This window comes from Lathamus discolor, chromosome 1, assembly GCF_037157495.1.
Source record: "Lathamus discolor isolate bLatDis1 chromosome 1, bLatDis1.hap1, whole genome shotgun sequence".
Lineage (NCBI taxonomy): Eukaryota > Metazoa > Chordata > Aves > Psittaciformes > Psittacidae > Lathamus > Lathamus discolor.
Window position 1 is genome coordinate 9,993,815 of NC_088884.1, and position 72,089 is coordinate 10,065,903.

The following is a 72,089-nucleotide window of genomic DNA, read 5'->3' on the forward strand; positions in this document are numbered from 1 at the left end:
GCTCTCCCCCTTTTACTGATAAAATGGCGAAAAGTAGAACATTTGATTAACACATTCCTTGGTAATTTTCCACCAGCACAACCACAGATAGGACTGCTTTTCATAATAATCTCTTCCTTCAATAACTCCTATTAGAGGTTCCCTTTAAATCTACCATGGTCAAGCCCTTGCAGTCTTCAAGTGCAAACAGTTTTATCATGCTCCCTTCAGTATGAAAATGCAGTTGGTTTTATTCCATTTTGCTTTATTCTTTAAGAAGAAAAAAATTTTTACGAGTTTACAGTTTTTAGTAAGTCCTAACAGTGACAATCACCCCATTGACTTCACAGTTTTTGTGTGTCTAATTTCTTCATTCTATTTCCTTTCAGTATTTGTAGTCATTCTAAATTAATTTAAAATTGAAATAACATCTGAAGTGTTAAAAGACTCTTTTTTCTTTCTTAGGCAATAAACATCTTGAGACCTCAAGATGTTAAAACACATCTTTATTACCTCTTTCAGCTAACTCGAAAAGGTGCAAACCTTTCTCCATACCAAAAGCTTTCTGGTGTACGGAGCTCAGCGGAATAAACAGACCTGAAGCTGCCAATGATGGTCCCAAAAAGTCGTTACCAGGGGGCTTTCTAGAAGGATTAGTGTCCTTTAATATGCTGATTAATCAGCTTTAAAATAGTGAAGATACTTGAGTCTTTCCAAGTAAAGGGAATGTCTTTACTTTCTGGTGTATAATGATGGAATCTGAAAAATCAAAAGTGATTAATACCCGAAGTGTATTATACTGTACAAGTATATTTATTTTCAGAGAGGAAAAAGTGCTTTGTAACACGTTTACTGTCTACCTATACTGTCTGGCTGAACACTTTATTTAAGGGTTTTCTTATTCTCCCAGGAGCAGGCAACAAACATCCAATGGACATCCCAGGGAGCGGAGCTAGGAGCCCGTCGCCCCCTACGACATCCACCGAGATCGCGAGAGCAGTTTGTGCTTGCGCTCGGATCCTCGTACCCCCCTGCTTGTTCCATAATGCTTCTGAACAACGTTACTGAGCGCATTCAGCATTTCAAATTGCCTTGCACTTTGGGAAAGTAAGTGCTAATAGGCCTTCTCTTTCGAGCTCTAATTAACATTATGCATGGGAAACGGCTTCTGAAAGCTTCTTAGGGTCTCTTAATCGAAGGCAACCTCAAAAAGCAAATAAATACCAAATAAATAGCTTTTTAAAAGCCCAGTTATAATTATTATTCAGTGTAACATAGAAATACTCTGCCTCTTTCTTACAAGTAAACATAATCATTTGCAAAAGCTTCTTAACTTTGAAGTGGCTTGTTACACCCACGTCTTTATACGAATTTAATGAAAGGAAAATGTCAGATGTCCCATTGGGTGAAACAGGATTGAGTCTTTTGTCTGTGCTGCTCTGAAGTGTACTCCCCTGATCTTTCACTTGTTCACCTACTTTTCTGATAATTTTATTGCCCTCTAAGTATTCTCCTTCATTGCAATCTAATTCAGAGTGTAGTTCGCTATATATATATATTGACTTTTTTCTATGATTAATGCCCTTCAGAAAACACTGCTCTCATGTCTTTGTGTGACTTTAGATATGGCAGTAGTCTGCTGGAATTAAAAGGCCACTCACACTCCTAAAATAAACATGTGTATAACCGTTTCTGGAACAGAAGCCTAAATTATCTCTCATCTCTATGTCTAGTATCTCCATGTTGCATTTATTATTTGTTGTCTTTCGTTGTGTATATAGTCTTTACCAATTATAAATATACATAAGCCACTTTTTTCCCATTCTCTGACACCACAAATGAAAAGAAGGAATACGAGCCTTGACATCCTACTGGACATTTTTCTCCAGTGTCTCTCTAGACCATTCATTGGTCTTTCCTGAAATTTGCATCTGAAAATCTGATCTACAAGAGATTAATTTAAAAATCCCAAATAAATTAAATTTCATTATGTGGTGTTTTGAGTGCTCTAATTCATTTCCTGGAATAGACCAAATACACTCCCAGAATAATTCACCAAATCCAGAGCAGCTGTAGGACTGTGTTTAAGGTCACTGTTAGACACTACAGGACAGCACTCTACTATTAACTATAGACTTACAGAATGGTTTGGGTTGGAAGGGACTTTAAAGATCATCTAGTTCTAACCCCCTTGGAGAACAGCACTTTTCTGATGGGAAGAAATGCCCAGCCTTTTCTTTCATGGAGAGAAACGCCAGCCTCTTTAAAGTCATGCAATAAAACACTCACAAGCTTCAGTGCTAGCCCCCTTACTTGATGTTTATTTACTGTATGTGTGGCAGTAACACATATTCCAAGTTTAGCATCAAAGAGACTCAAAATTGCAGTTGTATAACAATTTGGTGAGTTTGAAAGAGCAAAGGAAAGGTTCCTCATCTGGGAACTTCTAACGCCTCGGCAGAGAGGATGTTTCTATCAGCACTGCAAGTCACAGAAATCTGTGGGGAGCAGCAGGATTTGCAGGTTTTCCTGCCAGACTGCTGAGCCTGAGGCTGCTGTAGTCTGTCTCAGCTGAAAGCTGCACTAGCCGTGCTTGGAACCTCCTGTACTCCTCCTGACCAAAATGCATTGCAGTACATGGAGTTAAATATCATGTGTGCATAAAGCATAAAGTATATTTATGTCTAGATGCATATATGTGTGCGTATATATGAATTTACATGTACAATATAAAAATGGGGCCTGAGAATTAACTGCACATAATTCAAATCAAGAAACCAGAATAAAAAAAAAGTTCATTAAAGTGTAGCACACATTCAAACTTTGTGGCTTTAGACAAGCTTCTACAGCACTAGAAATGGAAGAACTTAAAAATACAAGAACTGATGCATGCTGTCTGGTTTGTGTTCAACTATTTTTCAATTTTTGAGCCCCTATACATTTTTTAGTGGGAATATGGATGTTTGTCAGGCCTATGAAAATGAGCTTGTTTTTCTTGTACTGCAAGTTCAATGATCTTTAATACCAGAACTGTGCATTACTGGAGTAAATGTAAGTGCAAATTGGAGCCAGATCAGGCATGAATACACAACTGCATTCTGACAAACTGGACAATATGATGTTTAATGCTATCTTCAGGATCTTAAACTAGCTTTATCTGAGCTACAGATAGATCCATTCTAATCCAGCATATAGTTATAACAGTCATGGGAGACAATCAATTTGTACCATAAGAGTTTCGAGGATGAAGTTAACTATGGAAAAAATACTGAATTCATTTGAAGAGGCAGAGTGAGATTTTTTTAAGTTCAAGGGACTGTGATGTTTCTAATCTCAGACTTAGTGCCCAAAAACTGGATTTACCACCACATTAAATGAGATTCTTCAAGCCATGATTTATGTGGTATGTTGTTTTCAGTGGTAAGAACAGCTTAAGGTGCACCGAGGACCCCTAACACCTTGCCACATGTTCCCTGGTTCATATTATGGCATTGCCTGTGGGGCCAAATGGCAAACCAGACAAATGAACAGAGCCAGGTTAAAAATAACTCCAACAAAAAAATCATGATCTGGCTTCCTGTAAGGCACCACAAGCAGCCGTGCTCACACTGTGGAAAAGGTGGTAGGGACAGGTCTGAGCAGGCAGAGCACTGGATGGGAAAATCTGAAGCCACTGCTGCTTGTGAATATGGTATTCACAGGGATACTCTGTTTTCACTGCACTCTATCCTCCCCACTTGAAAAGAAGTCCATGGGTATGGAAAGGTTCTCAGGCTACAGGCTAGAGGCTACTCAGGGCCATCCAATTTTCAAAAGTAGTGCTAGAGGCAGCTTTGGGCCACTCATGCTTACAGAACACTTGCAGCTATAATGACTTCCCCATCAAGTAGTCAGGTCTGCTTTGCCCAAAGTCTGCACATTCAGATCCCAGTTCAAGAAGGGGTCCTGGCCAGGAGCGGTTTTCACCATCAACCCCACCAGGCTGTCTGTTCTGTGTCCAAATGTTCCTCTTGAATACATGCTCAAGTGCTCTTCTGAATGAAGGGTTTTTACAGGGTCCATTACAGCTCTGGAGATCAGTATATGCCTGTAATACCATGTAAATAATGATGACAACACCAGAAGGTTGTTTGCATTTGCAAAGTAGTCAGTAGTAACCTCTTTGGTAGAATTATTAATTTGTGTGAGCTGCTCTAACATATTTTATAATTCAATATATACTTACTCTAGAAACATCTGCTTAAGACAACATATTAGAGAATTAAGGATTTGAAAAGCATTAGAGTAAGTTTAAGAGAATTAAAATGCAAAAGAAGTCAGGCAGCTATACTTAATTAACCAAAGTCCTACAACTTCATATATAACTGTTGCCATTTTTTATACAATGATGTACATTCAAAAGCCATGATTATGGTTTTAGCTTTAACTCTGAAAGCCCTCTCCTTGTTGATTTTATTTTAACATACTTCATGTTTGGTTTTGTTTTTTTTTTTTTTTCTGACACGCAGCCATATATATGTGTAAAAAGCACATTTATTTATAATGTAAGAGATTAATTTATGTATGAACTGAAATATACACAAGGCTAAGTTTCTTGGCTAGATCTCTTGTGATAGTATTTTAAAGTTGTATTCTCCTACTAATAAGATGCAAGTCCAAGGGTTTAACATTGCCCCAGCAGAATTAGTCTCCGAGGAACACATTGCTCACAGCTGTGGTGAAATATCCATCACTGAAAATTTCAGCACTTTTAATTCCATCTCAGTGACATCAGTGGGATAACTGAAATATTACTCACATGTGGTACTTGGTACATGTGTGTATGATTTTATCAAAATTCTGCAAAAGAAACTTTGTGTTTAACATTGGCAGGTTTTTTTTAACAAAAAATCAGTTTAAAATATTAATGTGAATAATGTGGTGTATTAGTCATGTGGGGTCTTTTTTCATTGTGATTAAAAGAAGATGTAACTTTCCCAGAGTTTAAAATGACCAGCAAACTTCTTCCTGTTTACTTTAGTTTCTAGCTTCTTTTTTTCCTTTTCACAATATTGTGAAATTCATAAGCAGTGTAGCCAACCTTATGGAGACTTTTCTGATTATAAATCATTCAAAGGATAACTCATTTATCAAGTGCCTGCAATTCAGTGAAAGCTATGGTTTCTTAATCACTGCTGCCAGACCTGTGCCCAGCCTGATCATGTATGTGGTAGTACTGCTTTGATTTTGACACTGTATATGTGGGCCAAGGCAGCTAATAATCCTCATTGTGGCACTATGTCTTCTTATTCACCTAGGATGAGGTAAGGTGCTGACACTGGTGTTGGCATCTCTCTAGAAGGTTGCTTTTTCTACTGCTAAGGCCAGTAGAGTCCAAAGAGAACTGTACATGGAGCTATTTGCCTTGTAGCAATGCTAAAGCATCACACCCTTTTATCCTATTTATTTCCTCTCCATAAGTTGCCACAGCACCAAAGAACACAACTGCAAGAGGAACCCCTGACCCAGATGTTTCTTGTTCGGAGATGACAGCACACAACCAGGAAAGTATTTCAAGATTCAACATGTGCAATTCTCTGCACTGCTAAATATTTCCTTAGATAGATCTTAGAGTGTAGAGAGGCCAGTGAAAGGGAGCAATGAATAAGAAAGATGAGTAGGCAACACTGGGAGGGAAAACAACAAAGATAAAACTACAGACAGCATTCATGGAAATGTGTGCTGATGGTTCTATCAGCTTACCCTAAGCAGAAAACCCAGTTGACAAAGTCACTGAGGGCCCAAAAAGGTGCCATGGCTTTTAGGAAAAGGACAAACATCAGTCTTCTAGTGTTAGCTGTCAGCTAACAGGGCTATTTGGAAGGTGACATCTGCATTTCAGAGGCTCCCCAGACCATGTTGCCTGAATATGAGGGATGTAAAAGAGGCCATAGAAAGTTTTGCTTGTATAAGATTCCAAAAAGTGTTGAGGATTCATAGCAGTATCCTTTGCAGTTTCTCCCAGTTCCATATTAACAAGACCAATACAAAGAGTGTGCTGCAGACCGTTGCTCACCAATCTGGCCAGCTGGTACACAGTGCTGGTGACTGCTGCATCTCCTGCTGGGCTCTAGCTGGCACCTAGCCCATCCAGATCAGCAGGCTGGTTTTGCTGCCCTCTGATCCAGCCTGCTCTTTGATGCTCCGGCTCAGAAAAGTCAGACTTTATTGGCAAATATGGCTTTTGCAAGTAACCACTTGAGCAGCTGTGGAAGTGGTGCAATGTGTGTTTGGCCAACTTCTTACTGGGACAGTACTCACTTATTTTGTTTTATATAATAATTGGGAAACCAACAAGCAGCAGACAGTAAAACAGGGGGAGCAAGTTCAGATGACACTGCAGTCTGCTATCACTCACTGGTTCCCCAATGATAGCAATGCGATAGCTCTGTATAAAATCTCAAGTGCTGTGCTGGGACACTAGGTATTAATTTTGTGAGAGCTGTAAATTGTGTCCTCCTGAGACTGCTGCCAGCTTTCCATAGCCCTCTCCACTCCACTTCTCTTCTTTTACGTCTGCCCCCCCAAATAGGATACAGTACTTCATCTCAGCCCTCAATTGAACATTTTTTTCTTTCTCTCACATAGAAAACTCCAACTGATGTAACCCATCAGTTACATTGTTGACACATTGTTGACACATACTTAGCTTGGGGTGCACTACTAGATCATTTTCCACAGGCTTCTCATTTTGTATTTGTTTGTATATGATGCTTCACTTAAGCATAGTACTTCCCCTTTGTTTCACTAAATCTTATAAGATTTAATCTGTTAATAAATCCTTAATACAACTTCTTACATCAAAAGACAACAAAGCAAACTACTACAGGGGTATAATTAAAAACTACAACAATTAATATTTGTGATAAGTTTTGCTTATTACTGTTATAACATTTAAGGCACTTATTCTAGAAGAAGTTTGAGAAATACACTTACATATTAGTCTATTTAGCTATTTAAAGTGTATGTTTGCAGGCACAGAGTGGGAATAATCTAAAAATCCAGGGTCTATCTAAACCAGTCATAAGGGTCCTTCTAGTCAGCAGAGAAGAAGAAAATCCTTCAGAGGCTGATTCATTCCAAATGCCTTGATTGCTTATTTTAGAAAGGTAGTAATCACTCTCTGGATGTGTCTTTCTCCACTGACTACAAAAGAAGCCGAGCCAACTGCTTTAGAATAGATACCAAACTCCCAAATTGCTAAAATTACACAAGATGAGTCCCAGCTGCAGCTTGTTACCCACTACCCCTCCCTGGAACAGACAATCAGACCTAAATTCTTCAGAGATTTAGGCCCTAACTCCCACTGATTTCTCCCTGTGAGATTCCTTAAGCTGTTGACTTCAGTGAGAGTTACACACCTAAATGTGGTGAATACTTAACACTGGGGGCTGCAAAACACTGACAAAAATCTTACCAAATCTGCATGTGATGATTTAAGCGGATACAGCCTTCAAGCACACACACCTCTCCTCTGGCAGAAATTTCCACCCTCACTGCAAAAGGGAACATGTGTTCGTGCTTCAGGTGCAGTAACCTCCCCATGCCAAGGAAGGGGAAGAGGGAAGAGCTGAGGACATTACTGTTAGGGACAGCCACCACTAGGCTAGACAGGGCATTTCTTTCATATTCCCTTTTTGGCCACTTCTTGATCTTTCTTACCACAAAACGTTTTAAAATATTATTTAAAAAACCCCAACAAACTAAAACAACAAGTAGAGCAGACATGGCAGGTGTTTTATTACAGTAGCACCATCCTGAAATTACATCTACTTATTTTTATTCAAATTGACAACATTTCAACTCGAGTGTTCTTTAATGACCTAAAACTAACTCTTCTTTTTCCCTCTTTGAAGTTACAGCGTTGTAGATGTTGATTGTTTAATTGTCTTTCCAATCATGCACTTCACTTCCCACTTAGCCCCATGCAGGACATGACTTGAAGACATTAACAATGTCACTAATGTGGATTGCCTTAGGATGTTTATTTGTAATGGAGGCAAACACTCACTGTTTGGATGAATTCTATAAAAGGTGAACATTTTCTGCCCTAGGCAAAGTTTTCAGAAAGAGTTTGTATAGTTTTTCTGGTTGTAATCAGTGCATTCAAATTATGCCTAATTTGGTTTTCATAGCGTCAGTGTTGGATCACACAAAGTCATGTATAATTACTACCAAAAATAAATTTCGGTATGCACCTTGGGATATTCACCATGGACTTATGACACATTAGCAGGAGATTCACGGTTACTAGGAAATTATTTAAGAACATTTTATTGTTTTCCTCAAACGCAAGGGAAATTGCAGTGGTTAATCATAGGAATTGAAATAAATGGTCATGAAGTCTTAGTGCTATTATAAATTAAAAGTAGTATCAAATGCTATAACCAATGGGCAGAAGAAAAGGAGGGTAGGAAAGCCCTTTAGAGGTTTAGAGTAATTTCCATGAAATATATTCCATTATATTGGATGAGGTTCTTGTTTACACACACAAAGTGAAGAAGCCAAAAGGGTCTTCTGCATCCAGTAGGGAGGTTTTGTGTTTCTAGTAACCTCTCTCTCTCGTCATGGCTTTATGAAAAGTTTTGTTAGCTTTAAGATTATTATTTTATTATTATTTTTAACAGATTAAACTGAGGAACCTGCAATAGGGAGTGATGATCTTGAGAGGATGAACTCTTTATCTCCTTCTCCCAGATAGTCCTAAACATCTTCTTTGTCTAGAAATAAAATAGAACTGGGAAAGTTCAGGAATAGACAGGACATTAATTCTGCTAATACTCCTACAGGGGCATTTCCTGATAGGAAAGTGGATAGATGCATGATTGATATCTATCTCACTCCATCAGAACTGAGATGTGTCAGAGCATAAAAAACGTTGTTCTGCTTTGCTTCTGCTTTTTGCTGCTGAACACTACCAAAATCACTTTATTTACCCATGAAAAGTAGAAAATCTGAAACAAATACTAGACACAGATTTGGATTACCTGTTGATCCAGGAGAAGAACATGGGGAGACTCTTAATTCCTGGGATGGCCTTAATGAACATAAACATTTAGCAGATGTAAATGTTCACTCCTTTTGTCCTTCTGACAAATCCTGCAGGTTTACCTATACACAACTGCATACTATATGTTGTTGTGTCTAGTGTCTTGAAACTCCTTTGAAAACTGATTAAAAGAACTGAATTTAGATTAAACAGTTGAAGTTACTAATGTAATTTTAACTCAGAACAGAAAATGCACAGTATCTTAAATTGGTTTTGCTTAACTTAGCAATAGGTAAATTACTTGTAATAATCTGTTAAAACTAGCCTGATTCAAAGTTGACCTTTTCTGGAGGTAGGTTACTTGAAAGCAGTGCCCAATTTCAATGTGTTAATGATATACAAAAAAAATTATACCTAGACAGCTTCTGGGTGTGTCTTTTGCCTGAAGTGAATGCATATTTTAAACAACATATGTTTGGACTTGCATCTGTAAACCCCTGTTTATCTGATTTAAAACAATCAGGAACTGAAAAAGACACCATTACAGTCAACCCAAAACATCCCAATGAAGGGTCTACAGATCACTATACAACCTACTTTCCTCCACTCCCAACTCACTCGGACTACAATGCTCCGCAGGCTTGTGGAGGAAACTAATTTCTTTACTGAAAGAGAGAGCTTTAGGGTCTAGTTTTACAAGTTCTTTTTTCTGCAGCAGTCCTTCCCCCTCCTCATTGTTATCCCCTGAGGCTGACCTATATTCAGGCTGCCATAGAAAGGGCCTGTCTTTGTGTAACCACCAAGTCCTCTTCCTTGTGCAGCTACACGGAGAGCTGGACAAGGAATTTATTCCTACTCAGAACTAAAGGGAGGACGGTGGAGAGGTGCCTGTGTGTGTGTGTGTGTTATTATTTTTGATAGGGTTTCAGTAAAATCAGTTCCTTAATCCTGTTGAATATGCATTTACACTAATGTTGATGCCAAACAAGGGTCATCAGAAATCCCTTGCTACATGTGGAGATAATAGGGTAGAGGACAGTGAAACCTCTAGTTTTGATGCAAGCTTACTTAGGGCAGATATAATCCAGCCAAACCTGTGAAGGAGACATTTGCATTTGCTTACATACAGTCATGGTGGTCTCTCGTAATGATGAAGAGACCCCTGGGCTTTGGGGCTGCCAGCACTTGCAGCATTCGAATCAGGTTCAGAACTGGTCCCTGACACTTCTGAAGAAAGCAAATCCCCCTGAGGGAAGAAAGATTTTCTGTCATGGGCTCTGAAGTACACCACATAAGCATTTTTTTGAATTCGCAACACAATCAGTTTTAAAATGTTTTATTAAATATTTTGAAAAAAGAAGCTGCAAAGACAGATGGATTAATTTTCTGAATTGCTTTACCTTGCTTAACTTAAAAGAGCTTCATATATTAGCAAGAAATATGCATTAGTTTTTACAAAGGGCACAGTATTCCATGACTGCATGAGTGGTTTTCAAAATTACAGAAACAGAAGTTCTTGCCCTTTTCAACATTTTCATCTTTTTTCTGCTTTCTTTTCTAAGATTCTCTCTTCTTCTGTAGTTCAAATATGCACTGTGTATATTACTGACTGCTAGGATAAAATAAGTTCAAAATACTTTGTTTCCATTTTTCCTTTCCTTTGGATATTAAAACTGACAGTTTAACAACTCTGTTGCTACTTACTAGTGAATCGCTGCCCTTGCCAACACTCAAGATAAGACAAGCTCATTTTTCCCAAATAAGAAGCTCTTTGCTGTGCATTCTGGGAACTGTAGTACAAGGTGTAGTTGTTTTAAATCCATTTTAATTTTAGTAAGGTGCTCAATAATTCCCTTGAGCAACATAAACATGAAGGTCTTCCTCTTGAATTTTTGATTACTTTGCAAAAGTATCAAGTATAACATATTTTAACTAAATGAATAGAACACATTCAAGGTCTCTGTATCTTAGTATAATGGTGTGAAACAACTAGACAGCTAGAACAAATGCTGACACTTCGGAAACAGAAGGAAGTTTTCCCACTGACTTCAATGGGAACAGGTACAGGTGGATAACTTTGAAAATCAGAATCTAGCATTGCCCCATTGGCTGTTTAGAACAGCTCAGTGTTTCATTGGCTCTGTTCATCTAATGTCAATGTTTCTGAAAGCAAGGCAGCAGCTGCAAAGAAACAGCTATTACATGCCAATGATGCCAAAGCAGTACTCATTTACAAGAAATAAATGATAGTAACTTGCAAGTATACACTAATTACTTTTTATCATATTATTTTGTTTCTTTGCTTGCTTGAAGTGTAGAAAAAAATGCGTGGCCCTGTAGTATTTGCTCATTTTCCCGCAGCAATTTCCTTAAGGAGCACCAGTGGTCAATGGAGCACAAGCTGACAGAACACCACACAGCTCTACACACCCTATGCATCTGAAACAGTTACATTGACAGTGGCACATGAATGTTTGTAGTCACTCGGGGCTTGCCAGCTTGGCTTTGCAAGTTCATGATTCCTGACTGAAACGTAGTTTCATTTCCTTAATTTCAGCTGCATCCTGAGATACACATGGGATCAATAAAAACAGGGACAAAGCTTTGGCCCTACAAATCTTTATATCGGAGCTGTCAGGCTTTTGAGGCTCCAGGTTCCCAGTGCCTAAGATGTCTACAGTCTTTCAGGTGAAGCATACAGAGGTGGGAGAGATAGCACAGCGCCTGTGAGCAGTCTGATGTCTGCTGTTGGATATTAGGGGTGTGTGAAGCCTACAGTAATTGAATCCATTGCAAGGCCCGGGCTTACATATGGAACTTGAACAATAGGTATTTACTTAAATTACATAGATTACCTCAGAGATGTGGAATCTGTACGCCCTGCCCACTTCCCTGAACCTCTGGAGCTGGGATCCTGTGGGGAATATAATGGGCTTAATTACGGTGTCTGGACTAGCCGAGTAGGACCCAGAAGGCAGGAGTTAACCTCACCTCACCTTTTACATGCCAGTGACCCCAGGCTTGGCTGGGAAGCCGTTGGGGCCTCCAGAACAGCTTCTGGATTGCCCCAACCCATGCTGAACCAGTGCGATGGCGAAGGGGAATCCCTCACGGGCAGGGCCTCCATGCGCTTGCCTTCGCGGCTCGGCCCGCGCCCAGCGGGTGACGCCGAGGGCACGGAGCGCCCGACGCTCACGGCAGCCGGGTGCTGCTGCCCGCCCCTAGTGAGGCCGGCCAAGGGAGCAAGGGCCCACACACGCGCCCGCTGGGCTGCAAGGCCACCTGAAGGCTGGCGCCCGAGCCGGGCACCGGGCCCGGGATGCCGCAGCGGCCTGGCAGCTGCCGGGCGCCACCACAGCCCACCCGGCCCCCTACCCGCGGCCCCGGCCCCGGCCCGGAGGGGCGGTCGGGGGGTGCGGCCGTCACATGGCAGGGGGAGGGGGCTGCGACGGGGCGGGCCGTGCTCGGGGCTCCCCCGGCCGCTCGGAGGCGGGCTGAGGCGGCGGAAAGTTTGCGGAGTGGCTGGCGGCCGGCGGTGCTGTGCCCCCCTGCCGCTGCCTGCCTTTGCTCTTCTCCTACATCCCCCTCTCCCACCGCCTTCCCCCGTTGGCGGCGGCTCTGGGGCATGAGCGGGAGCTGCCACCCGCGCTGAGAGGCGGGAGGTCTCGCCGCGCCCGGGTCTGTCAGTGCGGGAACCCCAGGGACGGGAGCGCGGCTCTGAGCCCGCCATGCCCCGCCGGCTCCGCGGGGTGTCCGCTGCTCTCCTCCTGCTGCTGCTTCTGCTGGGCCACCACGCCGCCGCCCGCTGCCCCGCGCCCTGCCGCTGCGCCGGCCACCTCGTCGCCTGCAGCCGCCTGGAGCTGAGAGGGCTGCCCGAGCGGTTGCCGCGAGGGGCGGTGCAACTGTGAGTGCCGGGGCGGCGGGCACCGCGGGGGGCTGGGGGTGCCGGCCCGCTCTCCTCCGCCATCTTCTGCTCCCGGGGGCTGCGGTCCGGTCCGCGGACGGGCTTCCCGGGAGGGAAGCTCGAGTTTCGTGGCGGTGCCGGCTGCGAGGTGCGCGGGGAGGGGGGCAGCAGCCGGCGGCCAAGCTGTCAGCGGGATTGCGGCCCCGGTGTGTGATGGAAACGAGAGCGGGCCCGGGAGCGCCTCTCGGTGTTTTGGGAGGGGGAGGAAGAAAGTTCCGATGACTTTGTTGGAAAACGTGCAATAGTCACAAAGTTAGTATGGATTTGCGTGCCGGGAGAACCGGGTCTCGGTTTTACTTGCCCGTTTTTTCACCTCGATTCCCCTATAGTTCGGTCTGTAATGGCCTTCTATGAGCGGAGCTTGCCCCGCTGGGTCCGGGCGGGTTCGCCGAATCCGCAGTAACGTGGATTGAAATGCCATCTGTAGAAAGTTACTTTGCGATGATAAACTTTTATGGACAAAGCCTAAGTTATGGGAGCTTTCTAAAAGCTTGAAAATATCTGAGGAACTTCTCTCATTTGTTTTTAATCTTTTGTCGCTAAGAGATCTTCTGTATTAGCCGTATTAATTTTCTGTTACATTTCCAAAGCAGATTGAGATAAGGACTTTAAAGTAAACAGGAAGACTTTCAATTAGTTGTGGCTAATTCTGTTCAATTGCCTCGTCTGGAGGTCATGCTGCTTTACTCATGAAATGTGGATGGCTGTATTGACACCAGATGGAACTGAACACAGGAATGGCTCTGGGAGTTGAGTATTTCCAGGAGTGCTGCAGGAAAGTGTGAGGGGGAATAAATTTTTTTCTTTTTTTTTTCTTTTTTTCTTTTTTTTTTTTTTTTTTTTTTTGGCTTGTGTGACTGAAGCATCTGAACCAAGTGCTGGATCTGCTTTACGTTCAACAACTGGTTTTGCTTCCTATTAAATTCCATTCCTCCTGCTCTTTTGAACTATTTGAATACGCTAGCGTAAGTTTTCTGACAAACCTAAGGCTTTTTTGATACTAAAGCTAAGCTTCATAGCTTAGTTTCTTAGCTTATCTTACTTTAGGGCTGTTCAGTTAAAATTCAGGTGTGACAGCATGCTAAACCAAAAAACAAAAAGGGAGGTTGAATCTCAGGACTTTCATTTTAAGAGTCGCTTTGAAAAGCGTTTTGCATTAGCAGTAATCCAAGTTTGCCTTTTCCACTTCTGTTACTGAAAGACAATAGAACACATTGCAGGGCTTTTTTGTTAGCACAAGGAAGGCTTTTCTAATTAGAATTCCCTTGGTAGTGTAAATTGTCCTTATGTAAGTTCACATTCCTTTAAAAGTGTGAGAAAATAAGTTCCACTTGTATAAATAAGCTTTGGTCTGTTCTAAGAAGCCCTGCTGTGATTACTCATTGGACAGCTGTGTCACTAGCTCTTAAACTCACAGGAGTACATCTTTGTAGGTGTCACCAAACCATGTGGTCTGGCCGCTTTTGTGTAAATATTTCTTTTGTTTGTGTCAAATGCCTTAGAAGTGCCCTTCTCTTTCTTCCTTCCCCTCTTAGTAAGAGAACAAGGAAGGTTGTCACCTCCAGCTACCCCAGAATTTAGAGCTGGGGTTGTGCAATCCTGAAGATTATAATGCGTTTCAGTTTTACATATGAAAAAAAAAAAAGTTTGACTAGCCTGGATTACTGTTGCAACAAACTGTACACTTATGAATGATAAAAGACTGCATATGAATTTTATTGGTATATGTTTACTGTGTTTTCCATGGAAGGCCATAGCGCATATAGCCAAAGGCTAGTAGTTTAATTTCGGGCTTTCCAATCATCTTTAGAAAACAACTATTACACCATGTTCTCCACATACGCAAGCGAAATCTCCCAAGCAGGAGAGTGAGAGCTCTTGTGCCTGAGAAGGTCTAGGCCCACGTTAGGCTTTACACCTTCCTCTGCCCATCTGTCGGCTTGCCCAGATGGAGAGCAGGTCAGATGAAGCTGGTTTTTTTTGAAGCTCCGTTTCACTCTTTCATGCCTTTTGTGTTCAGATTTCCCCAGTGAAATAAAATGAGAGTGTCTGATGTGGAAAGGTTGCATGACCTTAAGGAGAGAAATAAAAAAACCAAGAGCCGGAGGGCTGAGTTATGTCCCCTTTCCTTTTGGTGGCAGGTGTGAGGCTACTGCTTTGTGCGGAAGTGACTTCCCTGAATGGGTGTAAACAGGCTAAAATTGCCAGCTTCAGTGTCATTTTGGCCAAAAAGACCATCTTTTGTATGGAAGATAACAGTCTGCTGAAAACTGATAAACATTTGTAATGGCTTTGTGTACAAATAGTTTTGGAGTTAGATTTCCATTTACTTCCAGGATATGTGTCCTGAGATTGCAGGAACATGGATTTGTTAGAGCTGGTGTAGCAGAGCCAGAGGTGAAGGAATGAAGAGAGGAAGAGTGTGGAGCATTGGCTAGTGCTCTCCCTGTGTGCAAACTCCCAGTGGCACTGCCATACCCCTCTCCAGGTTCACTGAAGAATACTGAAGTTGTCAGTGGGGCAGGAGGGAAAGTCTGAAAGATGGTTTTCACTTGTGTTTGTATTACATCTTTAGTATTTACATTTTATAAATCCTCTAGTTCTCTAGCAGGATTGCCAGAAAAAAGGGCTGTATGGTTTTCACAGCTGTTTTTCAATATTTTCCAGACTAAAACTTGAACATAGCAAGCTGATTTATGAGTCACTTTGGATCAGTGTCTTAAAACAGCTACAGCCTGGCTTTTTGTTTTTCAGCTCTCCTGATTTCTGCTGAATTAGCAGCTCTATAGGCCCCTGTGGGACTGATTAAGAAGCTGTTGCTGGATTTGCATTTTAAAATTTGACTTGGGGCTCAGGTTTCTGAGTTCTCTAAGGAAGAAGATGATAATTGTGACTAAGTGTTGTAAATTAAGTTAGAGTCTAAAAGTTGTATTTATAAAATGTGTGAAGAAACACTCTTCCTTTACACACCAGGCCTTCCTTTCAGTTTTTTATCATGCAGACATTGATGTTCAGTGATACTTCTCAGTTTTCTAATTCAGAGACTTGTGAGTTACAAAAGATGGCCATACAAATGTAATGGAATATAGAAAATAGTTTCTGTCATAAAACGGGCTCTTAAAAGGCCTCAAAAACTATGGCTTGCTTTTTCAAGTGGAGGCAATTCTACTTAAATGCTCAATCACTTTTATTAGAAGTTTGGGGTGAAGAACAGGTATATATACTTTTTATTGTTATAAAGAATTTCTTAATATAAATCTGGTTTCTGAAGTTTCTGAGTTCACTCACTGTTGCATCTTTCATGGCTTTTGAAATCCTAGTAGCAAAAGTAATCACAGAGGATATTTTCTCCCCACTTATAATGTGGTTTTTAACAGACAAGGAAAATTCAGAAATGGAAAATGCATAGTAATAATCTTAGTGTTTTAATGTTGTCAGTTCCATTTTTTTTAAAGCAAAAATACTGATTAATTTTCAAACCTGTTCTTCATACTTGCTTTAAGATCTGTTGAGAAATGCACCGAACTGAAATATACTTGTAGCTTTGCAACAGAGATGATAGGTTTTATATTTAAAAAATGCCTCAGATCCAGTGCTTATAAGTTTCAGAAACTTCTATAGCCTTAAGGTTCACTTAAGAGTATTAGTAGAAGGCAAATATTTTAACCCTTGGTTCACTTCTAACTACTCTGATTTAAAAACTTAAATATGTAACTTGCAAGGCTTCCCCCCCCCCCAAGTTTCTCATGCCAGTAGTACTGAAATACTGTTTAATAAAATATTTATAATGCACTTTTTTTAACCAACAACTGGTAGACAAGTATGTGTACAGCTGTATGAAACAGGCTATTAAGTATTGTGCAGAGGGGTTTTTTTGTTGTTTTGCTTTGTGTTTTTTTGCAACTTGTGTTTGACAACCTGCTGTAAGTAAACCAGGAATGAGTAATTTGTGTGTATGTATGTATTTTTTTAAAATAGGTGCTACCTGGAAAATCTGAGGGTATCTTTAGTGTTAAAAAACAAACACAAAAAAAATAAATAGTTTGAAACCTAGTGTAAGTTGTTACGCTCACGGTTGCCTTGATAGACTCCAGATGGATGTGAGCTTGAGCTATGAGTGAAAGTGTCTGGCTCCAGTGTGGTGATCATGCACAGCAGTGGTTGTAATTGCAGGATTTTTATAGTTTAAGGACTCTGCCAGATTTTTTTCCTTTCCATTTTTTTTTTTTTTTTTCAACATGTTATAACTCCAGCAGAACAAATCTGCTCACGTCTGTTACTGTCTGGTAGGTCCTTTAGGCAAACATGTTTTAAATAAACCTTTTGCAGGGTTTTTGGATGAAGTGAAGAAATGCAGGTTTTTAGTACTGATGTTGAACGCTTTGTTGAAATAATTACTGATTCCTAAGTCTTGTCTGAAGCATGAGGAACAGTAACATATTAGGCACTAACAGGCATAACTTCACTGAATTTTGGCCGTTTATTTGCATAGTTCTTATAATCCCTACAGGCTAAAGCCAAATATAGAATTAAGTTTAAGGGTAAAAATTGTCTCTACTCCGTGTGCTATAAAGCATCAAATTAGAGTCCCATCTAGATATTTGTAACAGCATATTTTTTCAGTATTTATATTTAAGAATGCAGAATTCAGATCTATGCAGCTAATATCTTCAGATGCTGAAAACAAAGGGATTTTTCAGTAGTCTATGGCCAGACAAATGTTTGCACTAGATTTTTAAGCAGTGAAAGATGCAGTTCTCTAACTCAAGTGTGGTTAACCTCATTTACAGGAGACCTCAAATGATGAAACCAGCATTTGTGGGGTTTTGAAAATGTTAACACTGTATTGGTTTTCCATCTTGAAGAGGAAAGTCTGTCAGGGTTTAGACACCTAAATATGTTGGGGCTTAGACACTGGGAGAAGGCACGGATACCTATTAGGTGCTTGACTCCAGAATGGAGTCTCAGAAAACACCCCCTCTGAAGCCACCTAAAGGTGGTGGAGAGTGTTACCCTCTCTAGGTGGCTTCCACCCAGCCCTCACGCCCTGTTCTTGTGCTGGAAAATGCCTTTCACAGCTGCCGGTCTGCTCTCACATGCTCCTGTGCAGCCCTGGCTTGGAAGATGTAGGTGCATATCTCCTCCCTGCCCGTGGCTGTGCGCCAGACACCAGTGCCACAGCTCTGCAGCTGGCTGGGCCTGATCCAGTTTGCTGGCTCAGAGCACACCTCATAACTGAGTACTGATGGTACCCCTTGTAATGCCCATATGTGCCTGGGATTATTTTTAATGTTTGAGTTTTATTATTATTTTTAATAACTGACTCCAGGGGAGGACAAAAGTGACAATGCCAGGAATTGTTTTGGCAATATTGAACAAGTATTGCATAAAGCACCAGACAGTTGGGGGAGTGTAAAACAAGTTTTTATCGTTCTCATGTGCTGTTGAAGAAACATAGGTACCTGGCTGGGTTGCAGCATTACACCTGTGTTCAAAGTTATGCAATGGTGGGTGTAGAGAAACTGGAGTTCTCTGAATCTGCAGTTGTCCAGGGCTTAGTCACAGAGCACAAGACCTAGCACAGACCCTAGATCTGTCTCAGTGTTAAGTCAGTTCTGGGCTGTGTGCAGCAACAGTATGCTTATCGTCAGGTTTCTTCACAGCCAGAACTGTGGATGGGGAGTGGATGCATCCACGGCAGTCAGGCCTGTGTTTGGCATGCTCAGTATAGGTGACGGTACTGCGTTACATTATCCGAAAAAAGTGAAAGCTTCCTCATGCATTCAACTTGAAATACACTTCATGCCCGCATGGCTTGATGGGGACCCCTGCATGTTGAATGACTGTTCAGTGCTTAATTAGGACAGGGAAAAGTATCATGAAGTGTAAGAAATTTTTGTGCCTTTTTGTGATGCTACAGCAGCTCACTGCTGAAGCATGCTAGTGCAATTCTGCATTGCAGACTCTCACAGGTGTGAGTTTAAGAACTCCTTAAAAATAGTGCAGTTTTTGTTTGCTGGCTTGGATAAACTCCGTGTTAGTATGTCCAGTGAGCACTTTGCAGATGACTGAATTCAGGTTGCAGTGCATGAGCAGGAAGGTGCATATTTTGGTGGATAAGTGACTAAGAAGGGGGAGGTCATCAAGAGGGCTAGCCATGGTTAGAAAAGCAATTATGAGTCTGTGCCGCTTGTACAGATCTCTATGGCTGTGCAAGCTTGCATTTCTGTAATTGCTTTTCTGCCTTCTATTGTGTGGTCATTCTTTTATTTCTGTGATGGTTCCGCTGCTTCTGAGGCTACACAAAAGCTTCTTAGGACTCTATTTTACCGTGTTGTAAAATATTTAAGACACATGGTAAAGATGTATGGTGTCTGTAGGGAAAAGAATTTCTTGACAGTGATCAAGAAAATGTGTTGCATTCCTAGTATCCTGGCTTATTTTGTAGAAACGCTGCAAAGACCCTAACAAGATTTTTTATAAGCTGCATCGGTATATATATTTGGGATCTTGAGTGCAGACTGGCACAAGCTGAGTACTCAAGCTACTTCTCCAAGTGTGATTGTGATATTAATGTGACTAGTATGCAGACATCTTAAAACTCAGAATAGAGTTAGGCTTTCGTATGTTTTTGTGATATTGCTTAAGATCGCCATTAAATTTGGTTAGATAGGAATGGAGTCCTGAATTGAGTGAAAGCATGCAAATAGTGTTGAGATTTATGGACAGTCCTCATTGTGTACTTAAGATCATGCATTGCTTTAGAGAAGTGAGGAGAGTAAATGATACGACTGACTCAGGGAATGAGACGGCAGTGAGTTTTGGTTTATGAGTCTTCCTTGTAATCAAGAGGTTGTGTTAGCCAGATATTTTATTGTGAAGAGATGGGGCAGAGGGGTTGTTGTTGGTCTATGAGTCAAAATCTTAAGGTGTTTTCCATGGGTCTTACATGCTTAGACATTGGGATGTCTACTACATCCCAGTGAATGGCTCTAAATTGTTCAGAGGTATAGGAAATTCTTTGACACTGCTGGCAATGACCAATCAAGGTATTTACACTTAGTTGTATAATCAAATAAGTTTGTATTCTAATTTACTATTATAAAAAAAAAAACAAAACCCCTTTTTATGTACTTGGAAACAAATGATAAGATAATTTGGGTTGAAATTGTATTGCTTTACACAATTTATGTTTATGGCAAAACTGACAGGCTGTTTGTTTTTGTAACCTCCTAGGGACTTAAGTCACAACAAATTATCTTCAATCAAGACCAGTCTCTTGGATCACCTTCATAGTCTTCAGGAAGTGTAAGTTAATTTGTCTTAATAAAAAACAAACAAAAACAAACCATCAACCCCCTGAAAAAAAGAAAAGCAGCAGCAACAACAAAAAAAACCCAACCAAAAACCCCAACCAATGTTTGTTTATGCTAATTGTATCCCTGTTTCTAATAATTGGTTAAACAACAAAGATGCTTGCTTGTCTGATACTTTGCATTATGTGGAACTGAAATTATTTTTTAATTTTGGGATGACACTGTTCTGCCATTTAGCAAGTCCAATGTACATATTTCTGATTAACATGAAAGCTGACTCTCCATTTTCTAACATTAATAGGAAGTTGAACAACAATGAACTGGAGATCATTCCAGATCTGGGACGAGTCTCTGCAAATATAACGGTTTTGTCTCTGTAAGTAGATCTTACTATTGTCCCTAGTTAGTAGAACTGACTCCCCACAGGGTTTGTGGAAATATGTGCATTACAAAGATTAAAGTGAAATAATTGGAAATAGAGTAGCTTGTGGTTAGAAGTTGATTATGCCATATTATTTAGCAGGTTGTTTAAAATGTGTATAATTGAGCTTAATCCTCGTAGTTTTTATGCTTCCCTCAGTTATAAAGACTGCATTAGAATTAATTTATGTTGTGGTAGTGCCCAGAAGCCTCAGCCCTGTTGTGCTAGGCGCTGAACAAACATTAGTAAATGTTATACAAACTTGTACAATGCGGACTTTAAAACAGGAGTTATACTATATCATTATGCATCTTGGCTGAAATCCCACTCATGTTAAATCATGGCAGAGTTCCATTAATTTCAGTGGGCAACATGGGGAAATCCCCTCGAGATGCAACTTCAGGACAAGTATCTAGGTTAGAAGATGTTTTGCCAGTATCTTCAAAATGTCTTTTTGAGCCCATTTTAATGTGTGGCATAATTTTTTTTTTTTTTTGCATCTGCAGTTAATGGATATAATCATGTGTCACAATTATATGTGCATTTATTGTTTTGTTTGAAAGAAATGAGCAGGTTACTTGATGTGGCATCTGTAATATGAGTATAAAGTTGTAAAAGGCATTTAGGACCAGTAACCAAACCAGTTGATTTTAAAGGAAATGTTATTCCTGAGGTTTCCACTCAAAATCAGTTTGATCCCCCCCCCCCCCCCCCCCCCCCCCCCATGATGTAGTTTCTCTAATTGTTGAAGGAACTGTTACAAAAGTAGTTACTTTATTAATTGAAAAGGGAAAAGACACCTCTTTCATGTATGGGATTTGTATTTTATCAATGGGAATCTAAAGTGTCTAAAGCCAGTAACATGTAGCCCTCTGGCCAAACCCTGCCCTTGAAAACAAATTGCAAGTTACCTTTCTTGAAGAAGCCCGAAGGGTTAAAACAATACAATAAACTTTGGAAAGCTGTTCAGTTAATTAAATTGATCACTATTCAATTGCTTACATCTGGGGATTTATAGGGGCTTGTTTTTACTCTGGGCTCAGGTCAGCTAAGTCAGCTGGTGCAGCCGCTGTGTCTGGATTGCTCTGTTTGAGTAAGAACTAAGTGATATTTGATACTGATGTGGTTTCTTACAGATCAGAATCAGAAAAGAATGAAAGAAAAAGCAGATGATGTCTGACAAATAACTGTTGAATTTAAGCATATCTTCTATTTTGCATTATTGTTGACAGTATTTTCACGTTGACATGGCACTCTGTAGTTTAAGCATCTAATTGATCTAAAGAATATATTTTTTTTACGTCTTTGCTAAGGTTCATTTTGCCACAAGGTTGGAAATAATATCATAATAAAGTGTTTTATATCCTCCTGCCTTCTGAGGAGTGCAAAGCTGAGAATTTGTTTTACCATCTCCTCAAGTCCTTCTCGTGGAAACTGAACTGGTTTAAATGAACCCAAAATCATCCTTCTGCAGCTATGCAAAAATTGTTGTATTTCTTTGAGAATGTAAATGAAAATCAGTCACTGCTGGACTGGTTGTTCCGTATCCTTGGGTCACTAGCTTGGTTCATTCACTCAGGTGGTCAGACGTGGAAAACCCTTTGTTAGATCTGTGCTGTCAGTGAGCATATAATAGTTAAGACAATTGTTTGTTTCAAAACAAATGCACAGAGAACATAAAATTAGACCGGTATTGCATTGTTATAAAAAATAAAGCATCTTGTTTCTTTTGCAAAGGTTTCTATTTCAAACACAGAATAGACTCATAGAATTGTTTAGATTGGAGAAGACCTTTAAGATCATCTAGTCCAACCGTTAACCTAGTGCTCCCAAGTCCACCACTAAACCATATCAGTGCCACATCCACGCTCTTTTAAATACCTCCAGGGACGGTACCTCAACCACTTCCTGGGCAGCCTGTTCCAGAGCTTGACAACCCTTTCAGTGAAGAAATTTTTCCCAATATCCAATTTAAACCTCCCCAGCACAACTTCAGGCCATTTCTTCACCTTGTCCTAGCACTTCTTACTTGGGAGAAGAGACTGACACCCAGCTCACTACAACCTCCTTTCAGATAATTGTAGAGAGTATAAAGCCTCCCCTGAGCCTCCTGTTCTTACAGGTTGCAAGTTATTTATGTAAAGATGTTAAATCTCTTTTTACAGAGAAAACTAAATAGTTATAGAGCAGTTGTCTGGCATAAAAATATATGTAATACAGTGTTATTATAGATGGACATATAATCTATCTAATAATGCTTTTTTTTTTCTTGAGAAGTGAAAAAAATATGTTCACTTATTCTTTCTGTGTTGGATGTTTTTTGGAGGGGTTCAATCAAACTGAGTTAATGCATGTAAGTCATGCGAAGAGAACACATATGGAACAATTAGAATATAATTTTTAGAACAACTCTTCAAAGAATAACTGTACTCAAAACATCTGATGACTTCAAGATTTTAAACTTTTATATGAAAGGAGCTTGTGGAGCCTTTCCAAAACAAACCGCTCTTTCCTTATTGAGTCTTTGTTCTGACTTTCAAATAATAGCAGAAAAGAGAGTGCTAGTCTTCTGAAACTTGATTTGATTGTATTTCTGATGGGATACATATATGGCTGGTTCATTACTGTCAGTTGAAAAGACAGTTTTTTTTTTTTTCCAAGGCGTCTTCAAGGAATGTTGTGGAAGTGGCGCCTTCCTTTCCTGCCAAAATCTTCATTGTTGAAGAAACTTTTTCAAGATTTCTCTTTTCTTTTTTTTTTTCCTTTCTCCACTTCTCGGGACTTGTCACTCAGCTGTGGAGCCTTAGAATTTTACCTGTTCTGCAAGAATTTTCTTGCCCTGCAAAGGAATTTACCCTGCTGGTATGCCTACAGTAAATAATAGTGCAGGTATTTCCATACAGCACTGTGTGTCTAAATTCTTTGAGCAATATAAACAAGCATGGGTGGATTATCATGTTAGTGTAGTTTCCATTTCTGGAGCTACCTCATTGCTAGCTGTCTTAATTGATGTTTATCTAGCTTAGATATTTGCATACTGTTGAATTATGCAGAATAAACATACCCAGAGCAGCAAATGTTCCCAGTCTCATGGTCGCAGTCTGTAACATGAAACAATAATGCCAATGTTTTGTTTCTATGGATGCCAGCTAAGGGTTGAACACCATGGGGGGAAAAGTATTGGTCAGGCACACCCCCTACCACCATCCTGGGAAGACCTTGTCTGTGTGAAGGAGTATACAAGTACATGCAGGCACACTCTCATTACATGGTTGGAGATACTCATCATATGAATTAAAATATAGATGTATCTATTCTTATCACATGGCATAAGAGAACTTCAGAGCCTCCTGGGAATCTGGAAGCTGCTGTGAACTAAATGGATTGTACTTTGGGCTAAATCTGGTCAGGAGGCTCCAAACAGCACAGTTGGTAGCCAGGAGTCCAGGTCCCCCTAAATGCTGGACAGCATAATCTTTTGGGGAGAATACTGGATTTAATAACCAGTTACCACAAATATATAACACAGATGCCACACACAGTAATGTAGGTGTATTTATCAACCCCTAGGACTAAAATATACTAGGTGTTTCCTAAGTTGCATTCCTGGAGTGCTTGTAAAAACAGTTAAATTAATGCATAATTGTTTTAAATGGTTGTGGTAGAAAATCCTGCAGTTGTGGAGAATAAACAAGTTTCTTTTCATTGTTCCTAGATAGGTGGATTGCTTTTGTGTCAGGTAGTGAAGTAGATCCTCATGCCCTCATTCCAGGAGAACAAGCAAAGTTCTGAATTTAGTTCCCATTCTAACGGCATTCCTTATCCAAGATGTACCAGTCCTCTCCTGCTTATCCTGAAAATCCACTAGAATCTGTGGTGTTGATACATGAAAAGAAAACTGGTGTTGCCTACTAGGTCTGTCATTGCTGTAAAGTTTCGTACCTGGGTTGGATCCAGAAGTAGATTGAAACCAAGTGATACAATACCAACTACTGTCTGCATAGGGGGTTTACTTGAAAATGCTTCAGAAAATGTTAATTACTTTTCATGCAATGAGTGCTTTGTAAGGAAGATGGACACTGATTTGCAAATGCTGCAACTTTAAGGTTTTGGGGTTTTTTAGGACTTACAGTTTAAATAAGAACCCCATGCTACTTTACTTGCAGAATTTTTTAAAATACGTAATTGTAGACACCATTCATCATCACTGCTCTGTGTCTTTGAATGCTATCGAGACAGAACAGCTTCGAGTATTAAAGTATCCTGCCTCCCCAACTAAATTTTATTGTTCTTATCAAAATGTGTATGTAAAACATGTTTTATATTACCCACCTCCAGGATATGTTATATAGCCATCATCTTGCGCTCTGCAGGGACTAAAAAAGCTGTACATGCCAAAGTTACTAGTGCGTATAGTGAAATTCTAGCGTTAGGCTAGCTTTAAATAATGGTCTGTTTTAAATAAACTTGTGATTTTACATTCTATTGAGTAGAAATTATTTTATTTAAAAGCACTAGTACACGTGGTACAGATGATTTTAATGAAAATATTATAGTTTATGTTGTAAAGACTGATCATGTTAGTCTAGAACACAAATATTTGGTCTTGATGAAGCCAGAGTGGAGAATAGAAAGTTCACGGTACAGAAGTAAAAAGAGCATGGGTCATTCACAATTCAGTAATGTCTTTCAAGTTTTACAGTAATATATGGCTTGTAATAAGTTCCCATTTTTTTCAAAATGTGAGATCTCACGTTCATAAATGACATACAGAACGTGCAGCGTGGCACAGGTCTTCCTCTGCTGTGCTGAGGAAAATCCTATCCAATCCCATCTGTACAGGAAGCCTTTAAGGCAGTTAAAACAAGGAATCGGGTGGCCATTCACTTTTGAGATCTGAGACAAAGAAGAATGTTGTCAGTATTGAGGATGATTCTTGAAATGCGCCCACTTGTTTGTGCTGGGCTGCATCCTCAGGTCACTTTTCTGCAGGCTTTCTACAGTATTCCATTTGTAATGTCTTTCTGTTGGTATATGGTGAGTTTAAATGCATTGTGTTTGAAGATGTCTTGTGTCCTGGATATTTAAAAAGATAAATAAACAAAAAGTATTAAAAAAGATTAGTCAGGAGATAAAAAACAAGTCAAAAGGACTGTAGCCTGTCTTAGGTGACTGGAGGTGTCACAGGTTTTAATAGTAAGCAAAATTGTTCCAACTTTAAATCTAGCTTTCTTATCAGCCACTACTACAAAATGACTCTGATTATGTGGTAACTCAGGCCTTTGATGTTCAGTGAACACTTCTGAAAAAGCTGATGTAGAAGCTAGAAATGAATTGTGCCAAAAAAGTACAAAGTCATTCTCTTCAAAGGGGAACCCCCCCCCCCATGAAATTGCCTAAGCCATCAACAAGGATTTGTTTAAAAAATTATTATTTTGAACACTGGAAACAAATGAAAACCTGGGGAATGCCCAAGAAGTGTTTTCAGGTCCAGGTGGTAGTCTGTGGTCTGAAGTAGACACTTGTTGCTTATCTAATCTGCAGCAGGGAATTTATTGGAGATCATCTCCAAGTGTTATTCTAGACTAGGCTTCATGAATAAGCTCTGAAATTTTAAAATTATCAGAAGAGCCCAGATTTAGCTTTGTGTATTATTTTATTAGCTCTAGCCTGCTACTTTGCTTAGTTGCTCGTTAATCCTGGTTTCAGTGATCAGTCAAATTTCTTCAGTGGGCAGCATGTTTTGTTCTAATCTAAATATGAAATCCCATTGATGAAAGACCTAGTAACAACATGGTGGTTGGTTGAGACTGGTAAAGCATTGTACTGTCAGGTAGTGGAGACAGCTATCTCTGATGTGATACAAACCCTTAGTATGTGGAGTTTATCATACTGCAGTGTCAGTATCTACTTACAGGGCTTTTAGGATTTTTCATGGTACCTGACTTAATATGTAATCTGAAAAAGTATTTTTATTTATCAATCTTAAAACTAAGTAAACTAACTCTTAAATTGAAGTGGCGTATCGTAAACCTCTGCTAAACAAACAATGAGCTCGTGACTAGAGATTTATAAATTAACCTTTATTTTAGGTAGCTTTGTGCTCACTTCATTCTCCTTACCAGGAAGAACAAAATAGTCTTACCTTCTTCATTTGGGGGTGGAATACTAGAATGTAGGCTGGTCACTGATTTTCATTCTTGGTTAAAAAAGAAAAACAATCTTTATTGCCGAAAAGATATCTTTCCAAAATTTACTTGTGCACTGTTACGTTCTGGTGGCTTTGATTAACCAACATACAGCTTAAATGTTTATCTTAATTTTATGCACAAACCTAGTTACCGAAGGAAAGCGGTGATTAATCCCTTATACTATTTAGAAGGGATTTTATTTTAGGATTGCATTTCCAGTTCTGTTTAAAATGTGGAAAAGTATATTTAAATAAGAGTGATAGTTTGCGCTCAGTGGCAGTACCTTCATGAGGAAAACTCCTGCAAAGGGCCTTCTCTAAAGACAGAAGGTTTGGTTTTTTAAATAGTCTTTATTTGTAAGTTTATTTGGAATAGGGGTAGGTATGAGAAATCTGTCTTTGTTATCTCACAGTGGGCTTGGGAGTGGAAGCTGTGTGTAAAATCCGGGAGAATGCTTTCTCAGCATTTAGAAAGCTAGAGTCATAGGAAAGAAGTTTAGATGCAGCTCCTGAAAATGGAAGCTTACATTCAGTAGGAGTGGATGCCTTTCCCTTCGAGGCTTGCCAGAGAAAGTGGTGGTGTGTGTTTATAAGGCTAGCATACTAAACTGAAGTCTGGCTTCCAATATTAAGAAAATGTTGGTCAAATATTTTACATCGTTGTCATCTCTTCAGCTACCACTTTATTATGGGAAGGATTAAGATTTAGATACTGCCTGGAAGAGTTTGTTTTGAAGAAGGCTTGAAAGAAAGAATAGAGGATGTCAAACTGGGCTTCAGGCATAAGGCTACTTGGAGAAGGTCCCAAAAATGGGAGTGGTGGTAAACCATGTGTGACATGGGCTGAAGTTGTGAGCAAAAAGCTAGAGTGAAGAAACTTACTGGAATTAGTTCTTGCAGGCTTTGACATTTGGTGTGGAGACTAAGAGGAAGTAAATGAAAGAATTTGAAAAGGAACCTGTCTTAGTCAGACTTGCAGACATGGAAACTAGATTTTTATGGCAGTAATTTAGGCTGAATGATGGGAAAGGGAAGAAGTATGTGAAAACCCAGAGTTTGTTGTAGCAAAAATATAAAGTAGTGACAGCCTAGATTAATGATTTTACAATGAGAATGGAAAAGAATGCAAACTTTGAGCTATTTGCAGTGGAAAAAAAAATGGGCATAATTTTCTGATCAGCAATATTAAAGAAAAAGGTGAATTAAAAGAAGAAAAATGCATCAGAAAAGTAGAGAATACTGTTCCTATGTGACCAAATGGAAGACAAGTAGGAAATTTTACCAGGGAGAAGGTGCAAAGTTGTAGGGCATATAGTATAGAGAATGAGGGAAGTCAGAATGAAGTTAAGATGTCAAGTATTGTGGTTATATCTTGGAGAAGTGGTAGGTGGTTATTGCAATAGATCAGTGAAATGTAATGACTTGGTGCTTTGAGTGAAGTACAAGTGGATAGGAGACAGTCAAAACTAGGAGTAGATCTAGAAGGATGTGGTCTGAAGTGCCTAGACTTTAGTCTGCACCCTTCAAAAGGGAGGGTTGGCTCTGTAAAGTAAAGGTTAGGTGTTACTACTCAACAAGTCCATACATAATATTAGAAAGGTGATTTATGATCCTAGAAGGCACTATGCTGGGTTTAATCTAGGTCTAGAATTGTACAAGATCTTAGCATTAACTGTCATAGGGTGCACCAAGTCTGCAGTGGGTTATTATTTCTGTTGTCAGCCCATGCTGAAATAGCTGTGCCTGCACTGTTTTTGTTTACCCTCTTTAAAATAAAGTGATGAGTTTACACGTTCACTTGGTTATCACATGAGAAGTAACTTGTGATTATTTTTCGAAAGGCCAGAAAGCGAAATGGGAAACACACTCTCAGTTATCCAGAAGAGAATTTGTACGGAAAGTTTAGTTACATATATGTTGATACTATAACTAAATTCAGGAGAGAATTGCTATGGAAGTATCGTGTGTTGTAAAGTTTGTGTTTGCCTCTTTTTGATGATGAAAACATTTCTGATCACAGAGTTGTTTTGTTCTGCATCTTTCTCTTCCCCTTATCCCAGTTTATGTTTGGTTTGGGAATCAATAAGCTTTGGTGTCAAGTTTTGGACAGGGTATCAGCAGCCTGCAGTTCTGAGTTTTCATTTTCTGCTTTATGCCTGTATACCACAAAAAGTACAAAAAAATAACAGCAGAGACTTGCTGACATCTGGCTTGGAAGTACAATGACAGGCATAGATCATGGAACAAGGGACACCTTAAAAAGAAAAAAACCCTGCTTGCTCTAAGGAAAGAGAAGCCTGTGTGAGAAGGGGGCATGAAACTTGTAGACTTCCAGTAGGACTGGAAGTAAGCCAGAATTCTGGCTTTATTTCTGGCATCTTTGTCTTGGAGAAAACCAGTTTTGCTTGAAATATTTCTGTATATTAACAGTTGCAAAAATTCAGAAAACTGGATGTTATTCAATGCAGCTGGGTGTCTGGTGAGAAGAGCATGTAGTCCAATTCATATAGGGGTATTTTGTAAGGGTAGTGTTGAGCTTGAAACCATAATTGCAATATTTTAAATGATATAGTTGTTCATTACAGTCTGGTTAATTTTAGTAGTCAAATGTGTAGAAATGATGAAAAAAATTTATTTTTTCTCTTTCTTCTAGTAGGAGTTACTGAGATTCTTTCTTCTGATACGTGCTCTTAAAGTTGTCCAGCCTTACCCTAAAAGCCACAGAGCATGTGTCTTCCAGCACTTTGTAAGGAAGTTAATTACAGTTCTAAGGAAGTTAATTAAGTCTTGATCTTTCACTTTTATTTTATTTTTCATTTTTCTTAATCTGTTTTTTTTACTTGGTGTCTTGACATCATTGTTTCTTATAAGAACTCCAGAAGTCCAAAGCAGTTTGTGCAGGAGTGTAAGAAACAATAGATGATACGCGAGGAGTTGTATGATGTCAGTGGGTGAGTGGAGGGAAGAACAGGTGAGGTAACCACAGATACCTGAGGAAATCGAAACAGGAGGTTGGGAGCTGTAGTGGAGACCAGCAATTATGTGCTCTGCTGGGGACAATCACATCTGGTTTGCCTGTGCTCTGTATGGCTGCCTCCAAGCCAGTTCTAATCTGGAGGCCACGTAAACACAAGATGGTCAAATTAAACATCTATGAACCCCAGTGTCTTGGCTTCAGCGCTGCTCAGAAAGATTTTATCTAGCCCTAGCAGAGTGCTTTTTTCTCCTTACGTATACTTTTTTAGTCTTTAGCAGGAGCCTCCAGTATGCGTTCATTTGCCTCTTCGTGAGGCAAATTTAAGTATATGCTGCTTCTCAGACCTTGGTTGAGATACTGTATTAGTCTAGAACCAGATGGATGTTAAAACAGTTATTTTACATCCAACTACTTTGGAGAACAGGCTACACAGACAGCTCTCCAAAATCGTCTGTCTAGACAGCTCTTTTTTTATCAGGTTGCTCCACCTCTAGGCTTCTGCACATGATCCTTGTCCTGATCATGGTGCAAGATAAAACTAAAGCTTCTCAAAACACAGCAGATCAAGGTCTACCTGGAAGAAAGAGTTATGCTGGAGAAGAAATTTCAAGAAATTTTCTTTTTTTTTCTTTTTTCTGAAATTTTGAGTAGAAACAAAAGTTAGAGCTTCATGTCTAAATATTTCTGCATAGGGATTTCCATCTTACAGGATCAGACTAATGAAGCTTGCATATTTAGGTAGAAAATATACTTGCAGTCTCTATCAAGAGATACTTATCTCAGATACTTACTTTTTGTTTCCCCAGCGCATAAGAACTATGGCATCTAAATGGTGTTAACTAGATTCTTAACAAAATGGATACAGAAGTTGCTGTCTTGCTTGGTACTTCCCCAGAGGCAAGGAAGGCACAAGTCAGTATGTCAGATATGTTGTAGCTGTTAGTATAGACTGAATCTTTAGATTGTGATTGATAGGGTTGTTACAGATGTTTTGACCTAGTGGTGTGGTTAAAATCATGAATGCTGAGAAAGCAAGCTAAGGTTTCTCATACCCATAATGAAAAACTAATACTCTGTCTTGAACTGGTTTTCACACAGGCGTATGTAAAAAGAATTAAATCAGTCTCCGTGCACTCTTGGGTGGGTGGTATGTTTTTTTGTTGCTGCAAGTCAGAGTGTGGGCACTCAAATTGGAAAAGGCATGTTCAGATTCATGCAGGTGTTTTTGGTGGTTTTGTGTTCCTCAATGCTCCAGCTTCTTTAGCTGTAAGAGGAGAAGTTGTTGGGAAGCTGCAGTGTGATGCTGTTCCTTGCACATCAGAAAGTTGTTATCGAATTGCTTCAGGTCTGCTTTTGTGAGAACCTGATGTGCTGGTTCTGTTGTGGCTCTGATCTTCCTTTGAGGGTCTCTGAAATGAAACCAGTGTGGTGTGTGAAGCAGCTTTTGTCTGAGCACAGTAATAATAGCACTTTGATGGAGGCTTCGCGGTCTTGTGGGCATTTGCTTTTTATTTAGTTGGTTGGTTGGTTGGTTTGGTATTGAACATACTGAACAAACTTGTATGTCATTGTACTGACACAGAGGATACTGTTTGGTTCTGCCTTGACAGTTAGATAGGCTTAGATTTTTGAACTCATTTTTCTTGACTAATTTTGACAGCAATTTGGCAGTTGTGAGGAAGCTGATACATTGCTTTTGTTTGATATACTTAAGTGATGATTGTGGAAAAAAATAAATTAGAATTGCAGTTTCTCATTTTAACTGAAGTTGGGCCTTAAAGTTAGAACTTTTCAGGTATGTTCAGCACTGGGTAGTCTCCTTTGAGGTGTGAATTACGGCACTTAAACTTTTTGTAGAGAAAACTGAGTAGGAGATTGGAGCAATAAGGAGTGAGCCATTTGGATATTTTGCAATTGAGTGGCTTCTACAAATACGAGTAAGCAGGCAGGTGCAGTGAAGGCTGGTTTGATTTTTTTAATTGTGAGATGGACTAGGACATTAATGTATTCACTGTTTCAGTAAACAAAAGAAGTTGCTTTCTCCCCACAATATGACCTTACCATCTCCAAAAAAGTAAAACTTTTTCTGAAATAAACAAGGTGGGTTTTTCTGTTTGTTTGGTTTTGTTTTAACCTGGTCTGTGTCAGGTAATTTGCCAGTTAGTTTAAGTGCTAATCTGAAGGCTGTATAAGAGCTTTATTCAGTTCCATTAGGTCCAACTAAACTTTGTAATACAGGCGCTATTATCCTGCCAGTTGTGAGGAATTTCTGTTTTATGGAGCAGTGCTGACACAAAGACAGCACTGTGCAAGCCATCTCTATAACTGAGCACTTTCACACTGCAATTTAGGAGGCGTGCAGTTCAGGAAATTGCTGGCTTCTGCTGGAGCACACTTTTACTGCAAGGAAAATTTTATTCGTCACTCAAGTAATTGGCAGTTTTAATACCTTGTTAGTAATTACCTTATAAACAAAGTAATGCATAAATGCAAGGCTCTGTGACCTGTTTTCTAACTCGCAGTCTTATTTGGCCAGTGGAATTGACACATGGTGGTGGTGTTTGTTGTTGTTTTTTATTAAAGTAATTTGTTTCTATTTATTATAAATACTTTCAGCTAAGAGTTAAAAATATGCAGTGTACCTCTACCAGACAGCCCGAGGAATGAAACATGATACAAGCGCAGCGTTGGAGGGGCTGCAGGATCATTTACCCATTCCCACATGTGGTCAGAAGGCCCATTAATCTAACTTCTGGTTCAGTTTTTGAGTCAGGACTTTTTTTGACTTGAGCAGTAATCCCCCACACCCCTAAAATATGTGAGGGTTGTCCATGCTATACTAAATGTGTGACTTACTATTTGATCCAGAGCAAGTATTTCCAATGAAGGCAAACACCTAGAATCTGCGTTCTTGTTGATAGTTTTACTGAAATTGCCTTTCCCTGCAATCTCTAGTAGTTGGGGAGAGCTCCTAAATTTTGATAATTCATCATAGTAGGCACAAAATGTACCACAGGCAGAATTGACTTGAACTTCTCAAGGTAACAGGGATCATTTCAGGTTTCATTCGTTTAACTGATCATGATCTGTTTTCCCCTATGTACCATCAGGCTCCAACAACCAACCCTATTAATGCTGGTGATGTGTGTGTATGTTTCTGTACATTATGCAATTGGGATGGAAAGACCTGGTAGGTTGCTGGGTATAAACATGAAATATGATCGTTGGAAAAAGTGCCCTTCATTGGAAGTAAAAAAGGGGTGTGCATTAGAGTAGACTAGGATACCAATGTCTTTAAACAGTTGCAGAGTTTTTGTTGTGGAATTGGGTGTGAGGCATAACTAAAATCTGACCAGGCATGAAACCAGAACCTCTATAATGAGCAGAAATTTAAGTTTTTCTGAGCTCATTAGAAGAATCTACAGGATGAAATACTAGGTCTAATTGCAGAACTATAGAATGTTTTTCTGAGGGAATGCACTGTCATCCATCTTCTCAAATCTATCTGTTTTTCTGGAAATTCAGTCTGATTTTCATGCTGTAGGATTTTTCAAAGAAACAAAACGCTGTAGCTAGTATGATGTTAATTTGATTAAAATAGAAAATGTCTCTAATAACATTTAATTACAATACTGTGACATACTGTTCAATGCAAATACTGGTTATTTGTACTGTTCAGAAATAGATGATCAGAGAGAGTTTTACATCTTTCTTTAAAAGCCATGAATTGAAGTAATTTGATTATAATGCAGTTCTTTTTATCTTGTTTGCTGGGACTATGTTTTAAGCAATGTTGGTGAACACATGTATTTAGAGCATTCCAATTTGTGATGGCTAGAAATGAATGTTGTGTCTAGAGCACATACTTTATTAATTTTCTTTAACTAGGAGCTATTTTCAAGTGGGAGAATTCATAACTAACTTGTCAGTCGCGTGTAGTTAACAAGTGTTTACTCTGGAAATGACATTCTTTTGACTACTGTCCTTAAATTTTAGGACCAGCAACAAGATTGCCAACATCTTGTCTGAACATTTGAAGCCATTTCAGAGTCTAGAAACTTTGGACTTGAGCAACAATAACATATCAGAGCTAAAAATATCATCATTTCCATCGTTACAGCTCAAGTATCTGTAAGTAAAACTTAGTATTACTGTTTTTTTCTTTCAGGTTACTTTCAGAAAAACTTGCTGGAAAACTTAGATTGGCAGCAGTTTGTTAAGGTACTAAATCTTCTAATTAGATGCGCATCAAATACTTATTCCTGCTTTCACCTATTGTTTAACATAAGCTGCTAACTTGAATACATGAGTTGTTGCAACAAGTTGATGAAACAAATAGATGTGTCTCTTGAGAGAAATAATTGTATAAAATGAACTTAAGTCCTCATGGTTGAGCTAGTCTTGAGTTGCTTGGAGTTGGGTGGACTTTTTTGAACCTACCTTTAATCCTTATTCAGTAATGGCAGTAGCAGTGCCAGAGCTATACTGAGTGAGAATAAAGTAATGGGCTTGCAACATCGTATCTTCTGCCAATAACACACTCCTGCAGAACAGAACAAAATGTTGGTGGTGAAATACTATTTGACCATAGACTGAGCTGTCAAGAGCTCTAATTAATATGATAAATGAAATTCCATTTATGAAGGAGTAGGCAGTGCAAGAGCTTTGTGTTTCACTACTTGGTATTGAGAATTTATTAAATAACTAAATTTAACCTTCTAGACATTGTTTCAACAGGTACATTAACAGTAACCGAATAACCTCCATGGAGCCTGGTACCTTTGACAATTTGTCTACTACACTTCAAGTATTGAAACTGAACAGGAACAAAATTTCAGCAATCCCTCAAAAGATGTTTAAACTCTCCCATCTGCAGCACCTGTAAGTGCAACCTACAATTGACTAATTGTTTTCAGGTTTTCCAAAGCACTGGCAGTGTTTGAACTTTAGCCTTTAATTTAACCAGAGGCAGAGTGAGACAGACATAGAAAACATATTACTGCAACCCTTACTAACTGCAGCTTTGTGCCGAACAAAACTAGTCTTATATATTGGTGAGATGTGAATAGTCTTTGTGTTAAAATCGTGTTTGCCTATTAAAAGGGGGCGGGGGGGGGAAGGCTGGAAAAGGGGTCATAGCAGTATTCCTATAAGAAAGCATTGGAAAAATACTGAGTGAAGTAAACTTATTTGCTACAGCACTCTCATTTATTTTGTGCTTTCATGGTGAAATGAGGGGATTTCTTATTCTTTCACGGTGAAATGAATTAATTTGCTTTCAGAAGGTATGATGAGAAGCAATATGCTTAGGTAAATAGGCCTCCATCAGCTTCACTGATACAATGCCATCTATAAATGTTTTACCAAACAAATAATAAATAAAATTATTTAACATGGAATAAGCTGGGGGAGTATTTTTTGTCTTGGAAAGTCTTGGAAGACTTTCTGATCTTCAGATTCAACTGAAATTTTGGAAATTGGTGGTACTCTTGGCTAAAAAAGTCACACTCATGCAGGATTCCATCAGTAGGCTGAGGTAGTTACGTTGAGTAGCTAATCTTCAATGAAGGCCAAAAATATCGTGTTATCCTGAAAGAATTATTCATGGGAGGAGTGGGGAAAAACTAAAGGCTATTTTTACTGAATGTTTTCCACTGCTTTTACATATTCAAACACAGAAGGGGAAGTAGGGTTCTCTATTGGGTGTCTCTTACTAGGTAGTGTTTTTATCAGGCCATCAGAGAGGAAAGATAAATTCTTACAAGACTTAGATTCTGAAAAATAATTGTTGTATAACTATGTAGAGAGAATTATTTAGGCCTTTACTTCCCATAGGAAGTAAGTTTTGGAAGGAGAGGATTCTTCTTAGTTCGGTAGGATGCAGATTGATCTTGTCCCTTCTTGAAGGGATGGGTGATCACTCATTGCTGTATGAGGGCCTTTTCTTAGTATTGTCTAGTTCTTTCTCTTTATACTGTATATCAGTTGTTTCTAATAAATAAACTGTTAATTTGGCAAATGATGGCTAGTCTAAAATTCACTGCTATAGAAAAGCTGACATTGTTCTTTGTGCCTGTGTGAGGCTAGACTTCCCTTTTCATGTGGCTCAAAGTCAGAAAGCTGCTTGGGGTTGGTGCAGGGTTTGGAGTTAAAGAGGACCAGAGCCAAGAAGATGTTGTAGAGAGCAGGAAAATAGAAAATATTGAGTATTACTGTGACTGTGGCTTGTCATTCAGCTAGTTATGCCTTATAACTCCCTTCCAGTATACACATAGGTCCCAACTTCTGGCCTACAAGGGCTGTGTGTGGTGGCCTAAGGGTGAGTGTCAAGAGCGTCTGAGAAAGAGGGAAGAAACTGTTTGTAACTAATTGTGGAGAATGAGGGAGGAATGTGTAATGAATGCTTGGCTCCAGATTAAGAAAGAGAAGGATCACCCAAGATACTAAATTTTGCCCAGTTATCACAACTTAAAATATTTAACTTCTGACTGATTACTTATTGCAACTCTAAGATAACCTTAGCAGCTCTACTGCTAGATAAATACCAGGAAGTTGCTTTCAGTTTTGAATTTGTGAACAGGATTGGCCATGACATTCTAGGTTTGCAGGGATTCTTTAAATCTGAAAATCAAGGAACTACCAAGGTCCTTGTCCTCAGTATCACAAAGGCAGAAGAGTGTTAGCATGATTAAACATAATGCATACCCATTAAATGTTTGATTTTTATTGTATCTTGTCTCTGTTGTTTTATACGCAAGGAAAGCATTTAAATAAGGTTTGTTTCCACAGAGGGAAGAAAGGTTGCTGGCATGCAGGTAAACTTACTCTGTTGTAACTCTAAATTTTATTGATGCAGGGAGCTGAATCGCAACAAAATTAAAAAAATAGATGGGCTTACTTTCCAAGGACTTCCAGCTTTGAAATCATTAAAACTGCAGAGAAATGGGGTTACTAGGCTCATGGATGGCGCTTTCTGGGGATTGACCAACATGGAAGTCTTGTAAGTATCAACTTTTTGCTGATAGGTTCTGCTGACAGCATATTAAGTATAGTTGTACAAAATTAATATAATTGCTTGATAAAATTAATGATGTATTTCAGTTAAACTGTCCTAGTGTGCTTTGAAAAGCAGAAAGCAGTCATTGGTGGATGTGTAGGACAGCGCTGAACTGCATACAACTCTAAATATGAATAGAGGCTGCAGCTACCTAGCCAATATCATGAAGTCATATGTGGACCTGTGGCAAAGCACGCATACCACGGAGTTTCTGAACATTGTCTTTTACCTGTTTGCATGTGTTTGTGTGTGTTTGTAGGCAGCTGGACCATAATAATTTAACAGAGATAACCAAAGGCTGGCTTTATGGCTTGCTGATGCTGCAGCAACTCCATCTCAGCCAAAATGCCATCAGCAGGATCAGTCCTGATGCCTGGGAATTTTGCCAAAAACTCAGTGAGCTGTGAGTAGCTTTTATTCTATTCCAGTTTTGAAAGCCAGGTACACGCCAAAGCATGAGCTTTCTACCAGTGATCTGTGAATTTTTCATAACAGTTTCCAAGGTGACAACAACTTTTTTGTATGTGAGACAGTTATATTTTGTTAAAAGGAGTTGAAGCCAACCATGACTGCTTCATTTCACTCTAGCAGTTGTACTAAAGCTGTAACACAGTCATTTTCAAATCGGAGAAATTCATTCTGCAGTAATTTGTGAATTGTTGGAAATGATACACAAGCTGTGTGGTCAAAAATGGCGAGTAGGTTTGGTGATACTTACAAGGGAAGCAAACTTTATCCCCTGCTGAAAATTCACCTGGGTTGAACTGAGTAATAAGCACTGCAGCATAAACATTAAAATGTTTTTTGTGGGTTTTTTTTTTTCCCTTGAATTTGCAGAGATTTGACGTTCAATCACTTATCAAGGTTAGATGATTCAAGCTTCCTTGGTTTAAGCGTGCTGGTTGGACTGTACATTGGAAACAACAAAGTAAATTACATTGCTGATTGTGCCTTCAGGGGACTTTCCAGTCTGCAGACTTTGTAAGTTGACAAACTCAATTTTTAAGGTCAGAAACTTTAAGGAAAACCCTTGGTGTTTATAGATTAATTTTTCACTCTCCCCCTTCTGTCTTTCTGAAATACACCAGGAGCTTTTGTTAACTTTTCTGGTTCTGTTTTCTTACTGTAGGATTTCTTTCTTTGGAATAGTGGGGAGAGGGAGGGCTTCCTCTTTCATTAAGACTGTACACAGTGGTGGTGGCAATTATGATAAAAAGTTTCAGTAGCATTATTATGGGAAAGACATGTCTCCATTCAAAGGCAGCAAGCAGCGCTGCTACCCACAGCTTTAGGGATCTGGATCATCATTGTGCCTTACTTGAATCAACATTTTCTCTCATGGTAGAAGTAAGAAGACAAAGCTCAAAACCCTGTATTACTGTGAATGCTAAAGGTTGTCATGACTGGGCAATGCTTTAAGCATTTGAGCATTTTTTGAAATAGCATTTCTTGAAGGGGAAGAAAGAAGTAAACTAATCTAAATATATTCTGCTCCATTAAAATCTTCCAGTTGCATACCATAGACCCATCTGTTAGCAAGGTAAATTAAATGGTTGCCTTTCCCTCTAGGCTTTGAAAATGGCACTAATTCATTACTGTCAGGGATTTGCTCACATATTCACACTTTGGGCATGTAGCAAAGATACAGTTCAGAGGGGTGTATGCTGTGGTTTTTAAGTACACAGAGAGATACAGATCATAAAGAGAGGAAGTCTGACTTGGGAGGTGTCTGAGAATTAAGTGTCAGACTTTTCCTCCTAGATTTTTTTTTTCACCTCTAGCCCTACCCTGTTGATGCTTTGCTGACACACCATTCTCTTCACAAATTTTTAATCTCCTTATACTTCACAGATAATTAAGCTAGTGTTCTGGATGGTGAAGGTTGCAAAAGTGTTTCGCTTAGTGTATTTTGTTATTATGAACTTTCAAAGGCATGAGTGTATTGTGTTTTAAAGGGGCAGCAGTTCATCCCTTCCCATCCAAAGATGCTCATTCTCTTAAGATACTCCTGGTTTTGAATACCCTTGTAGGGGAATGTGGGTTTGTATTCTAATGATTCTTAAGATTGATGGCTGATCAGGTAAAGCTTCTCTTAAAAAAAACAAGCAAAACAGCATCCTGAGCAAACTAAATATAACCTACCAGAAAGCTATTTTAATTTTTTTTTTTAAAGTAATACATGCTCTTGAAGAAATATGAACTTTGTTCTTTCAAATAGCTCTTGTGGTTTGATATTTTTCTTTTTCTTTTTCTTTTTTTTTTTCCTATCGCCTTAAACAGGGATCTGAAAAACAATGAAATATCATGGACTATTGAAGATATGAATGGTGCCTTTTCTGGCCTAGATAAACTTAGGAAGCTGTGAGTATTGCTACAATATTTGTATCTCATCATTCCTTTAAAAAATTAGCGTGTTATGTGTGTCTCAGGGGACAAGCCCAACACTTAATGATGTTAAACTTTCCATAGCTGAGATGTTTGGGTTTGGTTTTTTTTTTTTTTTTCCTCCTGTACCATTTTGTTCTCTATAAAGTCTTCCTTTTCTATAAAATAAATTCTAGAATTTTCAAGTCAAACTGATCTGAAATATTTTAAATATTACTACTATTTATGGAAACATTACTCAGAGAATTAGGGTTTCCCATAATGGGAAGAAATAAGTGCATTATATAACAAAAGCATGATGACAGGGATAGTCTTTAATAAAGTAATGCAGCATCCAGTGGAATTCCATCAATTTCGTTGCACTGAAATTTTCAGATGCACATCAATGAAACAAAAAGTTGCTTATGTGTATACGATCAGAATAACCCATATCTTTGAACTGTACACACTAAATGGCTTCTAAATCTAGACATTTAGTCAAGAGGTATAAATCAGTGTCTTTTAGAGGTGAGACGTTTTGCTGCATCGGGGAAGGAAGGTTGAATGGTGACTATTGTTCACAGTTGAAAAATAAATAAATACTAAAAATGCAGTTGTTTAGCTCAGAAAATGCTTCTATTTTTTTGCATCTTTTTTGCATCATGTACTTATATTTTTCAGGGTACTCCAAGGAAACAGGATTAGATCCATTACAAAGAAAGCATTTTCTGGTTTGGATGCGCTTGAACACCTGTAAGTAGTAGAAATTCACATTTAACACAACATTGGAAAAATTTATTCTTGATACTAATTGAAATAAAAGTAGGACTAAGAAGCTTTACTTACGACTTTGCATGAAATACACTTACCCTGCTTCCTACTGTGATCGTGAGAAGATTCTTTATTTTGGAGTTACGCTGAATATGAATTTTGGAATCAGTGCAGAAAGTGATATGTATTAAGTATTCTATAAACCTCCTTAGTCCTGTCTCTAGTTTTTGAGCCAGGGCATCCTTTGTATATCACTGAGGTAGCAAACTATTCCTTGAGTCTTAAATACATCCAGTGTAATAAATTACTCTTTCTTCCTCTAATGTTCTTTTCCTTTTTTTTTCCCCTAGAGATCTAAGTAACAATGCAATTATGTCAGTTCAAGGAAATGCATTTTCACAAATGAAGAAACTCAAAGAATTGTAAGTTTATATCTAAAGACATCACCTCTATAAAATTTATATATCCATATAAATATATAAATAAAAGCCTTGTGAGATGTTGCCTGATACAGTGATAAACTCCCAGTGTAATCTCTTTGAAGTCACGTAGGAAGGATATGTCAACATTTTGGGTTTTTTGTGTTTTATGTGATGACTGTATTTAAGTGAGAGGGTATAGGCTAGGAGGTGTTCATTTTCTGCTGCATTTGGAGTCCTTATTTTAAATCAGCTGATCTCAAATAGGTGATAGATAAGGGCGACTTTGATGTAATGTGCTATAAGATCAGCAGCGCTGTTGCTGAGCTAAAGCTTAGTGGACCAGTGAATTGCAGTGCTGTAATTCTTCTGCAAAGACCTGGTTGTCAGTGCTTGTAATTGAGTCCTTCTGTCCTGTAGTAGCAAAGGGGCAGATATTCAGAGAAGTCATGAAGTGGTACCGGGAAGAATGTATTCTTCTAGTGAGTTTTGGGGTTTTTTTGTTCTTTGACCGTCTTTTTCAGTTGATCAACACAGAAAAACACTGTTGCCATTCCGTGTGTTTTGAGCACAGCTAATTCTTCCTCTTGCATATATCTTACGTCTCCTCTCTCTCATACCAGCCTTCTCTAGGCAGATCTTTTGTCCTGAGTTGCTCTGTAAATAATCTGGCAAAAACCTAAAGAATAACTAAAAGATGTGGCTCTCATTTTGAGTAGAAACTTGACTGAAGCTTGTCTGGAACTTTTAATTTGTGTTCTCCAGACTCGTGTGAAATACCACCCTAGAAGTTGGCTCCCTGTTTCATCTTATGGTATTACTTTATGTTGGGTGCCATAGAGAAACAGATGAGCCTTGTGTATTTCATGAAATCATTGAACAGCTCAGGTTGGAACAGAATTCAGAAGGTCATCTGGTCTTTTGTGAATGAATATAATTGCTTTTTCTTAGGCACTTGAACACATCGAGTCTCTTGTGTGACTGCCAGTTAAAATGGCTACCACAGTGGATGTCAGAGAACAACTTTCAGAGCTTTGTAAATGCCAGTTGTGCCCATCCTCAGTTGCTAAAAGGGAGAAGTATTTTTACTGTCAGCCTGGATGGGTTTGTCTGTGGTAAGTATAGTCTTACTCATTCATTCCATAGAACAAATATTGCTGAATGCATTGATTTTTATTGTGGTTTCTTTGATACATTTTGGTTTCTCTAATAAAATGGAAAGGATTTCATATTTGTTAACATTTTCTCCTCTGTTCCCTAACTGTGATGTAGATGCTCAAAGCTTGTGGCTTTGTACGAGATGAGGACTGACGGTTTTCTGACTTCCATTTCATGTACAGCTTGCTTACATAGTATATAGCATAGTATGCAAAGGAAAGTTCAATAGTTTGTGGTAGTAAGTGTATATGCCCCTAAATTTAAAAGATGGATATTGTTTAGATAACTGTCGTTTTCAAGTGAGACATATTTTGGCAAACTTGAGGTGCAATTTTTTTTTTTGATTATTCGTAAATAATTTTCATACTTCATCTGTCTCAAAGTTATTCCAGAGCTGAGAAAATCTGAAGGTAAAATAGCTGTAATAGCCTCTGCTCTGACCTTTTTTATGTGTGCTTGTTGTCTACTTTAAGAAAATACTTGGACCGTGTGAGTTATTGCCTGTATTTAAGCTGTATTTTAAAACATCTGATTACCATAGTACTGACATGTTATATTTCAGTATGCCAGATAGTAAATGCTAGTGAAATACTTTTACTTTAAGACTTGAAAATTTGAGATGATAGCAAAATTTCTCTATTTAGTAACATTCACTATCACCTATGTTGCATTCTCTATTTCAAAGTGAAGCTAAGCATTCAGAATAAAAATGTGTGAATACTCTTGATACATTAAGTGGGAACTTTGAAAATATCAAGAAATAAAAAACTAACTGGATTTCATGTATTTTTGTTGTATACATTTTTTTTCTTGTTACTAAAGAAAATTCAAACTTTGTATTCTTCAGAGACAAAACAGTAACCATATTTGTCTTACTAACATTCCTCTCATAGCAGATATGACTGTTTAGTTGTTACTATTGCTGCTTGTAGCCTTTTTCAGTGGCAAAGCAGGCACAGAATAGAAAATAGCGTACAAGAATGTTTTCTCTCTTCCTATTAGCAATGAAATTTTTAATATATGAATGTTAAATAGTAAATAGATTGTGTATAATCTAACTACTGCTGAAAAGGAAATGTTGACATGGTACAGGAAATTACAGATTACTGGATAACTAATGGAGTGTATATGAAGTATAAATCCTTATTTATGAGAAACTCTTTCTGGCAAGAAATTAAATTAGGGGATTTAAATATATATCTCTTATTTGTTAAACCATGGGGGGGGGTGTGATCTTCCTTTTAGCTGCTGAATGCCAATTTTGATGAATTAATTTCAAACCCTTTAAGATATATTAGCAAAAAGGGATGTACATTTAATGCATAAAGTAATTATCATGCAGAAGAAAGTAGAATCTCTTACTGCAAAAAACATTGCCAGCCTTACCCCAGAGTGTTTTTCTGTATTCTGTAGTATGGGCTTATTTAAGTGACCTTTTCATTCCCTCTTCCTGCCAAATAATTAAGGTTTTAAAATATTTTGTTATTCCATTGATAGCACAGCTAAAACAGAATGAAGTATCTTCTGTCCTTTCACAAGGGTAATTTAAGTCCCCCATGACAAACTATGCCATTTGCAAACTGAGTTGATAATTTCACTGACTTTGCGCAGGGATAACAGAGTAAGACGTCGTAAATACTTAAGTTGAGAAGCATGGAAACTAAATGACTTGGAAGATCTATAAGGCCCATGCTTGGTGTCCCAGATCAGGGGACATGTTGCCTGGTTGCTGGAGCACAGCTCCAGACTTGCAAGTGTTCTGCAGGCAGCTCGAGCTCAGGCTGTCTACACATCTCATTTTCCTTTGTAATACACAAAGCAGAGGAAATAATGCTTTGACCCTAGTATGTTTCCAAACAAGTGAGATGTAAGGAGGTAAAGGGGCCAGGTAACATCTGACTCTCTGCAGTGCAGGCATAGTCCGTGGTAAGCTGTATTTGGAGCTTGGGGCTTTTCCTGCAGTCTCTGAAGTTTGAGTTTATGTCTGTCAGGAGGTTAGAGATATCTTGAAAATGGAGAATATGCTAAGGCTTTTCGTGAGACCAGTTCTTTAATTGCCCTCTCCTTTTGTACATATAATGTACACAAAATTGACAGAACAAATAATTCATAAGGCAACTAAGTCTGTAAACTCACAAAATGGCACTTTGAAGGTAACTTTTCAACAGTAAAGGGACCTCCAAAAACAAATTTGTTGAAATTCTTTTATGTTGCCCTGGGATATTCAGCACTGCTGTGTTTGTAAGGTGGACCAAACAGCCACAAATCACTAGAACAGTGAGTTTTGTACATGATTTTGTGGGTTTGGGGAAACCCCTTGACTTTAACTTGCAGTTTGTGATGGCAGAAGAGCTATGCTTTCAATAAAGAAAAACTAACAGCAGCCTGAGGTGTTGTAAAGATGAAGGGTAGGCTTCATGACTGACATTCGTAATAGTTCTTAGGGATGTCAGGGGGTAGTGCTTTCCTTTTCGGTGCTGCTGTTGAACAAACTGTACACACAGTCTGCTTTTAAATGTGCTTTCTGCTCAATAAGAGATTACTTGGCACAATAAATTCATAAATATGGCATATATAAATGCCCTAAGGCTAACAAAAGTTGAAAAGAAAGCATTATGTATCCGTTTTATAAATATTTACCCGACTCTTCTCTCACACTTACAGAACAAGGCTTACAAATGCTTTCTTAAGAGTCCTCAGGTCTCACATACATATTTTTTAACTCTTCCTCTGTGTTCCTTTTCATTTCCTCCCTTCTGTGCAGATGACTTTCCTAAACCACAGATCACTGTCCAGCCAGAAACCCAGTCGGCAATCAAAGGCTCCAATTTGAGTTTTGTGTGTTCAGCAGCCAGCAGCAGTGATTCCCCAATGACTTTTGCATGGAAGAAGGACAATGAATTACTACAAGATGCTGAGATGGAGAATTATGCACACCTCCGGGCACAGGGTGGTGAAGTGATGGAATACACTACCATCCTTCGACTGCGCAATGTTGAATTTAGTAATGAAGGGAAATACCAGTGCGTTATTTCAAATCATTTTGGTTCATCCTACTCTGTCAAAGCCAAACTTACAGTAAACAGTAAGTATGTTACTTTTTGCTTGTGGACTTAAAATAGAAGGATTTTAATCAAGATATATAAACATAGTTTTTCCTGTCCTCATAATCTGCATCTTTTAGAAGATCCATTAATAAGATGAGGTTATTTTTTTTAAATATATCTACTTCTGAGATCATAATTCAGTTTTAAATCTGGCCCCTTTCTGCTTAACTGTAGTATAGGAAAAAGCAAATAAGAGACCCAACTCATAGTAAATCTGACAAATTCTATGTAACAAGATGGAAAAATATTAATCTTTTCTTCACAGGACGTAAGTCTATACTCTGAAAGGTATGATGGAAAGGTCATGTAGTAGGAGGCTGTTAGCAGAAGCACAATTTTGATCTAGGCAGTCTCATACAGCTCCCTCCCTTTCTCTTTGATGGCTGCTGGTAAATTGAGGTTGTATGCTTCTCTGGGATTTTTAGGCTCAAGAAGGGTGTTAAGAAAATGCTTGCAAAAAAGGAAAAGTATATTTGATTTATTCATGTTGGTGTCAATAACTTCTCTGTAGTGCTGCCTTCATTTACAAAGATCCCCATGGACTTAACCATTCGTGCTGGGGCAATGGCACGTTTGGAATGTGCTGCAGTTGGGCATCCTGTCCCACAGATTGCTTGGCAGAAAGATGGTGGAACAGATTTTCCTGCGGCACGCAAGAGGCGCATGCATGTCATGCCTGAAGATGATGTATTCTTTATTGTTGATGTCAAGATTGAGGACACAGGTGTTTATAGCTGTACAGCTCAAAACACTGCTGGAAGCATTTCAGCTAATGCAACATTAACAGTACTAGGTAAGACATTAGCAATCCTTACTGGCATAATCTCCTTTTGAAAACAGCAGTTGGTTAAAAATAGCAATTTTATGAAGTACAGTTTAGAAATAAAAATACTGTAATTTGTATTGACGCTTATATCAGAAATATGTACTTCAGCACACACTATTGTGATACAAAATAATGGAAGCTAATTGTATTTCTCAGAGTGTACACAATGTTTGATATGTGGGGCTGCTAGAGACGAGAGATTTTCTTTAACTTGTTAATTTCCTTATGTTTTGTTAAAAATTTTTCATGTCATTCTCTGCAATCTTGAGGATGTATGACTTGGCTTTTTTACCTTCTAAGGTAATCAAGTGTGTCGGTCTGATCAATTGACAAGTAAACTGTAGGCTCTAAGATCAGATTCCTTGAGTGTGGTTTTTTTTTTTTTTTTTTTGGAGAATGAGAGTAAACTTCATTAGGCATTTAGTTTAGCTTTTCCTCTTGAGATGTGAAGGGAAAGGATGTGTTCCCATTCTTGCAAGGTCATTGAGAATATAAGGCTTATGCTTTCTTTTCAGAAACGCCATCATTTTTGCGGCCTTTGCTGGATCGAACTGTAACAAAAGGTGAAACTGCAGTTTTGCAGTGTATTGCTGGTGGTAGCCCTCCACCCCGACTGAACTGGACTAAGGATGACAGCCCTCTCGTGGTAACAGAAAGACATTTCTTTGCTGCGGGCAATCAGTTGCTAATTATTGTGGATACAGATGTAGAAGATGCTGGGAAATATACTTGTGAAATGTCTAATACGCTTGGAACAGAAAGAGGCAACATCCGTCTTAATGTAATTCCTACTCCCACCTGTGATTCTCCTCAAAACATTGCCCCATCGCTTGATGATGATGGATGGGCCACAGTGGGCATTGTGATCATAGCTGTGGTTTGCTGTGTGGTGGGCACTTCCTTGGTGTGGGTGGTCATCATCTACCACACCAGACGGAGAAACGAAGATTGCAGCATCACAAATACAGGTGTGTAAACTGAAGGCTTCCCTTGTAAAGGAAAAAAAAAATACTTGTGGTTGCTTTGCAATGACTTTATTGTAGGAATATTTGTGTGCTTTGACTCAGAGTCTGAAGAGTGAATTACTTGTTACCTTCAACGCTTTGCTGACAAGTCTAAAAGTGCTTCTACAAATTCTTTAAGTGTGCTGATGGCTTTTGTGTGTGTTTTTCTTCTCCATAGACGAAACAAATTTGCCTGCTGACATTCCAAGTTACCTGTCATCCCAGGGAACACTGGCTGAAAGGCAAGATGGATATGGTTCATCTGAAAATGGCAGTCATCATCAGTTCCTCACATCTTCTGTGGGAGGGTATTTCTTGCAGCAGAGGGACAGTAATGGTAGGTGTAAAATGCTAAGATTTTTCATGTTGCTTGCGTAGCTGCAGGTTGGCTATTGTCTTTTTAACTAGTAGAAGTAACACTAAAGAAACACAAACTTAAGTGAGGATATGAAATTTACTGCTTGGGATTGCTTCAGTGACATAACAGTAAGTAGATTCTGGTCATCCAAATGATGTTATGGCTTTGCTTAAGTCATTACGTTGTTCTCTAGTCTTGAGAGTAAATTGAATCTTGTTTCCAAAACAAGAGTGTCCCAAAGGAATTACAGCAGCAAGTCGTCTTCTTTTGTAGCTTGAAAAGGATACTTTTAATGAAGCGTAGGCATGGGTGGTAATATCAGTTCAATTAAACTTTCCTGTTAGAGAAGTTATTAGGGTCAAAGTCAATAAAGAATTTAGGATGGTTGCAAGTTAAAAGCTGCAGTACCTAATACTTGTATGCCCAGCACCTGAGAATCCAGAACATACCTGGGTTAGGGAGGAAAAGGCACCTTGCTAGAAAGGGGTTGGGGTTGAGATACACTCAGGAGTTGGGGTAGGAGGGAATGGAGCAGTGATGAGATAGTTTTGCAGTATAGTGAGAGGAGTAGCCTCTTTGTGTCCAATGTCCACAGCCTTCAGGCACCATTGATCTTAAAGTTGAAATAGCTGTTCGAGCAGTGAGTGACTCCCTCAGATTCTTCTACTGGGACTTTCTCATTAGAACTCTGTGCTTCGGAGGGTGGCTGTGTGGCAGAGCATGAGCCTGGCTTTCAGTGCTTTGGAGGAAGTCAGTCCCTGCTTCTGATCCCCATGATTGCATTTGTTCTGTTGTCCAGAAACTGTGTAATAAAGCACATATTAACACTTGCAGAACTAGAATTCTTACCAAAAGATTAGGTTAAACTTAAACAAGCTCTAAATACGCTATGAAATTTACTTAAATAGACAGGGTTCTCAAAAGAACAAAACTTAACCTGTAAGCTGAAGCTTAAGGAAAGACCATACACTGACATGTCAATTTTATTTTTAAGGCATTTGTCACCTGGATAATGGCAGTGAAACAGACTTGGAAGGTGTTGCAGATCCATTCCTATGCCACTATCTGGGGACTTCAGGGACCTTATATTTAAAAGGAAACACATATGGTTCTGAGACCTTTGAAGCATACAGTACAAGTAAGTTGGTAGCAGATGGGTGTTTTAGTCCTGATTCAAACTTGTGCTGTAATGAATCTGTATAAAAACAATTTTTCATTTTCTTTAGGTTGCAGCCCTGACCAAAGAACAGCATGCCTGGACCCTTATGAGTCTGGATATTTAAAGAAAAAGGAATGCTATCAGTACTCACCTCCACTGGAAGATCCCTTTGACCAGTGTTTTGGCATTATTGGGATGCAGGCTACAAGCAGCAGATTGATGAGCTCCATTTATACTCAAAATGAAGGAACTGCACTAAAAAGCAAAAGTCTGAACTCAGACACATTTGATTTCAACAGAAGTTTGGAACCCTCATCTATTATCAGTAACAGCACTTTCATGGGTATGTTCTAACTACTGTTTTCTATTCAAGTTGCTGGCACTCTTGCTGTCTTGTTTCCTACTTCCAACGTTAAGCACAACTGATTACTCAGCTTTTTCTTTCCCAGTCCTACAGTAGGTAATTCTGTAGTAGTGTTTAGATGCTCATGTAGCTAGCATTGTGAAAAAAACTAATTTTTTACAGTTTTGCTTGAGCTGCTTTTTGTGAATTTAGTAAGATATTACAGCATATGGAAAAGAAATACTTTAGAAAGGAGGAGAGGAAAGACAGGAAGTAGCTGAGTTTGAGAGTTCTCCTTAACATTTTGCATGTGTTCTTGTCTTGTTTTCTTCTCTGCTCTCTTCCTCCTGAGTAACTTGTGATACCACAGTATTTCTTTTTTAAGTCTCACGCAACTGACCTGTACATGTAGGTGCACTGTCTCTCTGCTGCAGTGCATGAGGATAATTGGATGCCCCAGAAATAAGGGTCCTCTCTGGATCCTGCTGGAAGATAGATGGGAGATTTGCCCTATCCTGTGTTGTAAATGGAGCAGCTTGGGGCTAGATAAGAAGCAGAACTGACTCACGTAAAAGTATTCAGGTCAAACGTGGTAGTCAAGTGAGGTGGTTTGCCTCTGGGTGTAACTGTGAGCCCTGTTCTACTTCTCAGGAAACCTGACATATAAGAACTGTTAAATACAACATCCCAAATGTTTAAAGTGAACAGGAACAGAAAAGTGATTACGGTAAAACCACGTAATGAGCGTATTTAGATTATCAGGAGATCTTAATAGCTCACGTTTACATAAAAATCTCATCAGTGGTGTGATTCTTATCTTCTATCTTAATATAGCTGGCAGATTTCCATAAATGTTAGGATACTTACCGAAATACACCTTAACAAACTTCAGGTATACCAGAATACATCTAGTATGCCTGAAGGTCCATCCTGGGAACTTTCATACTAGGCAGAAGGTATGCAAGGGCTCAGGAGGGCTCAGGGCAGGTTGGGAGACTTGAACTCCAGTATGTGAGGGTATATTGTATAACATGATGAGCCAGAACTGTTTACTCTTCAAAGTCAGGCACTGTGGAAAGGTGCCCTCTCTACCCATCCTTTGTTGTCTTTCTCATGGTATGTATGACAAAATAGCTCCTGAACCTTAATTCAGGGCTTATGATTTTAATGCAGATTGCAGGGAGAGGTAAGGGGAAGAAGAACATTACTTTACCTTTGAAATTCCCTAAATTTTGGATCTTGGTATGGCTGGTTCGTTTAAAATGCATATAAACCCACATACTGCTTTCATCCCCGTGATATCTGTGCACCAAGTGCAGCCCTAGTACCCTGGCTTGTCTCTCCTATCTGGTGTGTCAGCATGGTTGATCAAGGCCTGGGTCTGCTGGTCCTGTGAGGGAGCCAGGGGGAATGTGCATCACTGGGCTCTTTGTTCTCAGGGGGTGGGGAGGGAGGTATGAGTTCTGAAGTTTTCCCCCTTCGAAATCCAGATGATTGGACTGTAAAACATTGCAGATGCCATGACATCTGGCAGAGGCCCTGGAACTACACACAGCCTCCTGGCTGCCTGCCACTATTGCTGTGGTGGGACTGTGCAGATAGGGCTTTACCATGTCTCCTGAAGAAAGTAGTTCTACTGTATGTGGGTATACCCAGGAGTTAATGCAGCTTCAAGGGTTCATGTTTCCATCTCCCCTAAAAATCTATGCGTAGCTACTTTATATTGTCAGTTCTCTGAGGTACTCCCCCCCCCCCAACTTATATCATCATTGCCGTGGATGCTTCATAGTCATTAGCACTCGTCACTCAAAATAGCCTATGGTTAGATCTTGGAGGTGGTGGCTTTGGAAGAAGTCATCATAGATTTCTTGTCTTCAGTTGTGGATTTGCTTCTTCAGCCTCATTATCTTCAAATTCAGCCCACTTTTGCCTCTAAAATCACAATTACAGCTGGCATTAACATCACTGTTGATTCATGACCCAGAAAGTTCACAGTTTTGGGTTTCTTTTTTTAAAGACAGGATTCATTTGTAGCTTTGGTGCTGTGAGGAGCATATTTTCATATTGTGTCAGGAGCCAAGCTGTTCTGTAAATCCTTGATGCAAATATGGACTTTGTCCAAATTCTGTCTAAATCCATTTTTAGTAACTTCTCAGATTAGTTTTACTTGAAATCTTTGCTTCTAGCAACTAAGCAAAACCAGACTTATGGCTTTTTGGGTGTAAAATTTGTTAACAACTGTAGTGTTAAGGTATTAATAAAACCAGAGTTCTTCAAAATCAGCCTGTGGCACATTGTCTTCTGAAAACAAGTCTTTTGACAGTCATTTACAGACACTGAGTTGTGATAACCATATCTTTCTTCATTGAAAAAAGAGAAGGCCCTTTGTACAGAGGTGTTGACACTCACACCTTCCCAGTGGTAAAGAGTGACAGGCACTCTAATTATTTTCTGGCTACTGAATCAATATAATTATTAATAAAGGTTCAACTGATATGCCAGTTTTTCTTTGAGCTACATCTGTTCTAGCCAGTTATGGGCAAAGAGATGATGAACAGGTGTGAATGGAGATTCTGAGTGGTGGGACCTTTATTATTAATGGGAGATGCTAGCCAGTAAAAGATGATTTTTAGCATTCGGGTTGCATAGTGGGAGGGTGTTGTATAATCCTACACATGTTGAGGTTATATTTTTTTAATATATCTTTTTATTTTTGCTGAACTGCATGGCAGATTTCATGTGCCGTTTATTCACTGTAGAACAAAACAGGGAGACTATTGTGACTTTTGCATTAAGTGCCTTATGATACATATGTTTGCAGTTTGGTTGGTGTGCCCACGTTCTACCTCACCACCCTTCCCAAAGAAAAATGGAATGGAACTGTCATGAAAACTGTAATGAAGTTATGAGTGGCTATACATTTACTTTGGAAACGTTTTTAATGTCTCAGGTGGCAGAATCTTGCCATATGCTTGTGATCCCATGGATGTTTTCTTTTAAGGGGTAAAATAAGTAAAATCTCGCCTTGGTGATCTTCTGCTTGCATTAAGGATTGCATTCTGACGTGCAGCCCTTAGTGAGATAGGGAACTGTCAGCATCGATATTTCTGTACTTACTATTTACTGTCTTTCAGGAACATTTGGAAAGCCTTTATGGAGGCCTCAGCTGGACTCTCTCTCAAGTTGTAGGCAGCCAGCGAATTGCCAACCAAAACCTTCTTGTAGTAATCCTCATGCCTCACTGGACTTAGATGCAGAGGCAGATGAAGATGGAAAGGAAAGGACAGTTTCTAGAGGAGAAAATAGCATTTATACTTACAAACAGTCCTTTGAAAACTTTAGGACTTCTACTTTTCAGTCCTGTGATTTGGATACATAGCTCCTTTTGGACCTGCCTTTGATTTCGGGAACCAAAGACATCCTTTGACATACTACTACCTCAGTGTGGAATTTTATTTAAAAAGGGTATACGGAAAGGAAGAAGGGAAGAAAGAAACCATGTGATGCTATGAATTCAGAGCAAAATAAATGCATTTTTATTCAAATAAAGCAAATTTGCCAAAAGGTTCTACATTTTTATACAGGGGAGACAATATAAAATATTATATTTCTAATTATTTTATAGCTTTGTTTATGCAAATAATATCTTTTGTAAATTAATGGTGTAAATAATACAGCATATGTATTTCTATGTCAGACTTCATTTTATTGAGATAAGTAGTGAGCATTCTAATTTTGTACTGTTACTTGTACCTTTTTACAAATGGAAACTCCATGCTGTTTGCAGGTATCATGCATCTTATTTGCACATTACTTTTAATAAAATATGCTGCCATGTGGTCTCTGACCCACATTAGTGTATGAAGAATGAAAAGCGTGACTTACATTTGTAGGTAACATTGCATATGTAGGTGCCCTCCATTGCATGTTTGCACCTTTATTTAACTCGGACTGATATCTTTAAGATGTACTGTGTTAAACATGTTCAGCTTCTAGGAGTGGGTGTGGTCCTGCCACAGCTACCAGTAGGGTGGGTTGAAGCTATTTGTGCCTAAAGTAAGTATGCAAATCTTCCTCTTTGTGAATTCCCACTATCAGATACGTGTGCACACATTCTCAGTTTCAATGCATTCAAGGCTACTGTAGTAACAACAATCTGCCCATGCCTGTGCGCAGAGAGGGTGCATGCATCTGCTGGAGGATATGCACTGTAGATGCACAAATCTGTACCAAACTATGCAGTAAAAGAATTAAGAAGACTGGATATCTGCCTGGTAGCATCACTCTTTCCCAAGTGGCTTAGCGTTAAGTGTTTGCCAACTATGCAGTGCATGCCCAAGTCTTTGCTTTCCCATACCCTTTCTCCCTCTTTTTTTGCTTCTGCAATCACTCCGTGCCCAACATGAGAAGGTAATCCAAGTACAAGTTAATGTTTTCTTTGGTTTAACTTGTATTTCTGTTCCTTACTCAGCTGCCCATTTCTGGTTGTAGATGAGATCTCTGTTTTATTCAATTGCTCAGTCAAGTTGAGCAATTTTAAATTCTTGTTGGGTTAAATTTGCAGTAATGAGCCCAATGCCTTTAACTATACAAAGGATTGCTTACTATAAAATGGGAATTAAAACTAAGCGAAAATTGTTTTTCTGTCTACAAATGCTTGCTATTTTAAAAAGCTGTGAATCCTGTCATCACCGCATTAAAACAGAGAGACTCACAAATGGTTAATATTATAGGACGTTGGCTATTTAAATCTGCCTACTTTGAAGGTGCAAATTTACATGCTTGCCAAATAGCTTCTTTTAAACTAAATTAAAAGCAGCTGCAGGAGTAGGCCATCACAGGCATCATGGCTTAAAGCTAGAGCAAAGGTTTCACTGCCTCATGCAGCTGAGCTAAGGGCTTTTTGTTGTTTGCAGCCAGAAACCTGGTACCCAGATTGCGATGCAATTTCCCTTTAATTTAGGCGCCAGTATTAGAGACAGGAAGTTAATCCATCCTTAGTCACTGGTGGTCTAAGTGTAGAGAATGGATTTTTGCGTGCTTTAGTTGATTATATTGCCAGATTTTCTGACTAGTATTGTTAATTTGTCTTCATTGTTGCCAGATGTGCTGATGTGGTGACAGACATTGATATGGGTATTTAATTATAATGAAGTGCATTTTGAAGGAGATTAATTTTTCCTGAGTTAAGCAGAAAGCTATAAGTCAATAAGACAAGAAACTTAAATTTGATTCACTCAATAGCTCTCCTTTTTCTTTCCTTCCAATGATCCAAGCTTTTTCAGGGGGAGGAACTTGGGGCTGTGATAGCTGGTGTTTGAAACCAGACATTGAGTTTTGACTTATGTAAAATAACCAAAGAAAGTTAAAAACTGTAAGTACATCTTTCATTCTAGAATTAATGCTTACTCCATGTGTCTATCATGAAAAGCAAACTTTATATTCTGTAGTGGGGGAAGGTTGAAAACAGTGGCAATGCCATTTTGTTCCTTTCTCAACTTTTCCCTGAAATACTTTTTTTTTTGACTTGCTCTTGAAGTGTATAAAGATCCTAGTCTTCCAGAGACATGGATCTCTGTACCCAAAAAAAGGTTCAGGGTTAATGAATGGCTTATAAATACTTCCTATCAAGTTTCTTTTTAGCATCCTAAAAATAAGAGTGACTTAAAATCTCACTTGATGCCTTAAATACCCAGAAATGGAAGCGGATGCTCCTAAGTTATCTTTTCTGCCAGTGTGAGATTTCATGTTTAGTGAGAGTTGATTGTGCTTAAATACAGTGGCAATCTATAAATTGCAAGATAATTTCAGTATCTTAATAGTTCTTTTTAAGACCACTTATGTAACCAAACATCTGTTTTAAAGGCTTGCAAGTTCTATTGCCTCCCCCCTCCTTCTCCCTTCTGAAGATCCAGATGTTAGGGAGCTGGTAGGTTGATATTTACACAGCTGAAATCTAAATCATAAGTTGATGTGATGGGGAAATAAATTGCAGCCAACGCTGAGTAAAGTTTGCGTCTTGAAGTCTTAAGAGTGAGAAACAAGTGTTGCTGAATGCTAAAACAGACATTTTGCAGTTTTATGACCAGCAGCAACTGGAATCTTGTCATGGGCTCACTTAAAACTTGTAAAATGTTCTTTAAAGGCAGTATCCTCTTAATGCTTTATACAACAAAATGTTTTGGCCAATGAACTCATACAAACAATTGCTGATGCATAGTTTCTGAAAGTCTGAATAATTAATAATTTTTGACAGATAAATGGAGCTACTTGTTTACCAGAATCTCTCTGGAACAAGCATTTCCTAAGTAACCTGTATGTCTGAGATGACACTAGGCGAATACCTGCACGGTTTTTGAGCTTAAGGCTATTATTATTTCAAACACACAAAACATAAAGGAGCGCTACAGTATTTCAGTGCCAAATGCTTTAATTTAGGATTCCTTACATAATACTAAACAGATCTTGGCAGTGCCAAGAGAAAGTGGGCAAAGAATAAAGCCCAAACTTTCTGCTGAAGAATATTGCTTTTCATCTGAGAACTTGTTAGTGTCACCAGACAGTCCTGATTTTGGTCTCGGAATCTCTTGAACACTTAGGGCTCTGCTTGTTGAACTGCTTCAATGAAGCTTAAAGCAATGAGTTAAGATTGAAGTTCCGTTAAACATTCACAAAGATTGATATTGCAGACCTTGTGTTCTGCCAACCTTACAAGCCAGGACTGTAACTGGGGATTGTGTTTCTTTTCAAGTATAAATGTAAGCAGAAATCTGACTTGCTACTTGCAAGACTTACTGTTACAGGTGTGACACGTCAGAGAACTGTATTTTCTCAGTGAAATCTCCTTTTCCCCTTACTTTATGTATTGCTTTGTTGTAGTGAATGTGTCTGTTGGATACTCATTTCACAGCTGTTTAAAATTATTAAAAAAATAGGTAGGAGCTTTAACCTATTTAGTGAAGAGAGGAAATCATAGAATAGAATCATAGAATAGTTAGGGTTGGAAAGGACCTCAAGATCATCTAGTTCCAACTCCCCTGCCATGGGCAGGGACACCTCACACTACATAAGGTATTACTTCCTTTGTTGTTATATTTTGGGGAAGTGTTACAGCAGGGAATAAAACCCATAGTGTCTTTACTCACTTATGTGGAGCAAAAACTGCTTCTCACGGTTGTGCCTAAGTATTAGGGGTCACTAGTTCTACTGAAATAGAATCATAGAATAGTTAGGGTTGGAAAGGACCTTAAGTTCATCTAGTTCAAACACCCATGCCATGGGCAGGGACACCTCTCTCCAACCTGGCCTTGAACACTGCCAGGGATGGAGCATTCACAATTTCCCTGGGCAACCCATTGCAGTGCCTCACCACCCTCACGATAAAGAATTCCTTATATCTAATCTAAACTTCCCCTGTTACCCCTTGTCCTGTCACTACAGTCCCTAATGAAGAGTCCCTCCCCAGCATCCCTATAGGCCCCCTTCAGGTACTGGAAGGCTTCTATGAGGTCTCCACGCAGCCTTCTCTTCTCCAGGCTGAGCAGACCCAACTTTCTCAGCCTGTCTTCATACGGGAGGTGCTCCAGTCCCCTGATCATCCTCGTGGCCCTCCTCTGGACTTGTTCCAACAGTTCCATGTCCTTTTTATGTTGAGGACACCAGAACTGCACACAATACTCCAATTATGCACATCCTATCACTTCCCAAAAGCCACGGGAGGCCTCCCCCAATTTGCCATGCTGCATTTTCTCTCGTAGCTCAATACTCCTCCCATGTCCTTCAGGTAACCCACACTATTCTGTTCCCCTGTCACTGTGGTTACCGGCTAAGGCAAATGTATTCAGTTTACAGAGCACAGTGTAGTTGAAGTCAGTAAGTCAGTAGTGGTTGTGTGCTAGAGGAAGGAGAGGGTAGGGGGACAATGTGCATCCTACTTATTTTCAGCACTTGCTTTGTAGATGTGTTTTGCAATTTGTGCTTGCAATTTGCAAGCTGTGATTTGCAATTTGTGTCCACTACTGGATAATCAAAATTCAGGTGTTGATTATACAGCTGTTTGAAATAACATCTTGAACAGTGAGGCTTCAACTTCGTTTATGGCAGAGTGATACAAAACCACATTAGTTCCTGCCCAGTTAAGGAAACTATCTTTGGTACTAATCCTGGTGTCTAGTCTACGTAATTTTAGAAGTCCTGAAAATGCCTGTGTTGGAAGAACTGACACTGATGTCCTTAGGTTCTGTTTATGCTGTTATCTTTCATTTTTTGCTGCTGTAACATAAAAAAATCAGGGCTCTCCTCTCCATTCATCAACAAATGGTGGGGTTTCACGTTGATTTTCTTCGATGTGACAGCACATGACAGCCAAACCTTATTCTGTCCTTCTGCTAACCTGCTGGTGTGCACAAGTAAGGGAGGTAGTCAGAGGTGTATAGAGATACTGTAAGGTGAATGCAGGGGAGGAAGGCTAGAGTTCCTGTAATATCATAAAGTGGTTTTGAATAATCCCTTTGTTCCAAGGGAATAATTTGTGCAGGTTTTAACATTTACATCTTGTAACACTGTTCAAAAAGCTTATCAAGGAGCTAGGACTGCCACTCTACCAGCCCTCGGAAAAGGCAGCTGTGCCATTTTCTGCAGGACACAATACATTGGAGCTGGAGATTCTTGGTGAAATTCTTAGTAAGATACTTGCCTGAGGCTTAGTCATTGTATGGCAGAACTGTTGCTGACAAAGAGCTGTCCAGGTGGGAGTTGGGTATTGGGAGGTTCCTCATGACCTGCCATACTGCATGCAGAAAGATTTTGCAGCCTGCTGGCCAATAGTTGAAAACCAGAGAGCTTACACAAAAGCATATTTGATCCACTGGTACCACATCATAGCTGTAACAGATCTCCAATCAAGGCTTTTGTTCGACAGTTTTTTAACAGCTGTGGCTGACCAGCACATCAATGAAGAAGCTACTATTTGAGTGAGTGCTAGAAGATGTAGATAGGTAAGCCAGCTCTTGCAGCTGAAACTACCTACTGTCCTGGCTTAAAATAAACTGTACTTGCTCTGGTACCTGCTGCAGGTCTGTACACCAGCAGCATTAATAAAGTGACAGTGCTACAGCAGCCAACTGCCCAGAGCCTGGCTTCTGCCGTGTGCTGGTCATATTCTTTATTAGCATAAACTTCTTTCTCTATTAACCTTCCCTCAGGGAAGTAGAAACAGCCTCCATCGTAATTAGCTTATACAGCCTGCTATGGAAGCTAAAGAATGGAAAGTGTTAGGGGCACTTGCAGCAGCCTTGTAGGTATGTACTGCCTGTAGGGAAAAGTTAATCTGCTCTCGGATTTTGGCAAGGGGACAAAGCCCTGTGTGTAAAATAGTACTTAGAATGAATTAAACTTCATGTAGCTGACCACACAGTAGGTAAGGTAGTAAAATGATGGCGATGATGGAAAATATGACTAATCAGAAAGCTGTATTAACTTAATGAATAAAATTATGCTTTAATGTAAACTGAGGTTCTTCAGTGCCTCATTTTACAAATGTGTTTGTTTACTGCTCTGTAGCTTGCAACGACTGTGTTGTTTCACCTACCAGCACACTCTAGCAGTTTCATCTGAAATAGCATTTTCACTCAAAAGCAGTTAGAAGAAAGAGATGAAAACACAAAGCAGCTATGTGACACTGAGCCACTGAACTTGTTTTACTGAATTGCTTATATCAGAACATCAAAAAAAAAGCAACAACCCAAAAAGAAGATGGAAATGCTTTGAATTTTGACTTTGAAATTTTTCGTTGTTGCAAAATTATTTTAATTTTGGTTTTGCATTCTGTTTTCCATTCAGAGCAGGGATACAGAGTGCAGACCCCTTTGGGTTATCAGGGTAACACAGACCAGGCGCGGAGGCTAGCGTGGGCAGAGGTGTTACTTGTTCTCTCCCCACTGCATATCCCTCTTCCCAAATCCATTTGATCTGAGTTTGGCAGGTCCCTGCATATTGATTCTTATTGCTACCAGAGCATATTTCTCTTTATGATTCTTTTTTTAGCAGTTCTGACTGAACAAGTTTCTGTAGTTATAGAGTCAGGCCTAGTGTTTTTCTATGTGATTAGAAATGTTCTGATCTCTGTACACTTTGGGAATTGTTGGAACCGGGTCCCTGGACTTTCTGCGCAACCCAAGGTGGTTTGCTTCAGAACAAGCATTGATTGGGCTCTCCGGGGTGGCTGCTGTGCATGCCGTGGGGAGAGGATTTGCAGCCACAGCCCCACTGTGTGGCTCCTGCCCCAGGGATGCCTTTACTCCAGAGGATCTCAAACAGTACCTCAGGTCTGGGAGCGGTGTGAGCACTGCCCAAACCATCAGTCATATTAAACTGAGGTGCACATAACAATCACAGTCATCTCTCAAACAAATAACACTTGATCAACTTCATTTACTTTAAAGAACCCAACAAACTTCAACAGTGCTATGTTGCGGGATGATGAATATCATATTCAGGTTTCCAAAATATCATCAGCTACTTTCCCTGCTTGCTTCAACATCTCACTATCTTGTAAAGGAAATGTTCATTAAGCAAACAGAAAAGCAAGTTATTGTAGGTACAAAACTAGCCTCAGTAGAGCTGAGGAAAAAGATCTGGGAAAGGTGTTCCTACAGCTTTCCTCAACCCAGACCTTTCCATCTCTTCAGTAGTGTTGGACCTCTTTTCTCCTCACAAAATATTCTTAAACGGAAAAGTAGGGATTTGTTCATATAGTTCATAGCAATTACAAAGTAACTACTATATAGATTTGGTGGGATTTTTCTTTTTTATTATTCTTTTTTTTTAATGAGGTCTTTCACAAAGGAGTTTTGAGCTTATGTGGGCTTGTGGGCTTCCTGCTTAAGCTTCATATTTTCCTCAGGAAAAAAAAAAAGAACGAAAGAAAAAGGTCTGCTTTTTTAGGGCCAGGTGTTTTATATAGCTAAGTTAAAACATGCCTCCAAAGGCTATGGTTTTTCTGCTGTCTGGAAAGTAACGCACTTCCCCCCCCCACCTTTGTAACATTTAGCATGTACCTCTTTAAACTTGGCTGTTTATTTCTGTGTTTTCTGTTTGTGAAGCTCCCACCACCATTCTCTGAAACACTGCATTCAAAAGTGGACATTGTTTTCCTCCTCTTCCTCAAATACTCTGACAGATGTTGCTATAAATCAGCTACAGGGCTGACATAGCATTTGGCTGCCTGACAAAGGTGCCATAATAACGCAGCTCAGTAAAATGTGGAATTTCTGAGGTACTGCTTGTAACTTTTTCAGTGCTGTTGTAAATTCCCAGCCATGTCAGCACAGGTGGAAACAAAGTCATAAATAATACGTGTGTGTATACACACGTGTGCACGTGTGTGCATGGACGGTGGGGAGCGGAGGTTGTATGTGCGTATTCTCCCTAAAGAGTTCCCTAGGTGGTTCACCGCTTCCATGATTCCATTCAGCTACTCGAAGCAAAGTAAGAAAACAAAATCCCTTCATTAAAATCAAAATAACCTTGCTAATGAAGTTTTTAGAGAGAGAATGTGTGTGTGCAAATTGAAGCAAGTAGGCTGTTGTTACAACGGGTACGAGCCAGCCCTGGTAAGCCATGCCAAGCTTCACAGCAGCCCCTCAGATAATGATGAAAGAGCCATTTCAGTTACCCACCATGAGCTTCTGCTTCCCAGAAGGCTGAGCTGAGCTGCCTCTTGCCTTCAAGAGAAGCCAGCACTGTGCAGATGGTTTGTAGCGGACAGAGACAGGAACGTGTTTTATCCCAACATCTTTTGCTTTCCTGTTTCCTCTTCAGATCTTTCAAACTTTCGCCTGACAGAGGGTAGATTTATATAAGATATTAGTAAGAAACTCTTCACCATGAGCGTGGTGAGACACTGGCACTGGCACTGACACTGCCCAGAGAAGCTGTGCCTGTGCCCCATCCCTGGAAGTGTTCATGACCAAATTGAATGGGGCTTTGAGCAACCTTGTCTAATGGCAAGTGTCCTTGCCTATGGTGGGGGGGTGGAACTTAATGATCTTTAAGGTCCCTTCCAACCCAAACCATTCTATGATTGATTCTGAGAGCAGGACATTTGGACATTTCCTTTTTGTCAATCAGTTTCCAATCCCACACTTTCTTAAAGGTAAGGTCATGTTTAGGAATCTAGCTAATCCATCTGAATGATTCATGCTGAGGAGCAGCCCCCATCCAGCCTGCCTGGCTATGCCAGTCCTCCTGCCTCCCCTTCAGGAACTGGCATTTCACTTGAACACGTGCTGAATCTGGCATGGAGTTAGACCATCCTTTCTCCAAAAATAAACAGTTTCTGGCTGCTCCCTTTGAATAAATAAGTGTAGGAATAGTTAGGGGTTGTTACAGAATAGCTGAAGGCAAAACATTTGGAGGTACCTTAGAGAGAATTTGGTGAGCTGATTCTGCTGAACTACCTGAAAAGAAAGCTGAGCTCTGGGAACACTGATTTTATGCATATGACCTCTTCTTACAATCAATGCTAGGAGGTATTACTGCTTAACAACCAAATAATAAGCTCAGCCTAAGAATATCTTTTTTAGCTACTATTTCAACCATTGCTAAAGAAACATGATTTAGAACAAAATACCAAGTTACGGTATACAATAATATTTGTAGGCCACAGTTACAGTGATTAACATTGAGCTGCACACAAAACTAGCATTAAAATAATGTTTATCTTCATGATTACAGACTTTAAAATCAGCTATTGTCTTCATGCAGTCTCTGTCTTTAGTTGCTTAGAAACAAGCAATTTCATAAATCTGTTAAAATATGTATATTGTATTTTAATTTCTTAAATTTATTTCAAATACAGTCTACCCACTAATATGCAACAGGGTCAGCAATTGACAAGATTGTTAGAATTTAAATTTTTCAGAATAAATCAGCTAACTTAATTTTACTGCTAGCTACTATTTTATGGTTATCTGTACTTTAACAGCATTTCGCAAAGAAAGCACACTTAAACCTAGGTCCTCTTATCGATCAAAGCATTTGATTTAAAGGAAAAGTCATAATTCTATTCTCTACAGACTTCAAAATCAGCCTACTTTTAAAAATTATTGTTACCCTCTGTGTTGCACAATGGCATATTTAGAAATTAGGTCCTGTGTAACTTAAACCAAATTGGCTCAAAACATGAACAAAAATAGTATAATTTCCCCTAGGTGGTAAAGTGGTAGCTCCCTGTTATAGCTGCTGTTTCTGGTCCCTCTTTTGTGTCAGTGCCAAGAAGCCACATGAAACTGGCTCCCACTTGGCAAGGCACCTGCCTTGGACCTCCACCTTGCATGCAGAAGACAAGGGCTAACATACGACACTGTGAAGAGCCCATATTGTGCAGTCCAGGGACTTCAGTGGAGGTTTTAACTCTTACGAGTGAATACAAGTGGTAGGGCTGAGGTTCATTCTTCTCCATTTTAGCTGGTGGAAGGTTGGGCCTATAGCCTCTGGTCACTCTCTTGGTTCCCTCTTGATTCAGTGGGTTAGTGACAGGTATCTCAGGAGATGCTTCTCCCCACACATCTTGAAAACCCCTCTAAGGAGGAGCTGCACTGCTGTTCAAGCCTGCGCCCAGTTCTGCTGACAGCCTTAGAGAACCACATTAAATAAAGACTACCTTTTTGTCATGCAGAGGTAGGTGGGTAAATCTTGTACTATAACAACATTTGTCTCTCACCAGGATGGGAAAAAAGAGCACAGTTCTGAGTTCAGAAAGCCCTGAGTGGGTTTGTAAAAGCTACAAACAAGAAAACAGATACTTAATTGTAAGCTGCAGTGCACTGGATGCTGAAGCCAAGATTATTAACACAGTTTTCTGCTGACTTTAGATGCTGGAATGGAGAACAGGAGGAATAGAGATAGTCAGAGTTTGGAGCATTTTGCCAGTACTATGACAAATAAATTATTGCAGAAAATGTTCCTCCATAGAAGCCATCTGGGTTTTCCTTCTCCAATCCACTTAGGAAGGTCTCCTAAAACCTGCTTGCTCACAAAGGTAGGAGTCTCTGATTTTTAGCCCAAGTTTACTCAGGACAGACATTTGCTCTTTGGAGTAACATTTTTCAGTTGCTGAAAACAGATAGAACCAAATCTGATATTTAGACTCCAATGTTTTTACAAAGATCAAGCATATTCCTTCTCACCCTTTCTTTTTGGCTAAAGAAGCCAAAATCCTGTACTTCCCTTTGAATATGGCTTGTCTTTCCCTTAACTGGTTTAATAACCATTTTTGGCGTCTTTCTTCTGAATTTATAAATACAACCAAACACCACTGTAAATCAACAATGGCAATAATTTTAAAAATCAGCTTTATTCTGAACTTTGAGTTAAATATTGACACCCCCCCGCCAAAGGAGAAGACCAAGAAAAGTGCACAGAGGTGTATCCTTTATGCTTAACTAACCCCTCCCTCGTGGGGTCCAACAAACCTATAATACATACACCACCACCAAATCCTGCACACCTACAAGAACTGATGTAATCACAGGAAGGAAGAAGCTAATATCTGTTGTGCAGTATCACAAAAACATACTGCCTTGCTCTGAGACAGGTCAGGTTATACTGGGTGCAAGCTGGACTTGTTTGAACTCAATCGTAGCATTCTTCTTTACATTAAGATCTTATTAGTGTTCTAGCAGTTAAGACAACTGGAGGGGCTGGTAGCAGTGCAATGGAACATTGGGTTTAGATCTTTCTATTAAAATGATCTAATCTCTCATTAATTCAGCCAGCAACTAATTGGTACTTACAACTAATGGAAATAAATCACTTTGATTAGCATTCAAAATGTGTAATTTCTCAGAAACCTGATTTTTAATGAAGAGCAAGAACATATTCTGTCACTAGCTTGTGTGATCTCCATTCTGTTCACACTGAACGTTGGTTGTTTAAAGCACGTGAATAATTTTAATCACACTATACCAATTTAACATTCTAGCCTTAAGCCTGAAATGATATACAGAATAAGGCAGTGATAGGAAAAAAGAAAACCCAAACTTTCCTGACAAAGTAACTAACGAAGGAAATAAAGTCATATTCCTGCATCCTATTCACATGTCCTACATTGTTGCCGTTACCTTCTCGGTGGTCTTGTTTTAGTTGTTCATCTCCCTTTTGCTTCTAACTGAGAGGCGTATGAAAGAAACATGGTCTTTTCTCCAAGTCTATAACCACTTGAATTACAAACCTCAGGTGGAAATGGTTGCCATGCTCAGGTGTTTATTAAATGCCTCTCTGTCTCTTTCAGTGTCCTGACATAAAGCTAAGGCTGAACAGGTGAAAGGAGGTTATTCTTTGAAAGGAGCATTCCTTCAGTAGGCACAGGCAGCTTCAGAGCTGTCTGTAAAGCATTCCCCAGTTTCGGGTTATTTCACCTCTCAGGTCCAGCTTTGTGCACCAGATGATTCTTTTTTTCTGTCTTCCCCAGACTCTTCATGAGTCCAAAACCAGGGCAAGTGGCTTTGCTCTGCAGCTGCAGGATTAATCTGCATTAGTTCAATAGGTGCTTACTTCTAGCTTTGGCTTTGGTTTGATTTTTGCTTTTCTTTGTATTTGGTGAAGGCTTTTGTCCTTCCGTGTTATGTGGCCAGCATCATCTGAAGGGAATTAATTTTCTCACAACAGAATCCTTAGTTTTCTATTAATACTTTCTTAATTGAAAAGGCTGTTCAAAACCCTCATCAGCTGAGGACAAAACCACCTAGAGATACAAGAAATTGTAAAAATTGAGAAAGAACACTTAATTTGTTTCTTTTTTCAATTCATCCTATCATACCTGAAACACTTGATGAGAGTGCTTTAAGGGGAGCATTGTCCCCTTTGCCTTGCAGAGGCTGGCTGAGCCCATGATCCAGGTGGTCCTTTAGAAATGCCTGTCCTTCTCTAAGGGTAGTGAAGTATGCTTGGGGCACAGACCTAGGGAAGGATATTGTGACAGCTCCCCAAGAATCACTCCTAGGCTTTAGCTTTGTGTTGCTTTTCTCAAACATGGTGGGGAGACTACTTTATCCCTAATACACATTCAGAAATGTTGTATTCATGTGTGAGGTTCTAACAGCTAGGATTTCGTTATTAAATTGTATGGAACTATAAACTCTTTGTTTAGTGCACAAATGTGAAAACAGGCACAGTTTTTATCATGCACTCCCCAAAGACCTAATATATTCACTCTGATTATGAATCCTGAGAAGTGAGCCCAAAGAACATGAAGCCGTATTGTATTTAATTTACTGTTTTGTTATAAAATGTTCCACTACACAGGCATTTATTCTGTAAGTCTGAATGAGAAAATTATGTTTTGCTGCTGGAAAACTCTTATAACGGTATATTACCACCCAGATAAACAAACAAAAGATAAGGTGTTTATTAAGATACAGAATAGAGAGATTAACATTTTTTTTTCCACAGAAAATATTGTTCTATAACATTGACCTTTTGAAATAGCTGAAGAATGAAAAAAAAGGTAATTTTATTTTACTTTATTTTTTCTTAAGTTTGAATCTTTCAATTTTTATTTCTCTTAGTGAAATTTTAAGGCGCTTCCCAAACAGTGTTCTCAAGTTTTCAGAAATATTTAAATGTCATAATCAGTTTGTCTGATGAATCAGAAATATGTGATGTTCTGACACATCAAAAGCCTGTGTTTCATATCTGAGAAAGATTGACTCCTAGCATCAGGAAACTTGCATAGCAAAATGAGATTTCAAGGCTGGGAGCCTGAACCTTAGTTTCGCTGTTTAAGCTTGATCTCTTTTTTGGAGTGAATCAACCAGTTCCTTTCATGATGAGATTCAGATGTGTTTCTCGGGACAACTGATTGAGGCTGTTCCCAGTGGTCACCTGGGGAAGGAGTAGCACTGTTACTCCTGCAAACCCTTCTCACATGGCTTCGTATCAAGGTCCAGGGCTTGCAACATATGCCCTTGGTATCATGACATACAACCATTGGCTTGATAGGTTGTAACATGGTCCTTAAATCATTTCAGGGCATTGTATCTGGGGAAGAAAGAAAAGGGGAGGGAGGAGAAAGAAGAAAAGCTCCAAAAATAATGATGTCTTAAATCCACAGAACAGCCAAATGGGGCCTGGAGGCGAACCAGGCTCACAGCTATTCTGTAGGGCTGTTGCCAGGGTTTTGTAGTAGAGCTTGTCCTGAGCATCATGCTCGCAAACCACCCTGTGTCTGTCACTTAATCTGGAGCCAGGCATTGGTCCCTTGGGTGGATGGCTCTGTGTGGTACAAAACAAGTACTGGCATCTCACAAGTGCAAGTTAAATCTTTGGCTGGATGAATTCAACAGTCTGATCTGCATTAACAGCACCAGTCTACATGTACAGGCAGGGGAGAAGGAGGAATTGCTCTGAGCATCTACCAGTTTGCAATTATTTGAGGTGTATTTGTATCTGTTTGTTTGCAGTTTCTTATTCAACAGGCCTCTGCAGAAAAAAAAAAATATTATAGCACTCTATTTTTAATAAAGATGTGGCTACGATTTTTTGTTTCCATAGCAAAGACTTCCATTTACATGTGGAATGAGAAAAAGGTGGGAGAGGGTTGTGAAAAATCTCTATGGAAAAAAAAAAACTGAGAAAAAATACATCTCAACATGTCAGCAAAACCAAAATAAAGTGTGTTTTATTTCCCTAGTTATACGGCTTGCTAAGAACAAGTCTATGTAAGGTTGCAGCCTAAGTACTCTGATCTGGCTTGAGCTGGAATCTGAGGAGTTAATCAATCTCCAGCTCAAGGGATGGAGGTTTTCTACTGTGATCCTGTTCTACCCTGTACAACATTTCTGCAGTGTACCAGTGTAGCATAGTTATGCTTATGGGATGGTTTTCCATTCAGTTCCATCAGCACTACAGAGCTTCTCATACTTTGCTCTGACTGTTGGCCAAATATGCTGGAAGCCTTAATGCTTTACGTTTTAGTGGGTGTTGTGGTTTAACCACAGCCAGCAGCTCACTCACTACCCCCAGTGGGGTGGGGGAGAGAATTGAGAGGGTAACGGTGAGAAAACTCATGGGTTGAAATAAAGACAGTTTAATAGGTAAAGCAGAAGGTGCTCACACAAGCAAAGCAAAACAAAGAATTCATTCATGACTTCCCATTGGCAGGCAGGTGTTCAGCCATCTCCAGGACAGCAGGGCTCCATCATGTCTTATGGTTGGGAAGATAAGCACCATCACTATGAATGTCCCCTCCTCTTCCTTTTTCCCCCAGCTTTATATACTGAGCATGACACCATATGATATGAAATTTCTCTTTGGTCAGTTGGGCTCAGCTGTCCTGGCTGTGTCCTTCCAAACAACTTGTGCGTGCCCAGGTTGCTCGCTGGTGGGTGAGGAGCAGAAAAGGCCTCAAGGATATGTAAGCACTGCTCTGCAATAGTGTCGTGGTTTAAACCCAACCACAAACCTCGTCCACTCACTTCCCCCCCTTCTTGCCCTCCCCCTGCTTCTGGAGGGACGGAGAGGAGAATCAAAAAGAATGCAACTCCCACGGGTTGAGATAAGAACAGTTTAGTAACTAAGGTATAACACAAATCACTACTGCTACCACCAATAATAATAATGATAAAGGAAATAACAAGAGGAAAGAATACAACACCTCAACACCAGCCGACCAATAACTCGCCCCACTCCCCCCAGCCGAGCACCGACCGATACCTCGTCCAACCCTGCAGTCCCAACCCTTCCGGGTCACTCCCCGTTACATCCTCGGCATGACATGCTGTGGTATGGAATACCTCTTTGGTCAGTTTGGGTCAGGTGTCCTGTCTCTGCTTCCTCCCAGCCTCCCCTCCTCCCTGGCAGAGCATGAGGCTCAGAAAGTCCTTGGCCACACCAAACATTCGAGCAGCAACTGAAAACATCGGCGTTATCACCACTGCTCCAAGGCCAAAAGATCAAAACACAGCACTGTACTAGCTCCTAAGAAGGAGAAAAATGACTGCTGCTGCTCAAAACCAGGACATTATCCACCCCTTATTCCATACCATTCACGTCATGCTCAGATCCCACATCTTCAATATGCCATCACTCTTATATATATATATACATCTACATATACACAGAGAAAAACATCACTTGTTAGTGCATGGACCTATAAAGCTGCTGAGTCCATCTGGTCCATGATGTCAGGCTCGACCTCTTGTAACAGTCTCTCAGAGCAGGAGAGGCTGTGTGCAGTGTTCACACTCGTGAATAACCTGGGCAATAGTGTCCATTGCTAAGTCCACCCCTCGATCATGAGTCCATCTCTATGTTGCATCTCTGCCCTGATGGCCTGAAGTGCCATAGGCCCACCAGGCTCAAAATAATTCACTGTCCCCTTCAGCAGTTTCTGCAGCTTGTTGCTGGGGACCCCATAGAGCCACCTTCCATCTCCAATGCTTCCAAAGCACTGGAGGGGCCCAGTGGACCAGATGCTCGCTCATACTGCCCCACACACACTGCCACTCATGACTGTCCAGCCTTGGGGAAGATCTCTTGGCCCTCCCATATTGTTGTCTAACCCCAGTCAAGAAGCAAACCTGACTCTGCTTAACTTCTGAGATCAGACAAAATGGCCGTGGGTAGAACACACTCTGTGTGTGTGCCAACATGCTGATCCCCATCGCAACCAGCAGGCAGGTCCCAAGGGTACCCACAGGCCATTCAAACCCTTCAGAACTCTCCAATGACGCTGCTGTGCTTGTCCCTGGGGCTGGTGCAGCTGCTGTGCTTGCCGGCTCTCCCACCACCAGCTTCTCTTTCCCTGGGTGCAGCTTTTCCTCCTCTGCCGTGCTGGGAAATGCTGCCTGGGCTCCTGCGTCCTCTTGGGGTTCGGCGGGCGGCTGCCGGGGGACGCTCTCGGCCGCCGCAGGGTTCGGCTCCTCCGCGGGGCTCGGCTCCTCGGCCGCCTCCTCCCGCCGCTCAGCAGCCGCCTTCCTCCCGGGCTCGGGCCCCGCTCCCGCCGCCGCCTGGTCCCCGGGGCCGCTCTCCCGGGCCGCTTCGGCCGCCGCCGGCTCCCGGGGCCGCTCCCCCTCAGCTCCCCGCAGCCTCACAAAGACGGAGGCGAGGACAAGGGCCAGGGCGCTGAAGAGCAGCGGGACGGCCAGGTACAAGTCCACGGCCACGTCCATCTCTCCCTGCTGCTGGAGCCCACCCGTATTACAAGCCATTGCCATAAAGTACAGTGAAACAAAAACCTTAGCCCAAGCCCCACACTTGATAAACACGAACACAGGGAATACCGGCTCTATGTAATGTACTACATTCTGAAGCGCTGAGAGCAAGAGAAACAACTTTGAGAGCCAATAAATCAGCACTGTGACGACTATTAATCTGATCATCTCCGTCGTTATCTCAACCCTTCGTGCCCCACGTTGGGCGCCAAAAAGAACTGTCGTGGTTTAAACCCAACCACAAACCTCGTCCACTCACTTCCCCCCCTTCTTGCCCTCCCCCTGCTTCTGGAGGGACGGAGAGGAGAATCGAAAAGAATGCAACTCCCACGGGTTGAGATAAGAACAGCTTAGTAACTAAGGTATAACACAAATCACTACTGCTACCACCAATGATAATAATGATAAAGGAAATAACAAGAGGAAAGAATACAGCACCTCAACACCAGCCGACCAATAACTCGCCCCACTCCCCCCAGCCGAGCACCGACCGATACCTCGTCCAACCCTGCAGTCCCAACCCTTCTGGGTCACTCCCCGTTACATCCTCGGCATGACGTGCTGTGGTATGGAATACCTCTTTGGTCAGTTTGGGTCAGGTGTCCTGTCTCTGCTTCCTCCCAGCCTCCCCTCCTCCCTGGCAGAGCATGAGGCTCAGAAAGTCCTTGGCCACACCAAACATTCGAGCAGCAACTGAAAACATCGGCGTTATCACCACTGCTCCAAGGCCAAAAGATCAAAACACAGCACTGTACTAGCTCCTAAGAAGGAGAAAAATGACTGCTGCTGCTCAAAACCAGGACAAATAGCTAAAACATCCCTGTGTTAGCAACAGCATTTTGGTCACAAATCCAAAACATAGCCCTATACTAGCTACTGTGAAGAAAATTATCTCTGTCCCAGCCAAAACCAATACAAGGAGAAAAGGCAGCATGAGATCATATTGTTAAATTTACCTGACACCATCTTCATTTAAGTGCCTTTCCTATTTTATTCCATTGCATTTCTAAGTTATTCACAAGACATGCAATATGTCATCTTGCCCTTAATGAAATCAACCAGCTTTAGACAGGTCAAGATTTAACCCAGGAACTTTCTTTTTCTTTCTTTCTTTCTTTCTTTTTTTTTTTTTTTTTTTTTTTTAATAATATTAAAAAATAGAAAATATTTTACAGGTAACCTGTAAACCTTTAACCTTTTACCATATTCAGTGACTTTATGTAACCAGTATGATATAATTTGGGAAAGCAAATGCTTTCTTTCAAAAAAAGAACTGTAGAAAAGAAAAAGTCATGGCCTCAAAGTTTGGAAAAAGGACATAAAATCATCTAAAGAGCAATCTTCTGGCGATCATTTCTTCAAGACAAAATAACTTAGATTCACTGAAATAATTATAGTCAAGAAATAATTTGACCAGCTCTCTGGTTAACGTGGAATTAATTTGGCCAACAAAAGCAAAACAAAATTATGTCTGGGGTAGAACCTCCTGTTTACTCTTTCCTCCTTGTTAAAATGCTCACAGATAATTTCTATTGGTAGCAATTTGGTGTTAGTGGACAGCCAAGAATTTATTACTGGGTCCATGCCATATTGCCTCTCCAACTTGCAAAAACCTATTTCTTTCATGCTTAAACTACTTTTTAATTTATCACCTCTTGAGAGCACTTAAGCAACTGTGATTCAGTTAAACTGATGTTCAGTGGCTGTGCTTGTGTTTTGAACTTGGCTGATAAAAGAAAAAAATGGGATGCATTACAACTATTGATTGACTATAGTTGATTTATGGTTTTAACTTATAAGTGTTTAACAATCACCTTAATTGCGTGTGCGTGTGTTTGTGGAGAATGCTGAGCTGATAAAAGAAAGCTACAAGTGCAATTTATACTGAGAAAGGAGAAGCACGCAATAACTTTTTATCTGTTTATGTGAATTTATAGCTCGTGACTTTGTCAGATCCAGAGAGCAATTTTCCCTCCTTACATGCATAACAGGGATGTCATGAGCACTAGTAGTGCAATCTTCCCTAAACTAGACTAGCCCCCAATGCTATTTTAAGGGATTTTTATAGGTATTCAGTCTCTCATCCATTTCTGTTAGTTTACCAAACTCCTGGGACAGGCTTTCTGGCAATAATGTAATTTCAGTATGTGATATCAATGCTTAAAGAAAGGAAAATAGTCTTAAAAAATTATGATGTTGGGGAAACTAAATCAGAGAGGCGTATACTGACTTGCCCAGGGTCATGTTGAAAATCAGAACTCAAGAGAACTCAAATCTTTTTTCACTGTGTCAGGCTGGATTTGAATTTAGAGGGAAACACAAAATTTCAGAGGCACCTAGTTCAGCTGAGGGGATGAACACAAAGATGGATAAATTCCAGCTCTTTAAAATGCAAAAGGAAGAGAACAATAATGATTGTTCCATTTTCACTCTCTATTTGATTTGCTATATGTTGCTCACAAGGAAGATTTGAAATAAAAGCGACAAACTTAGAACACAATATGGAAGTTTGGGTAGTAAAAGGTACTTGAGGTGTTTTCCCTGCTGTATATTTCCGAGGCTCATCTGAATGATGATCTTTTGAGGCTGTTACTTTGGAGGGGTTCACAAGAACAAGGCAAAACACTGTTTGTGTTTGGCTTTTTATTAATTCATTTGTGCAAAAGGCTACTTTCAAGGGCACTTTCTCACAAGCACAGCTACCAACACATCTTCTTGGAGTCAAAACACAAAAGCTTGCTGACATGAAGAAAAGCTTCTGCATGAGGTTCCTGTACTTACTAAATCCTCCTGCACAGACCACAGAAAATGTTGGGTAAATTTAAAGAGCATAAACCATTCTTTTGATCATGTAAACAGTAAGTTGGAACTAGTGGAAAATTTTCCTTTAGAATTTTATTTTCATAGAATATCTTTGAACAAACTTTATTTTTGTCAGAAATGCTGACTTTTTGTATTTTTTCCACTTTATAAAGGCGACCTCTGTAAAACCAGAAAGCAATTTTATAGGATTCATGTTGGGTTTGATTTTAGGGAGGAAAATTACTTTTTCCAAGTACTTCATTGTGTCCAGCAGGTAGTGAGGATACAGCAAGGGCAACTGAGCAGTCAAGTGAGGGTGGAAACCAGCAGGACCCAACTGAACCAGTGAAGAGCTTCCCTGAACCAGAGAAGAACCGGGGAAGCTATAGTATTTTCTACCTATTTCTGGTAGGTATTTGTCTAGAAGCTGATGCAAAACCAGAGATGAACCGGGGAAGCTATAGTATTTTCTACCTATTTCTGGTAGGTATTTGTCTAGAAGCTGATGCAAGAATTAAACACTGAGTATGATTGATTTTTATTTTAATTTTATTTTTCTTAAACTTATTTTCTCGGTCTTTTCACCGTTGATGGCAGCCATGAAAAAATGAGGGCTTTCTTTGTTAATCTGGG

The 72,089-nt window shown here is 39.7% G+C and overlaps 1 protein-coding gene across 2 annotated transcripts; it reads left to right on the plus strand.

The window, feature by feature from the left end:
- Positions 1 to 12,479: 12,479 nt before the first annotated feature.
- On the plus strand, positions 12,480 to 52,281 carry LRIG3 (leucine rich repeats and immunoglobulin like domains 3). Of its 2 annotated transcripts, XM_065685498.1 has the most exons (19): positions 12,480 to 12,911; positions 20,208 to 20,279; positions 20,589 to 20,663; positions 33,872 to 34,006; positions 34,613 to 34,756; positions 36,732 to 36,875; positions 37,192 to 37,335; positions 37,770 to 37,913; positions 39,213 to 39,293; positions 39,978 to 40,049; positions 40,418 to 40,489; positions 41,438 to 41,601; positions 44,409 to 44,729; positions 45,263 to 45,544; positions 46,093 to 46,545; positions 46,760 to 46,918; positions 47,934 to 48,077; positions 48,166 to 48,441; positions 51,576 to 52,281. In XM_065685498.1, exons 1-19 carry the CDS (start codon positions 12,736 to 12,738, stop codon positions 51,818 to 51,820), a joined length of 3,303 nt encoding a protein of 1,100 aa, XP_065541570.1. In that variant the 5' UTR covers positions 12,480 to 12,735; the 3' UTR covers positions 51,821 to 52,281. The 2 variants fall into 2 exon arrangements, with proteins under 2 accessions (XP_065541570.1, XP_065541642.1); XM_065685570.1 differs by lacking the exons at positions 12,480 to 12,911; positions 20,208 to 20,279; positions 33,872 to 34,006 and adding an exon at positions 34,044 to 34,096 and having other exon boundaries at positions 20,612 to 20,663.
- The last annotated feature ends 19,808 nt before the right edge of the window (positions 52,282 to 72,089 follow it).

Bases quoted from the DNA above. Each gene is read 5' to 3' on its own strand.
- LRIG3 (XM_065685498.1), top strand. From the start codon at position 12,736: ATGCCCCGCCGGCTCCGCGGGGTGTCCGCTGCTCTCCTCCTGCTGCTG. The intron at 37,914-39,212 runs GTAAGTTGACAA...CGCCTTAAACAG, and splicing joins CTTTCCAGTCTGCAGACTTT to GGATCTGAAAAACAATGAAA. The intron at 48,078-48,165 runs GTAAGTTGGTAG...CATTTTCTTTAG, and splicing joins CTTTGAAGCATACAGTACAA to GTTGCAGCCCTGACCAAAGA.